This window comes from Populus nigra, chromosome 1, assembly GCF_951802175.1.
Source record: "Populus nigra chromosome 1, ddPopNigr1.1, whole genome shotgun sequence".
In the NCBI taxonomy this organism is placed as follows: Eukaryota; Viridiplantae; Streptophyta; class Magnoliopsida; order Malpighiales; family Salicaceae; genus Populus; species Populus nigra.
In genome coordinates this window covers 8880943-8953031 of record NC_084852.1, presented here as the reverse complement: position 1 = coordinate 8953031, position 72089 = coordinate 8880943, and the positions used below count along the sequence as shown (strand labels likewise).

The window sequence follows — 72089 nt, the reverse complement described above, 5'->3', positions numbered from 1 at the left end:
TATCTGTAATTAATAAATTCAAGATGGTTCAATAAATCTCTTCTTATTGATTCTTGATTAGATCTGCTTATTGAATTCTAAAGATACATAGTGTGGGTGATGGCTTGATAGATGGGTATCTGAGAAGCAATTAATTTTGTCTTGTATATTTGCTTTGCCTTAGTGCACGCTTGGGCATCCAATTATCTATTTTGTAAGATAAATAGGAGGACACCATTGTCAAAGAATCTCCATGGGTGATAGATAACCTGCCTAATCCATTCAATGGTCACTTGAACATAGAAAGTTGATAATTATTGAATAGATGTGATTTTAGGTTTCAGGTGCAAATCAATAATATCATTGTTGTTATAATTTTATTTTGTTGAAGTAGATGATAGGTCCTGCTGCTCTGGCACATTTTCTTGATATCTCAAATAGAGATGCATTTGTCCACGGATAGAAAGAGTGAGAGGAGGATGGTGAGATCAGATGCATGGGAGCAATACTTAGCGATGCCTTCTGATGGGACTTCCCCGTCCGATAACCTATGCTGTGCATCCTTTTCTGTTATTGCTCTTTTTGTTTTATCGTAATGAGATATAGTCTCGAGAGCCTGTTTTACAATTGGGGGTCCTTCAATCTCTGTGTGCATGGATCACGGGATAGTCAAGGTACCAGCCCTTTTTCCCCTTCTAAAATCTTACTTCAAAGCTTTTGAATTTGTCGTTCTTCTTTCATCCAGTCTGTAGTTTTCATGTTTTCCTCCCCTGATAATTTCTGATTTTTTATTTTTACAAAAGTGATGATCTGGGTTCCATAGTTCTGTAACATATGTAGTGGACCAACTCTGATAATGGTTTTTATGGCACAAATGGATGAGAACCCTATCTGAACAGTGGAACAGGTATAACTTTTAGTTCTGCTGATACATATACATATATAGATTTTTTTCAAGTAAGTGCTAAGTGTATACATTAGATAGGATCAGTTGTTCATATTTCCTATAAATGTTTTTCATGGTAGAAACTTTGGACTAGGAGCCTCTGTTTGATGATTTTTATACATCTATTTTAGGGTGCTCTATTGTGTCACTCCCAAGTCAAATTCCTTGCGTTTGAGAATGATGTATTTGTGTAGTAGTTATTATTCTGGCAGTTATGTTTTGAAGAATTACATTTGGGACCTCACTTCAAGTTTTGGAGACGGTCAAAACTTTGGAAATGAGAACCAGATTGTTAAGTGTATGCTGTAGTTGTCTGTCAATCATGGCTTTCATTATGCTTCGATTTCATGCTGACATTTTTCTAAAATGTGTGTGCAAGTTATTTCCGAGGATCAGATCATCAAGTATCTGCGGTTCCATTTTTTATTTTAAATGTTTCATTTACATGCATTTTGAAGTTTCTGCCCCCTTCTTTTAATTTTTTGGAGGCGAGCTGAGGAGAGCAGGGGGTGTTTGGTTGATAGTCACTTTATAAACTAATTTGTATTCAGTGAATTTTGCTCCTAGTTAATTTGACTTTCAACAGAATATGGGAAGATGTGTAGCTAGCTGTAGCTAAACATGGAAAATAACGAAAAATACATCCTCCTTGTTTTACTTAATAAGTGATGATTTTTAACTTCAAACATGATTTTTAACTTCAATTTCTTGAGATCCTATCCTAATTTTGAGTGTATATATAGACTCCAGTTCTGATGGAACTTGCTTCTCTCTTAAGGCAGAGTTTTATAATTTTTACTATCAATTTATTATGTCTTAAACTCTTGTGTTAATCCCAGATCTTTGAAAACAGAGTCAAATTAGGGGTAGTCTTCTAATAGTGCCTGTATGATGAGATATATGTTAGTTTTCTGGTAGCATCTATCAGATTATGTCCATCACTTTGATTTTGATAAAAATAACTATAGTCCATTGAAGTAATCAATCTATCCTTCAGCGACATTTGATTTATCCTTGCAAAAATAAAATTTCACTAGTAATATGGGGTTTTTTGTGAACCTCATAACTATTCTATATATTATCATTGTTATTATTAGGGGTCTTCCTAATGAATGAGAGATGGGTGACATTTAGGTTAACAATGTTTTCCTTTAATCCATTTCAACTTTTCTCTCAAAATAAAATGCAGATGTTAGGGGGGTAATTTTTTGTTTAGAAATCTTTTTGTTTGCTCTCTCATAGCATAACTAGCATGTCAAATATGATTGAATGCTGTATATTAACCCAACTTGTTTCCAAGTTGTTTGCTTTACAAAGACACAGGCACCCAGAATAAATAATTTGCACTTTTAAGTCAATGCATGTTGCTTACAATTCCCATGGAAACCTTATGATCTTTCTCAGTCTTAGCCTAACCATTTGGTTTTTGGTCACTCATCCATTTTTATTGTTTTGCTTTTCCTGTCCTGTTTATGAGATGGTGATCTCTATTTTAGTTGTCATCTGCCAAAATGGGTTTTGAAAAAGCTTTCATGAGTTCGACACCTTTATCCCTTTCGTTGCATCTTACATGCATTCTGTTCCTGCATGTGAATGTGTTCTCTGCATGCTATTTGTTGGGTTGGTTGCCATTAATGTGCAACAACTATTGAAAATTGCAGCAGCCACTATTGTTGAAGAAGAGTAGGAGTTGACAACCATCTTTGTTGAAGAAGAGTAAGAGTTGGTAGCCACCTTTGTTGAAGAAGAATAGGAGCTGGTGGCACCATTCATGCCTATAAATAGAGGCATACGAGAGCAAAATGAGAGATTAGAGTGGTGAGAATGTGAAGAGTGTAGAGAAAGTGAAGGGCTGCAGTGGCAGCAGCTGCAAGTGCAGCAAGAGAGTCGGGAGTAGAGTTTGAGTGAAGTGATCCTCCTCCTCCATGTATTGTGTTGTAATCCTTTCTCTATCTCTAAATAATATGGACGCTCTCCCGTGGATGTAGGCGGTTTTGCCGAACCATGTTAAATATTGTGTCTCAGTGTGCTTAAGCCTCATTTGAGCAACTATCAGAATACCACCGGTCCGCGCATAGGGGAGCGAAATCCCCAACAATTGGTATCAGAGCTCATGGTTTAAAGGGGTGTTTGATTTTTGCTCAAAAATAAAAGTTCTCAAAATGGTATTTTGACCATACCACTGTATAGAGGAGGCCGAGACGAAGCCACTGGTGAAAACGGCGTTGAAATCGGACGTCGGACATGCCCGCACGCGCCCCCACGTGCCGACGAGGTGGCAGTCTACAGTGAGCATGCAAAGGATGATGTCAGCATGACATAATTGTGATGTTAGCATGCACAGCAGGCATGCCAAGGATGACATCAACACGATGTAATTAGGATGTCAGTATGCACAGTTGGCATGCCATGTCAGCGACTAGTCATCTGCCACGTCATCATAGCGGGACCCATCTGCCACGTCATCACACCGAGCCAAGCCGAGCCGAGATGAGTCGAGCCGTTTAGGGAGCCGAGCCGCGAGCCGAGGGATAAGATTCTGTGCAGCAGAGTCTACATGCAACCAGATCTGAGATTGAATCTAGGCCGTTCATCAGACTATAATTGTTTTGATCAAATCTTAGCCGTCTGAAATGCGATTTGGACGATTTCAGACTTGTTTCTAGCTAATTTGATCATTCCGGATGCAATGGTATGGTCCGATCATTGAGATTTGAGACCGAAAGTGGCGGTGGTGAATTAACAAAAGAGATTGCCCGATCAGGAGGCATCCGATGGTCTTCATGGTGGACGTTGGAGATGAAGAAGAAGAAATCGCACATGTTTACCCAATTGCATGTGCTGAACTGCTAAGTGGGGAGAATTTTAATTGCCTTGAGGGAAGGCAAAATTGGGACACTCTGGACACTCGATCAAGTGGACAATTAGAGGTGTAGAATGAAAACTGATGAAGACCAATCTTGACGAATCTAAGCATTGGTAGTCTCGCCAGATGTATTACACTAGTATATTCCAGATCACTTGTAAAGGAAAGCCGCAACAAAGCTAGCAAATGGTTGTATATATGGAAAGACAATACGATGGATAGATAAGGCCTAAGAAGTTCTGTCTAGGAGGTTGGGTTTTAAGCGGGACCAATGTGACCCCTCCAATCTTTCCTGGGAACTTGCTTAGTGGAAGGATTATCCATACGGTACTATTTTCGTATATATAGCAGTTTGTATTGAAACGTTTGAAGACTAGCAAGACGACGACACAAGGGAACAATTGTGTTCCATATGTTCAAGGATCTGATGAAGTGGTGATTTCTCCAAAGAAGTTAGATTCGGTGACTGTGATTTCTTGAGGGAGAATTGATGAAGACCCTGATAATGGAAGAGAAATACAGCAAGGGATAAAGATTGGCACCTTATTTTGACTTGGATAGGTGTTGTGACAGGATGAGCTGCTGTCAAACATAAGCAAGGAATAGGGGAAAATCTGGAGAATAGAAATTGCATGAGGGCACACGAAGATTGTGCAGGAGTACTCGTAGGATCCAACGAGGTACTGTAATGAGACAACAGGTGCAAAGAGAAGAAGTGTTCCCAGATGAAGCTCAGAGCAGAGACTATGTAGAAGTTGTACAACAGGAAGTCTCTTGTGCTCTTAATGAAGACAACAAGTGAAGACCTTTCCAATGCATGCAAGGATGGAAAGATAGCTGTTGTGTAGGCACCTAATTGAGGGGGTGCAAAAGCCTGTGATAAAAGGCGACCGCCCATGATGAAAGGCGAAGACACCAAAGATAGTTGGTGTAGGTGGAGCTGTCAAGCAGAAAAGCACAAAAGCTCCAAACATAGAAATCGAGGTGGAGGATTGCGAGGAGTATACCGCAAGTTTCTCTTTCTATGTAATCAGTGGTAGTGATCTCCCATAGTCCACATGGTGGTAGAGAATTTTGGAGCCACTTTGAAGCATCTCAGCTGAAGGAGGATGTGACCACCTATGATAGGTGAAGACACCTTAGATGGGAGGTGTATGGGGGCTGTGATAGGAGCCCCAGTTCAGACTGCCCCATGACAACGGGCGAAGACACCTTAGAGAAGGTGGGAGGGCCGCGATAGGAGCCCCATTTCAGACCGCTGCATGACGACGAGCGGAGACACCTGAGGAGAAGGTGTGAGGGCCATGATATGAGCCCAGTTCAGAACGCCCCAGAGCCAATGTGATGGCTAGATATGAGTGGACAGGTGTATAGCCAATGAAATGGCTATGATGAGTATGAAGACAAATACAGGATTGACTTTCATGGATATTGCCCCCATGTTAAAGATCAATGAGCTAGAAGACATTTGCCTTGGACAATAAGTGTGTGACTTGTGGAGCATTAAGACGCGGCTGCTATGAAGGAGCAGAGGGCATGCGCAGGTTCCGGGAACAAGTTGACTCTTGTTAAGGTGGTGAGCTCGGTGAAGGCATTGTAATACTCAGTATCAAGACATATATGGATCAACCTTTAATGGGCTGCCCCCATAGGTGAAGGTGGAGAGCTACCTGGACTTTTGAGACTAAGAGCGAGAGACTCACGAAGAAGTAAGACGTGGTTCCTAGGGTGGAACAGAGGGCAGGCGCAACTCCTGGATGAGTAGACTCTTGGAAGAGTGGTGGACTCGTGATCATATTGAGATACTCAGAGAATGACTGTCGCACTTGGAAATAGAAATTTCCGTTTGAGGGGGTGTTGTAAGCCTTGATGTAAGGCTTGATGAATCATTCCGGACCGAGCATGGTTGATACGCTCGAAGGGGAATGTTGTGTCCCAGAGACAAGCGTTAACACTCTTCAGATGTGAAGTGGCAGACCATCTGGTTGTAGTGATCCTTTTGTGTGAGAAAAGGTGTGCTTTGGTAACTCTGGTGATTGAAAGGTTTGGCGAGTACCTGTAAACTCGGCCACAGATGCTCTCAGAATGGTAAGCTTGGAAGAGCTGCAAGATGTAAGCCTGTATTGAAGAAGCAAGAGGATAGTTGCCCCACATGAATGGCAAAGGTGGTGATTGTTGGGTTGGTTGCCATTAATGTGCAACAACCATTGACAATTGCAGCAGCCACCATTGTTGAAGAAGAGTAGGAGTTGGCAGCCACCTTTGTTGAAGAAGAGTAAGAGTTGGCAGCCACCTTTGTTGAAGAAGAATAGGAGCTGGTGGCACCATTCATGCCTATAAATAGAGGCATACGTGAGAGCAAAATGAGAGATTAGAGTGGTGAGAATGTGAAGAGTGTAGAGAGAAAGTGAAGGGCTGCAATGGCAGCAGCCTTGCTGCCATTGCAGCAGCTGCAAGTGCAGCAAGAGAGTTGGGAGTAGAGTTTGAGTGAAGTGATCCTCCTCCTCCATGTATTATGTTGTAATCCTTTCTCTATCTCTAAATAATATGGACTCTCTCCCGTGGATGTAGGCGGTTTTGCCGAACCACGTTAAATATTGTGTCTCAGTGTGCTTAAGCCTCCTTTGAGCAACTATCAGAACACCACCGGTCTGCGCATGGGGGTGTCAGATTCCCCAACACTATTTTCATCAGTCGGGGTTTTGGACAAATGAATTTTGGGTGCATTCATCTTTATACGAGGTATTTCCATAAATCCAACTACTTGTAAGTATTTTGGACAGTGGAGCCAGGGGATTGCAATTGGCCATGCTAAATAAAATTGATGTAGACATTGGGATACACACAAGCTTATGCTATTTAGCAGTGTGTTTTAGAGGACATTGGTCGGTGTTATTTACTTTATTTAGCTACCAGAGAAAGCTTAGGTTTAAACAACTCAGGCACCGAGGAGGATTGCATTGTGTTTTATTTATTTATTTATTTGTGTTTGTTGGGGGCGGGGCAGGTGGGATTCTGATAGTGCTATAGCTGGGGAAATCTTGATTGTTTTTTCAGAGTTTCTTGTGATGAACCTTCTCATGCAATTCATAATTCAAGTCTATGTAAAAAGGGTTTTAGTTCCCATTTTGTATGCAGGGAGTCATGTTTTTTTTTGCAGAAATTATAGTGTTTGCGACATTGGATCACATTATTGACTACGTATATGGATTAATTATGCCTAGAAGAGATATACTTTAATGCACCGGCTAATAAGTTTGACAGTCATGTTGATCAGCAGCTGTTGTATAACATTTTTAGAGGTTATGCTACTGTTTACATTTCTTAAACTTTCTCTTCAACATTTTGTGCTATTGTTTTAATTTAGCTATTGCATAAAGGAAGACATACAGGGAGTATGCGTTTCCTTGTTAGATATGAAAGGGAAGCTGAGATGTATACAATTGTTTACTATTAGTATATACAGTCCGATTATAATTTCACTAGTCGACTTTATAGGCCATTTTGGTAATTCACTCTGTTCTGCTTTTGTTTTTTTGGGTTATTGTAGAGTCTAGAAATGTTTGGGAGAAATTAGGAGCGGTATTGCATGGATTCTTGATTTGAATATTCTGGCTCAAGATTTTTCTGCCATTTCTTAGGAAAAAAAATCATGACCCAGTCTTGTATTAGAGGGGTGGTCTGTATATCGTCATGCTCTCGTGCAATTCGTTCCCTCTTCAATCATTCTCATCGGTCGTTTCTTTCATTGATTTTGCAGAATACAGATATATTCTCGACTCTGCAGCTGATGTGCCAAAAGCTCCACTTATTTAAGATTGACAGCAGGGCAGGATTATCTCTCTTAAAAGTTGGAGTCGTATTCCTCCAACCGGCCTTTTCTATTAGGCTTCCAATTCAAGCTGAACTGGTCGGGGATCAGAGTGAGTGCTTTAGGACTAACCTATCTTTAAAGGAGTGGAATCTGGGACTTTTGAGTCAATAAATGCTACTTTTTGAAAGTGTGTTCAATTTTGTTTCCTTAACATGGACAAACTGTGAACATCTCACTAATATTTCTTGTTATCTCTTTCCAGGTCAAAAGTATGGTTGACAATGGCATATTATAGGTACACTTCTGTTGCTTTGTTAGGGATGGGAATTTCTATCCCAATAATATATTAGGTAAATGAGTAATGAATATAGCATGAGAATTATCAAACTTGATTATAAACCTAATATATACATATATTCATTATCAAAAATTTGATAAATACAAATAAAATCATCGATAAAATTTTTTCATCAGTATATTACAGTGAATTTTACTAATTGAATTTACATCCATCGTTATATACCAAGGAAATTACAGTGAAAAAAATAGAAATAGAAAAAGTCAGAAAAGTATAATGACATGTAAGTTTTACCGATGACTTTACCGATATAATAAGCCCGACAATAAAGTTCATCTATAAAAATAATTTCTCGGTATCTATTGATAGAATTACAAACGATATTATAGTGGGATTCAAAAAGGCAAATCATATGTTGACGTGGTATTTTTTACCAACAGAATGCTCGATGGAATAATTTTGTCGGTAAATCTGTTGATAATATTTAATTTATGACCTCACGATCAACCCTCCTTTTCCTCTTTCCCATTTCTTCTTTTTTCTTATGCATTTTTTCTATAACGAACACCCCCTCTCAATCTTAAGATAATTCAACCTTTCATAACAAATCCGACCACCACAACACTCAGTTTGTCAGCATCTGTGTTCTAATTCAAATTTTATTGACAATTCTCTACATTAAGTAAGCAAATCTACCTGAAGGGAATAGACTGAAAGATAATTTCTATATTGCTAAGTCCATGATGAAACCTCTCGGTCTAGGATACTAGAAAATTAACATGTGTTTAAATTTCTGCATGTTGTACTACCTTGAAATGTAGAGTCAATCAAGTGCAGAACATATGAATATTCTCATTATAAACCCAGAACTGACAAGGGAAGGACTTTTATCGCACACAGAAAACTTAGATACTTCTCAATTACATCTAGTCTGTAGAGGTTATTCATGTCACTAAAAACTGTTAAGCACATAACATGACACCAATCACATGATGTAGTGGATGGAGTGATGATACACCATTCTGATGGTAAAGCCTGGAAACACTTTAATAATGTGCATCCTTATTTTTCAGTGGAATTAAGGAAAGTGCATTCTAGGTTATATATAAACGGATTCGATCCATTCGGGTCATTTGCTGCTCTTTATTCTTATTGACCGGTGATACTTACGGTTTACAACTTGCCACTAGGGATATGTATGAGACTGGAGTTCATATTTTTATCTATGATCATACTCGGTCCTAATAATTTGAGCCAAAATATAGATGTTTATCTTCGAACGTTGATTGATGAGTTGAAGCAGTTGTGGTTATCCAGTGTTTTGACTTATAGGTTGCGTGATTTTTTGGTACGAGACACAAAAGAAAAAAAAATATACGAGAGAAAAAGATCTTTCAATCTGGAATGACACGGTGGTTTGGAAGGATTTTAGACCGCCATACATCTTGGAGGCTGTATGGGTGAACTACATTCAACATGTGACATCCACACATTTCACTTGATGGTCACAATCCGGTATGGAGAATTGGCACTAGCGTGTTCACGGTTCCGTTACCATGTACACTGGTGGCTTAGTTCCGTTCATTTTGCATGTGAAGCGGATAATAAGATATTTTTATTACTTTCATTTTTTTATTTTTTATAAATATATTTAACTAATAACATTTTTATCTTGCAAGCTACGGCTCTTGAACGCAAGCCAAGTCTGATGGAACTTTTTGTTGAAACACATGTGTACAGTGATGACCGTAAAAAAAGGGTGCAACAATTCGTGTATAGTCAAACTCAACACTTTGTGGTATGTTGGTTTTCAACTATTTTTTTTATTAAGTTATAATTTCCTTGAATTTGATGAATTTATTTTTTCTTTTCAGCGTACATATAACAACCGCTTGAATGAGAGATGTGAGGACAATCCTTTGACATATTATATCTTAATTCGGATTTATGATTGGAGGCAAGATCGTCTGGTGGACCCGACAGAAATCGAGTGTATGGATTTTCTAACACTACAATCAAGAACTTGCTGACGGCCTGTAGTGTTTCAATTATTGGATGCTCGTAATCGATTTTAAGCACTTAAACTCTCGAGTTCAAGGTTCTCAATGAAAAATATGAACGAATCATTACAGATTATGAAGAATTTCACCGAGTGGTAATGGAGATAAGATCACACATGAGTGATACACATGCTCCTTTTTATTTGCCCCGTGGTCCTCCAGTGCAACCCTTGTTTTAGATTTATTCCTCCTCCTTCAGCGTCGTCTTTGTTTTACATTTATTGTATTTTTATATATTTGATTTGATTTTTTTTAATTATTTTCTACTCTTGTTCAATATATATATATATATATATATTTTAAAATATTTTAAATTATTACTGACGGGGTTACTGACAGAATACTTCTGTCGATATATTTCACAAAGTTGGAAAATAATTATTGCAAATGTCATTATTATTGTTAACTCTCCAACAGAGTTACAAATGATATTCCATCAGTGATATGTTGTATTTATCAACTGATATACCGACAGAAAATTAAAAACACCGACATAATTGCATACGATATTCCGTCGGTTATATGAGAAACTTCCCGAGAAAAATACCAACGGAATGAAACTGATAAACTTTTTTAGCGCACTTTATCCATATGTTAATCCATCAATATATTTATTAATGACAGACCATAAATTACTGATAAGGATTTTTTCGATGGATTGTTTCTGTCTATGAACCTGTTAATAAAATACTTATCAATAAAATGTAAATATAAATACTGATGAAAATTTTTGTTAGTAAAACTGATAAATCTCATAGTGATTCTTAATAAATATTTAAATTTATTACTTACTATATATTGAGTGGAATATGAATATATTAGAAAATTGATCCAGGAATACTCCATCGCCATCTCTAGTGACAGCCGCCATTCCCATCAAAAACCATTAGGCAAAAATTGGACATATACGGCCAACCTTGTGGATGCATCTTTCACAACCGCCACATGGGACAAATGAATCCGATGGCTTACGTTATCACAGTCTCCCAACTTTCAATCTTACTAGCTTTCCACATTTTCCTTGGATTACTTTTTTGACTAGCTCCTTATTTTTTAATTTTGGTTTTATGCGCAGAAAATGATGGAGATCCTAATTTTGTCAAGAGAACGTGTCTGAATCATAAACTTGAACACGTTTTATTTGTCTACTGACTACTTATTGATGCATTTTCTTTTCTTTTCCTTTCGGCAGCGGTAGCTTGAATTAATAATGGGGCCTGATGAACTAAATCCTAGAACGGCATACATTTATCACCAGATGTGGAGGTCGCTTGACTTAATTTCATGTCATCCTTCCCGCTGCATGTGGCCAGTACTGGGGAAGTTCTTTTCTTTCTTTCTTTCTTTTCTCCTTTTGAATTATATAGGACATTGTTCGTTGTTCAAAAAACGAAAAAAAAATTACATAGGACATGGAAAGTTACGACACGATAAACATGGAGTATTGATATCAGGATTCTTGAAACATTATCCTTCATTCTGCCCGCTTTTGTCTTGCAATTCTCAAAAGTGTCTGAAGTATTTGAACTTCTGAGAAGATCGAGCATTTGTCCTTCAATAATTAATAAAGGCCAAGATTGGATAGAAAACCTTTTTAATTTAGCATGAAAATATGGACACTTGCTTGTCTGGAGCTAGCGATATCGCTATCTGATGAGAGGAACACACAACACAAGCTCGTGCTTGAAGAATTTGCATTTAATATTCCATGGTTGAGACTGAAATGTGATACCTCACCGAACAAATTGAAAGATATGATGCGTGGTCTTATAATCCTTCAACTCCCTCGCTTAACAATGGTTTTTCTCCACTCCCGTTGGATTTTTAAGATAATATATCAAGGAGCATACATTTCAATAGAAGGAAACGAGGAGATTTTTATTTTTCTTCAAGTTGAGCAATTAGACTCTGAAACTATGCATAGTTGGCTTGAAATTAAAGATTGTCGATGAGAACTTTTTTTGCTGGAATTACTAGGAAAAGTAATGTCTTGTGTGTTGGTGAATGGAATATTGTTGCTTCTGCATCACGATTTATAAGAATTTACTACTGTATCAATCCACTGCCTTGATGATGGTCATCTGCATCAGGATCAACCATAAGGGGTTGATTAATCTCCCTCTACTCAGGGAGTGAAGAGTTCGTGCTTTGTTGTAATTTAAACTATCCTTTCTTTCACTAGCCAGCAGCTAGCTGGTTGAGGGTTTCTGTTAATATATTCATCGATTTCCAAAAAACAAAAACCTCAACGAGTGTTTTAATTGAATAAAGTATAATCTGGAAACTTAATTTGATGGTGTAATTGAGGCAACAGCATGGACATACAAATTGGGTCAACGTCACAGAATGTACCTGCTCTTCTTCGGCCATTTCGATTGGAATTGGGCATTAGGGTTTTACTTACTTAAGTCGCCTGCATACACATGCATGCAATGAGTACGTATACACGAGTGCCTGCATTAATGTAGACACAGCAGGTTCTTTACTGTGTCATATGTACTTGTGTCTGTAAATTAGTAAAGAATCAATGAGCGCAGAGCAGTGAAAAAGAGGAATTGTGTTGCTGGTCGGAAAAGGAAAAAGGAAAATAAAAGGAGCATTGTTTTTGGCATAATTAAGATCGAAGCTTGAGCTTTCTTTTGTGTGGTCTGATGTAATTGATTTAGGAAGTGGAACACTTGGAAGTGGCCATGATTCACGAATCTTGTAAGTTTCATATTATTTAGGAATTATGCAACTCCTTACTTTTAAATAAAAAAATAATCATGAATTTCTTGGTTATACATTAATTATAAAAAGATCAGGCACTAGCTAGGGGAAACGACAGCAAGATACACACCTGGATTGCATCAAAGAGTAAAATGTGGCTCATGAATTGAACCTAGAAGTGCTCGTTATGCTGGAATATTATGTGTCTACGTCAAACAAAAAATGCATGGATACTTTCCCTTCCATATATATATATGCCTTCCTTGTATAACAGGTTGGCTGACAGATCCATCCATGGCTGGAATTCCAATACTTCTGCCGCCCCCCCCCCCCCCCCCCCCCCCCCGATCTTATGGTTGCTTAATACTTCCCTATTCCCTAGAGGGAAGTGTGAAGATGCAGTTTTTCTTGGGTATCGAATATTTGCTCTACAGATTCAGTGTCATAGCAAGACATGATCTCTTTTTTTGGTTTTCTGTCTTATCTAATTATCACTCCTCCTCCTATGATCTATTCTTCTAACTAAAACTTACTTGATTCATTAAGAAGATGAAGAATGAATTTTTTTTTAATGATAATGCAAAATTTAGCTTAACTCGTGCCTATCTACCAAAACAGTTGTCACCCAAAATTTAATAATCTATATAATGCTTTTTCTTGTTGTTTAGGTGTTAGGAAGCCTATGATTAGGACATGAAGATTTATTATTACTACTATTTTTTCATAAGTAATGGATTAGTACATGAAGTTTAAGATGGGAGTATTATATTATATATATCTAACTTTATTAGCAAAGGTTAGAGGACTTTGTAATTTATGCTAGTGAATTCTAGCTAGGATAATGGGATGACAGATTTACCTTCAAGTTTTATGCAGTTCATGGAGGTAAATGGAGGAACATATTGAACAAAAAATAATGTTAAGGTATTGAAAATGATCATTAAAAAAAGATATAAAAACTGTTTATAACAAACATGTAAAAACACTAATTAGAGTTAAGTCAACACATGATATTCCGTCAAATTCACGATCCAGATTACGTAGATGAAATAACTTAATTAAAAAAAAAAGAATTATTAATTTTTTTATAAAAAAATATGTTAATTTTTTAAATCACTGACCCAAATCATTAAAGTTGAAGCATCTAATTTAGAAAAAAATAAAATCCAATTCAAAAAATATATTGTAAAAGATGAAATTAAAAAACAAAATCCTAATCATAAAAAAATAATTTTTTAAAAAATAACAATTCAAAAAAATAAGGATCGAAATCACTATCACCACTGTTATTAATAAGTAATATCATCACTATTATTATTATTATCATCATCATCATCATCATCATCATCATCATCATCACTACCATCATCACAACTATTGCTAACATTAGTATTATTATTATTTTAACAACTATTACAACAATCATCATCACTATTATTATTATTGTTGTTATTATTACTATTTTCATTATAACTATTATTAAAATAACTATTATTAGTATTTTTATTATAATCACTATTCTTCTTTTTCTCTCATATTATTATTATTATTATTTTTTTTGATTATCGTGGGTGTTCAGGCCAGCTTGCGCGCACCTCGACTAATCCCACGAGCCCTGAAGTTAACGACCATGTAAGCCTCCAGTGGCCATCATATGAGCAGTCATAGGGTTTGAACCTGAGACCTAAGAGGGAGCAAACCCCTTAGTCCCAAGCTCTTACCACTAGACCACCACCTAGATGGTTACTCTCATATTATTATTATTATTATTTGTAGTAGTAGCAACAACAATATTGTTACCACCATAACAACAACTACTACTACTACGTACTACTACTAATTTAATTGTTGTTTTTATCATAAATAATATTTTTATGTTCATTATAATTTTTATCATCATCATCATCATGACTAAAATTACAATTATTATTATTTTTATTAGCATCATCATATTTATTCATATTACCATGACTATTATTACAATTATTATTATTATTTAAAACATAAAAATCATGAAATTTGAATGATAGAATTAAAAACTATAAATTTTTTGACAAAAGAATCAAGAAAAAACAATAAAAAATCAAAAGAAAATGGATCAAATTGAAATCATTATTATCATTGAAAAAAAAAAAATCACAAACTTGATTTGAAGGATAAAATTAAAAGCCATAAAAACTTTGACAAATAAAAAAAAAAGAAATATAAAGTAGAAGGACCAAATCAAAATACCTTATATATACAAATTAAACACCAAGGGTTCAATTGAAAACAAACAAAACTTCAACAAAATAAAAAATTACTAAAAAGCAGTAATTCAAAACTAAAATGTCTGAATGTGAAATAATAATAACAATTAGGATCATAGTGTATTTACCAAGGTAGGAGAGAAAAATAAATGAAGAATAAAAAAAGATCACTAGTGATACACCAACCATATTTGGAGAATATGCTCTGCCTATAATAGAAAAGGAGATGATGGAAGTCTATTTTTGACTACCAAAAACCACCGTATGTATTTTTTGATGAGAAAGAAAAAATGATCATTATAATGTAGTGGTAAATAGAAAAATATGAGAGAAACTATCGTGATTCCTCCTTTTGTTTTAGTTGTTTTTTAATTTATTATTTAGATTAATGACTTAATCTGTCTTGATATAATAAAATAATTTTTTAATCTATTCACATATTTTTAATTAAATCAATTTCATTCTTAAGTATATCTTAGGTTTTTAATCTATTTTTTTTATCAAGAATTTTCAGCCAAATCATTATAACTAGCTACTTGATTTGCATATTATTATCTTTTATTTCTAAAATATCTTTACCAATCAAACAAAGAAAAAAATCATGTGTAAATCACGTAACTAATTCTAATAATTTAACATGAAAATCTAGTCAAAAAAATATATTTAAAATGTAATGTATACTAAACTCAATTAGGGATATAAAAATAATTAGAGAATTATTCTAGGATGATAAAGCCATTAATGCTTACTATTTAATAGAAACATTGATGATATGAATATTTTGTATGATTGCTAGATAGAAATACTAAGAAAAAGCCAAAAGAGTACATGAGGGCTACTTTCTCCTAAAGTTCAAAATAATCCCTTAAGTTTAACAAATTTTTTAAAAGAAGCTTTGTTATTTTATACAAAATCCATAATACATAGTTTCAAAATATGAACTTGAATATATTGAATAACCTTCTCATTTTAACATATTCATCCACCCTCTCAACATAAAATCTCTAGCCCCGCCACATCACTGGTTATCATCAATTTATGTTACATTTTGTGAAATTGCAACTAGCTAGATTATATAGTGTTATATAGTTTGTGTGATCATGGCACTTTTTATTCTTTTTCTTTTTTATAAAAGAAAGGTTCTAACTCAAGATTGACAAAAAAACAGAAGAGAGAAATATTAGTTGCATTTTGAATTATACTAGTTTACAGACCCGTACTATACTACAAATCAAATAAAAAAAAGTTTTGAACGTAACAAAATATATACAAGTTACAGAAAATTATTTGGTATTGTTATTAAACTTTACCTAACGGAAAAACCTTGTGTCAAGATTAAAACCTTTTAATCTGACTCCTTATCTAACTTGAGTTTAAATTTAATCTGTGTGAAAGTTGACTTGATGTGACTCATTCAACTTGATCGGTCTAAATATAACTCGATCGACCATTAAAAAAAATATAAGAACAAAATTGACACAAAAAACAAAACTCAAACTAACTTCTTGTTTAGCCTGAATTTAAAATTAAACCATGTGATAGTTGCTTCAATGTGTCTCAATCGACTCGACCAGTTTAGAAACAACTCGACTGACAGATAAAAAAGTCTAAGAATAATTTTGAGAAAAAAAGATAAAATTAACAAAAAAACCCTTTCGACTCGACAATTTATAAGTTATTTCAACATGTTTCAGTTGAGTTCACTAATTTAAAAATAACTCAAATGATTGTTAAAAAAAGTTGGAGTGAGAAAAAAGAAAGATGAAATTGAAAGGAAAAGAAAAAAAAAATTGAGTTCACCATGAATTTTCCAAGTTTTTTAGTTGTATTAGGTAATTTATATCTTGTACATTTGATAAAAATGTATTTTGTGTGTTCTTTTTCGTGTTGGTTAAACAGAATAATAGAAATCGTGAATAGTCTTCTGGATTGGGAGATGAATGTAATTAGTTTTCTATGCAATGATGGCCTTGACATCATGTCTGAACGCTCTTTTAAGTTTTAAAAGCCTACATTGCTGGATAATGGGATCCATCTCTGGCTTTCTTGACCCCTAACAACACAGGATTCACTTACAGATGTGTAAGGCAACAATCTCTCTCCTACAATTGAATTCTTTTCACATTGAGCATAGTTCCTTCTTAGAAGAAAATACCTTTAATCACTTGGGATTTTAACTCAACATATACTATTTCCACTGATATATATTTTCTTATATCTTTGAGTGTGTTTTTATTATGCCATCAGGGTCATATAACCTATCAATTGGCCTAGGAGTTCGAATTTTGCTTTACGGTAACCTATTCATTTGTTTATTTCGCTATAAGGTCACAAAGTTAGAGGGGGCGGTATGGGGCGCGTTGGAGATATAAAAATCTGATTTTTAAGTTTCACCTTATTACAACTATTCTTGAATTGAAGTGTTCTGTAACTCTCATCATAACAGCTTCAATCTGTTGTGTTGTTAAATTGGGAAGCAAAACAGTGGATATTTACATAAAATTGAAGCCTATGCATTGGTTTTTACATCCATGTAAAACATGAATGAGTTGAAGTCTTAGGAAAGAAACAACAAACAGTACCTACCTTTTGGTGTGTGCTGTAGTGAATAACCCGAAAAGGAAAAGGCATTGCTTTTCTAGTTGCAACATCAGTCCTAAATTAGCTGGTTCAACTATATAGACCCTCTTTTGCATCATTCAGAATCATCATACTGCTTCAGCAGCATCAAGAGATTTTCAAAATGTTTAAAATACAATGACTTATCCAGACGGGTACATCCTAATAGTTTTTCACTAAGAAATCTCAAAGCCAAATCTTGAAAGGAATAGGGTGGAGGGATTTAGAGGTTGAGAAAGAGCTAATTGAATTGAATAGCTCGAGTCAATGAATCTTTAAATGGATTAGAGAAAAGAAAAATAAAATAGAGTCTTCGCAACTTAGGGAGAGCGGATATCAAATATAGTACTCCGAATCAATGGTAATTAATGATGGGAGGTTAAAATTTTGGTTAAACAAATTAAAGTAATAAATATAATTGCAGATGGAAGTACCCAGAAGGAATCCAATGATAAATATTGAAGAACAAAAATCAAAGCACATTATTAAGATGTGGGGCATTGCATTTTATCATTGAGTGGGGGATAAATACGGGGAAGGACTGGTCATCCTGATTGTACTGCTTTTGTTTGAATGTTGAGGAACTTAAACAAACTTCTATTGATGCTATTAATGATTCACAAGGACATATATTGCTCAACGATTGAAGTATTTAGTTTTGGACCACTGCTAGTTTTTGTAGTAGAATAATCTTGTTGCTTAAAATCGATGGTGAAATAAGTTATATATTGTTATAAGCATTTAATCTCTAGCATCGATGCTTCTAGCTATAATTAAGAATATTAATTTTCTTGGTAAAAGGGCTCTAGTAGCATGCTATGATATATAAAGATGATAACAAAACTTGAGAATTGAGAAAAACCATAATATGCTTATGCTTTCAATAATACATACATCCGGATAGGAGTACATGGCAACAAACTTGACTAGGCTTCATATGATAGTGAAATACTGATCTTAAATGGACAAAGGATGAGAAAATGTAACTTACTAATTACTCCTGGTTTTATGATATTCTTGACCGATCGACTTCATGCATTCTCATTTTAACTAAATTACACTGCTTGTGCGATTGAAGGACCGATAAGTCAATCTGGGGAGGAGTTGATAGAGGTCCCAATTGCAGTCGCTTATGCAAGACTTGAAATTTAAGAGCCTGAAAAGGGTCAAGAGTTGGGAAGTTAGATGCAAGACAAGGCATAATAATGGGGTTGCCCGCAAAGCTAAGTAAAGCACTTTGATTAAAGAAATGCTTGTTGTGATTTAGAGCCTACTTGAAAAGATTAGCTGCCAAAAAGCTAAGCACTGCACTAGCAAGATTTTCGAGCTAGAAGGGTGTAGGAGAATCATATTATATGATTTGTAGCTAGCTAGAGTTACTCAACACCTAATCTAATTAATTAACCCTATCAATATTTTTATACCAACGAAGTTGATATCTCCCATCTGATCAATTATTGAGGGAATCTCCCTACCATAGTACTGTTAGCTTCAAGGCCTTGTGGGGTAATATATAATGGAATGCCAAATATCACTTGTCTAAGCTGACAAAACATGATCTGGTTCAGGTACAGAGGCCAATTAATTACATGTAGCATTACCAAAGAAAAAGACATTTAACATAATGCGGAGTTTAAAAATTCCAAGAAGGGACAAAAACAAAATATAACCAAACAAATCAAGCAGCACGAAAGCTAGCATTTTATATGGTGGCATATATAAGGTCTGTGATGTTAGTGACAACAACAACAAACAAGGGCACTGAATAAGCGTTTGGTTTTTCCTCCTCAGATCTTCAATCATCTAATTTCCTTAAGATTCTGACAAAGATGTGTGTGCGTGTGTGTAAATATATAAATATAATGCGTGTATATGGTATATGGTTTATGTATGCGTGTGTAACTATGTCTTTATATATATATAATATGCTCAAATTCTGTGCCGATTCATGGAGGGCACAAGATCGAGCAGCTAAGACTGTGATTTTGCTAGAGAGAGACGGGGAGGGAAAGAGAGACGGAAAGAGAGAGAGAGAGGGAGGGAGAGAGAGGGATCTTTACACCATCCTCTAGGCATATATATATATCTTATATATGATTGTTAATGATGTTCAGGTAAAGTATAACTAAACTACTGCAGTATATAAAGAATATATGTCATAGCTGTATCTTTTAAGTAACTATATATATATGCAGACTAGGGTTTCGGAGCCCTTGGCCGAGGGTTTAACATCAAGCAAAAGAGGGAAATGAAATGTACCAAGATTAATTAGAAAGTTTTTTTTTCCCTCCTATATATAGATGTTCTTGAGTTTTTTGACCGGTGATGGTTAGTTGAGAATTTTAATTAATTTATATACTAAATCGAATTATTACAGGACTTGGGTTCATTCATAGTAATTAGTATTGGTTAATCACTAGTTGCTGCATTTGAACTTAATTAGATCCAACTTTTTGAATTAAAGCTATATATATGTCTAACAAAGAGGGAAATTGAGTTAATTACCATTGTTTTTGTTTTCTAGAGAAAACCACAGTAAATCAAGATTACTGCATATGAAAGCTTGAGCTCTCATCGTTAGCTTTCATCGGATTCCTCTTCTTCTTCTTCTTCTTATAAGGAATTCCTCTTGCCTTGGCCTGAGAGTCCCTCACTTCACGTAGATATACTCTAATAGCACCACTTGCAAAAGGGTTTGTCTCAGGCAAGCCACCATTTTCTTCATAAGCAGCCCTAAGCCGGCCGATGAGTGCATCAAGGCTACCCCAGGCTTGCTTAAGTGGGCAAGTACAGGGCCCTGGCGGCTCAGGTTGTCCAAAAAAGACACACCCTTGTAAGTGCACCTTAGTCTTGCCAAATTGATCGAGGTATCGAAGAAATTCAAGCACAAGATTTGCGTTGCACTGTGATAATGCAACTGGGGGTCTCTGGTTCCTCAAGTACTGACCAAAGGTGTTCCAATCGCGCCTCTTCTGCGATTCGTATCGACTCAAGGGAGGTGGATTTTGCTGATCGGGAGCCATAGCAACAGCTCTTGATGAACCTTCCGCTACATCTTTCCCTTTATTGCTTGACATCACCAAAAACAGTGAGTTAATATGAAGTATCTCTTCTTCTTCTTCTTCTTCTTTTTTTCTTTTTAGGTTTTGAGAAAGGAATTAAGAATATATTTCAAGAGTAGCTAGAAGAAGAAGAGAGAAATGTTGCAGAGAGGAAAAATAAATAATGAAAATCATATCAGATGGGGCTAATGAAGAGACAAGCTATGGGTCCTATGACAGTGCTTTAGCTTCTCTTTTTCTTCCTATAACATTATTTGCTTCCTTTAGTTGTACTATAAATAAATAAGTAAATACTTTATCCCCTTATTTCTCTTGTTGTGTTTCCATCAGCCAAGCAATGATTATCCTGTACATAATTAGCTTAATTCTCACTTTGGTTAATAGCTGAGTATCCTAATTAACCCTGGTATTTACCCAATGGAGGGGCTGGCCTGTTATTACTCTATTTAGAAACCAAGAATGGATAGTGCCTGTGATCCACATAGCCTATCCTACTGCTTGATATGAAGTTGCTAGCTAGGGTAATTAATCTTGTTCACATGATTTCATCATATTCTCTCCTAACTAACTTTTTGTTGATGGAGCCATTCAGAGAATTTTGAACAAGATTCCAACTATTTTAAACAGCCGAAGCTTCAATACTTATCAATGAATCCAAAATAAAAGAGAAGACGTACGTTTTTCTTCCTATTGGAAGCTATTAATTAGTAATTTTAAGGTGGAAAATAAAATATTAACAAGATTGATTGATCCCCAACTAAGATAGATAGATATATATATATATATATATAATCAATTTAATTTATGATTGATAAATAAAATAATAATACTCTTAAAACACCATTTAATAACTTAATTTCTTGGATTGAGATGGTTTATTAACATAATATTATATATATATAGTTTATTTTGTTTTTGATAGCATCATACAAAAAATGTATTTGCAGCAAGAGGAAGCTTTAATCATGAGAATAAACAAGATATGATCTTACACTTTTCTCTCTCAAACGTAAACAACATCTGGAAATCTTGCAATCTCTCGCATATCTAAATAAAGTAACTTTTCCATTAAAAAACACAGGTTCGATCCCTACATTACTAGCTATTCGGTGTTGAGCGTTTGCCCTTGATCCATACACTAATAATAATAATAATAAAAAAAAATATTACAAAATAAACATGTTAGCAATATAGAGTACTACTTCTCACCCAAACCATGTGGTGCTTCCTTCCTTCCTTCATCAGCAATCAATTTTTCAATATTTTCCTGAGGCGAGATGTGTCCACATCGCTTAGATTTTCAAAATCTCTGTGGCTTCTTTCATCAATATATATATATATATATATATATATACTTAATAAGGTGTCTCTTTCTATTTTTTTATTGGCTTCAACTTATTACAATGTTGCCAAGCATACAAAAGAGAAGGAGTTGTTCAAATTTTAAAATTCAATGGCACGCTCCTGGATTTGGAAGGTCTGTTTTTTGACTCGTACAAAATAATTTAGAGGTCTAGTTGACCTCATCCTCGTAAACCTTCTCAACTTAGGATGTGCATATATTTGAATCCCATAAAAATAATTTATAATTAATTTCTTTATACTAAGTATTTATATATTAACATGTAAATGGTAAAGTACAAGTTATTTTTTTTAATTTAATTGAAATCACTACCTTATAATCCAAACATAATCTTTTTATGAAGTCACTGCCACTGCCAGCACCGTCACCAAACACTGCTGATAATGTTGGGTTATGGTGCTAGTGATGTTTTTGTTTCTACTCATACTGGTTTCCTTTTCGGGATTTTTATCATTGCATAAACAAGGGGCGGAGGATGTCAAGTATGCTTGCAGCTGCTGGCTTTCACACCTCTTGATGAAACTAGAAAGGTTAGGCCCAGCGGACCTTCTCCCTTGACATCTAGCATGCTCGATCTGGGCTAAGTGTCTATTATTACCCAAATATAACATTTGAAATGCCTAGCAAGCGTGGTTTTACAATGAAAATTAACTCACATCTCTACTATCCAGTTCAAGGACTGCAATATGACATTTCCAAGAATTGTACATTAGATTCGTACACGGAAACCATAAGTTCAAAACATTATAACTTTTACTTACAATATATAGTTGAAAACTAGTTATATACCCGCGAGTTATCCTAGAGTAGTTTTGAAAATCTATTTTTATCTATTCTTTTACAATTAAAATAGATATTTGTATGAAAGCTAAGATTTAAATTCTTAAGAAAACAAATTATTATTTAACAAATTATTTTTTCTTATACATACAGTTTTTTTCCAATTTGTTTTTTATTAGTGGCATGCTTTTTCAATTGACACTAAAGGCAATTAAAAAAAAAATTTAATCAAAATTCAAATAGTTTTTTTTTAAATAGAAAAAAAACTCTAATTAATTTCTTAACATCAATCAAATTAAAGATTGAAAAGCAATTTTTATATTTAGTGATGAAAGGTTTAAGAGTGAAAATGATTAAATATTCCAAGTTATCGTTAAGCGTAATGATTTTTAATTATCTTGTTCTTTTAATTTGAAAGTTAAATCAATAAAATTCATTTATTTTGCTTCATTCTTTATCCAAATCAACAATATTTACGAATTAAAAAAATCATAAAAAAAACATGTTTACCGCAGAAACCATTCAAAAAGCTTGAATGAAAACAACATCTTTTTTTTATATATATATATATATATATATATAAAATTTAGGTAAAACAAGAATTTAAATGTCCATAAATAAAGTTGAAAATATCTCTTCTTAGAATCTAAAACAATAATGGAATAAAACTTCTCTAAACCGAAAGTCAAAATTTAATTCATAACTATTAAAAATTTAAAAACATTGTAGAAAAAGTATATCAAAAAAAATATATTTATACTAACCTTAGGATCTTTTATATTTGAAACACTTTAGACAAGCCTCTAATGAGAGGTCCAACCTTAGTTGTCTTAGACTTTAAATAACGGATGCGAGAACAAATTAAAGAGGAAGCAAAAGTCACAAGTTATATGTCATAGCAGTATCAGTCGATCGGAATAAGAGCTTTATCCGTAACAATTTTGTTTTTTATATAGCAAATGTTTTGATGGATGGAATTTTTTGAATTATGTTGTCATGATGAGCATTGTGATGGATAAAACAACAATTGAATATCTTTATCATGATAAGCTCTCTAACAGATGATTTAACAATTATATATATATATATATATATATATATATATATATACAGGTAAACTCAGGAATTAATTACTTGGTTTAAAAAGGCAAGATGTAGTGAATTTGATCTTTATTCGAGTCCCACCAAAACTATTGAACTTGAGTCTTGTAAGAGGTGATTATGAGTTTTAGCTCAATTTTAGGCTTGACTCTAACAATCCCTCAAGAAAAAGTTTGTATGGCGCAATATCCTCGTCACCCATCACTTGAAAGGTCACTTCATATCCAATCTTTGTTTTTAATCTTTAGTTTTATATAAATATTTATTTTTTAGTTGTGCAGGAATAAAGAAACATAGAATTCACTTGAGAAAGCTTGATTTTTATTGTCAAAGCTCAGTCAGAAATGAAGAACTTGAACAGAATCCATGATGGATATAGTCTTCAGCAAGAAATGGATACATGAGAAATGAGGTATCATGCTTGTATGGTTTGCTTTGAAAAGCTCTTCAGTTCAATTAATTTCAAAAGAAAGCCTCGACTACTCATATCCTAGGTTCAATGATGCGAATCCATGTTTATATATATATATAAAGCATCTTCTTTACATCCTCTAATGCAGGTATAAATTCATGTTGGTTAGCTTTCTCTCATATCAATAAAAGTCTAGAAGGGAAATGTAGATAAAGGTAATGGATTAAATTAGTGTCTTGCCTCTAAGAAGGATTCGAGGGTAGTTAAAGGGAAATGTATTTATGTTTTGACTCAGGCAACCAATTCTTGGAGAATTAAATATTATATCCATATTTTCCTATCCAAACATGATTAGAATAAATTAAATTATTCTTGAAGGAAACTCTAGTCAACGATCCAAACACCATTATTGGAAAACCTTGGAGGGTAAGTCAAGTCACTCAAAAAGGAAAATCCCACATAAAAAAAAAGAGAGAGGAAAAACTACGGAAAAAAATTCAGAAAAGTATCTATCTCCCTCTCTCATCTCCCCTATTCTCTTTTCTCTTGTTCTCTCTTTCTCTTGTTAGCGTATATGTTTTATATTTAATTAATTGATTACATATGATAGTAATTTTATTCATATAAGAAAAATGTTTATTATTAATAAAAACATTATTTGTCTTTGATAGCTGTCGCGGGGTGCGCGACGTCGCGGCGATCGTCCACCCTCATGGTGTGTATAGGGGGATGGATATATCTATCTGGTAAATATGGAGAGACAAGGAGTTCTTTGTCTCTTAATAAAAAAATGGTGTGGGAGTCGCCACCTAGTATTTTGGTCACTAGGAACCCTAACTGGTCTCAGAGATCGGGCACGGGGACTGGTTGCGTAAAGGGAAGGTTTTAGCACCCCAAATACGCCCTACCTAAGGTAAGCTGCTTTGTTTGTTTGTCTGATAAAATCAAGGTCCCGTTGTGTTTCCTAGTTGTTGGTCCATCTATGGTTCAAGAAAAGTCCTCCTCAATAAGGAGGTCCTTATCTTATCGGGTAAAACCTAACCATGCTAATGTCTATGATAAAAAAACATATTTAATATCAGGAAAAAGTTTTGTGTATAAATTCATAATCCCATATCTAAAAAATAAAACAAAAAGATTTTTTTAGAATTTTTGAAATATTGGCCTAGTTCTCATGGCTTGAATAAACTGGTTATTAAAGCCAAAATGCATGCTAATACATATATCATTTTAAAATTTTCTTTGTTGTATGAAAAATATGATGTTGTAATATTTATATATATATATATTGGAGAGACTAGGCCGTATTTTAAAACAAAACATTTTTTAATTATGTATATTTTTTTGTTTTGACGCAAATCGGGTACTTTAATACCGGGTTTGTATTCTTACAGTACAAAAATATAACCAAATATTAATCCATTTTGGTGAAAATATGTAGAAAAATCACAAATATTTTTAAAGATATTTAGGAAATTTTTTAGAAAGCAAAAGACATTTTTTTTTTTTGAAAATCTTTGACGCTTTGACGAAAACCGGGTATTTTAATACCGGATTTGTATCTTTACAGTATAAAAATACAAGCCAACATTGGTCAAAATACAATAATAAAATTACAGAAAAAAGAAACATATTTTTTAATAATTTTTGCAGAATTTTCTCAAATCCTTTTTTTTATTTATATATATATATAATATAAAATATAATATATAATATAATATATATTATATTAAACCGGGCTGGGCCGGCCCAACCAACTGGGCTGGGCCGGATTCAGCCCTAATGGTGTTTGGGCCGATTTCGGCCCAAAAAATGGATTGGGCCGACATCGGCCCAAAAATACTAATGCTGCCTTCTGGGCCAGGCCCGGCCCAGAAGGCAGGGCTGGGCCAGGATCCGCCTGGCCCAGCAACCCAAAACGGGCGGGGGGAATTATTTTCCCCCCACCTCTGCATGCAGAACGCTAGTCGTTCTGCATGCAGTGAAAGAAAGAAAAAAAGAATGCAGGAAATGAAAGAGAAGAAGGGTTACCTGGAGGAGGAGGCGGCCGCGTTGCTGATGCTGCGGTGGAGGCCGGTGGCGGTGTCCAGCGGCGCTGCGGCTGCTCCGAACGTCCGGCGGTGCTCCTTTTTTTTCAATTTTTTACCCGTTTCCAACTTTCCCCTTCTTTTTCCTATGGTTCGGTCTTCTTCTTTTTTTTCTTTTCTTCCCTTCCCTCTCTTCTCTCGGTCTGTTTCTTTCCTCTGGTTTTTTCCTCAGTATTTTTTTTATATTTTTCTCTCCTCTCGGTTTCCCTCTCCTTTCGGTTCTTCCCCCTTTTCTATCTCTGTTTTTTTTCGTTTTCTCCCCCTTTCTTCCTCCCTTTTCTTCTCTTTTCGGGTCCTCTTTATAGAGCCAAAGCCATGGCCTTTTTTACAGCTCACATGGGGGGGGGGCAGCCGGCTGGTCGGCCATGGGCGCGGCTGCCGAGGTTCGGCGGGTGGTGCGCGGTGGGTGGTCGGCCATTGTGCCCGGTCGGTGGGCTCCAGGCGAGAGAGTGGCCGGCAAAATTCAAACAAAAGGCATCCCTTTTTCCTTTTCTTCCCCGCTGCATGTTCGGGGGGGAAAGAAGGAAGATGAACAGTGTCGTTCAAAACGACACCGTTCTGCCCCTTTCCTTTTTTTTTTTTTTTTTTTTTTTTTGAATGGATGAAACGGCGTCGTTTTGGATAAAACGCGCCGTTTCATTTAAAACCTGCAAAACGCCAAAACGCGCCAAAGTCCAAATCAGCCCTCAATCATCTTTTGTCCCTTCAATTGCATCCCTGCCGAATTTCGGTCTTCACCCCCATAGTTGGCCGCGTTTTTCACTTTGGTCCTTGGTCTCTGAATTATGCAATTGAGCCCTCAATTGATCAAATAACTTCCAATTTCTTCGATTAGGCCCCTGAATCAATTAATTCCAGCCCCTATACTTACGCGCCTTCTTCAATTTGGTCCCTGGTTTCGGATTTCTTCAATTAAGTCCCTAATTGGCCCTTAAACTTCAATATTTATGCAATTAAGCCCCTGATTTGACTTAATAAATTCCTAAAAAATATATTTTGGCCCCATAACTTAAATTTCTTCCAATTAAAGCCCAAATTGACTTAAAAATCAATTTTTCTTGCAATCAAATCCCCTATAAATTCATTTAAAAATCCAATTAAATCCAAAAACATCCAAATTTGGGCTTTTCTCCTCCAATCCAAATTTTCCTTCTCCACAGGGCTCTCCTCCTTCAATAATATACTGTCAAAAATTCAATCTTCATATTTTTAACCTCATTGAACAATTTTCCGATAATTTTCTGAGCGCTTCTGCCTCCTGTTATTTTTTCTTAACCTCCTTTGGCTATATATATATATTTATATATATATATTTTATGGGGGACCCAAAAATGGGTTACAACAGATGCCCCCTCTTTATAATGCTTACGGAGCAGGGATTTTGCGCAGTAAGTTTTATAAAGATAAACCCCAAAACAGAACTCCCGAAACTGATCTGGTTGAAGCTTGATTGATCTGATGCTTGTCTTTTATAGCAATCTCAACTTGGAATCCCATCTGGCGATTCCTTTATTTATCTTCTCTTTTTTTTTTTTTTTTTTTTTTTTTACCAACATGAAAATACGAGGTCCCATCTGGCGACCCCCAAATAGTGAAACACGAGATCCCTTCTGGCGATCTTCTTTAACCAACTTGGAATCCCATCTGGCGATTCCTTGTAACCAACATGAAATATGAGGTCCCATCTGGCGACCTCCTGTGACGAATATTGAAATACGAGATCCCTTCTGGCGATCTCTTTTAATCAACTTGGAATCCCATCTGGCGATTCCCTTTTTTTTTTTTTTTCTTTTTTTCTTTTTACGAGGTCCCATCTGGCGACCTCTAAATAAATGAAACACGAGATCCCTTCTGGCGATCTCCTTCAACTTGGAATCCCATCTGGCGATTCCTTTTTATTCAAACGAAAAATGGGGTCCCATCTGGCGACCTCCAAATAGTGAAATGCGAGATCCCTTCTGGCGATCTCCTTTATTCAACTTGGAATCCCATCTGGCGATTCCTTTTAACCAACATGTAATACGAGGTCCCATCTGGCGACCTCAATTAGCGAAACACGAGATCCCTTCTGGCGATCTCCTTTAACTTGGAATCCCATCTGGCGATTCCTTTTATTCAAAAATGAGGTCCCATCTGGCGACCTTCAAAATAGTGAAACACGAGATCCCTTCTGGCGATCTCTTTTAACTTGGAATCCCATCTGGCGATTCCTTTTATTCAAATGAAATACGAGGTCCCATCTGGCGACCTCCAAATAGCAAAACACAAGATCCCTTCTGGCGATCTCCTTCAATCTTGGAATCCCATCTGGCGATTCCTTTTATCTTTCCCTTTCTTTTTTTCTTTTTTCTTTTTTTCAAGGTCCCATCTGGCGACCTCCAAATAGCGAAACACAAGATCGCTTCTGGCGATCTCCTGCAATCTTGGAATCCCATCTGGCGATTCCTTTTATTCAAAGCTAACATACGAGGTCCCTTCTGGCGACCTCCTTTGACAAATATCGAAATACGAGATCCCTTCTGGCGATCTCAAACAACTTGGAATCCCGTCTGGCGATTCCTTATTACCAAAGCTGATGTCGATGTCGTTCTTCCTGATGGCAGGGTTCAAAACTTTTCATTTTCTCTCTTTGTCTTGTTCTTCTTGTTGTCCCAGAATCCACTATAGTTCGAAATCGTGATTCTTTGCTATCGCCCACTATGATTCTTTCTTCGTCTCCAATCTTGCTGGAATGTATTAAGAACTCCTCCTGTAATGATCCAGAAAGCATATATGCAATGATTTATGATTAGATGTCATGCATGCATTCGTACCTGGTTTTGAAACATAGGCCCCATCCTCTTCTTCTTGTTCTCCTTGGCCGCTTGCTTTTGACGTCGTATGCTGGATTCATCTCTAGTGTTGTCTCTGACTTTCTTCAAGTAGTCCTTTTCTTAAAAAGTATGACTTGTCATTGCCTCTTTGTCATGCTTTTGTCAAATGCTTTAGCTTGGTTTTCAAATCTATAGGCTTCCGTACATTTTAAACACGGAAAAATTTCATGAAAACCTCTCTTATTGCCCCCAGTGTAGGGGTGTGATTATAGCCTAGGCTTTTGTATGGAGAAGAAATTCGTTCAGCCGATGCTAAACTTTTTAGGTGTGATAACAACAAGACCTGCACTATTGGGATTAATGCAAAAATGATTGTTGTGAGATCAATGCAAAAGAGAAAGAAGTCAATGGCCAAACTTTGCTTTATTGATTTAGGAGCCTACATCAAGCATAATATCTTTTTACAGAGTCAGAATTCACAGGTCGAGCTAGGTCTTCTCCATCCATTCTAGCCAACTTCAGCGCTCCTCCTGAGAATGCCTTCTTTACTACGTAAGGACCCTCATAATTTGGTGCCCATTTGCTTTGATCGTCTCCAGGTAACGACAATATTTTCTTCAGTACTAGATCCCCTTCTTGAAACAACCGCGGTCTAACCTTTTTATCATATGCCTTGGCCATTCGTTTCTGGTAAAGTTGGTGATGACATATTGCAGCTATCCTCTTTTCGCTGATCAAGTTTAGTTGCTCATATCTTACTTTGGCCCACTCGGCCTCCTCTAATTCTGAATCTATCAACACTCTTAACGACGGGATCTCCACTTCCAAAGGCATCACTGCCTCCATACCGTACACCAGAGAATATGGGGTAGTCCCCGTCGAGGTCCTGACTGTAGTGCGGTATGCATGAAGAGCAAATGACAGCATCTCATGCCAATCTCTATACGTGACTACCATTTTCTGAATAATCTTCTTGATGTTCTTGTTGGCGGCTTCTACTGCTCCATTCATCTTTGGTCGGTATGGTGAAGAATTCGAATGCTTGATTTTCCATTTGGCACACAACTCTGCTATCATTTTGCCATTGAAATTCTGTGCATTGTCTGTCACTATCTTTTCCGGAGGACCGTATCGACAAATCAAGTCCTTCTCTATAAACCTTTTCACTACGTTCTGTGTTACGTGGGCATATGAACTGGCTTCCACCCACTTTGTGAAGTAGTCAATAGCTACGAGGATGAATCTATGACCATTGCTAGCTTTTGGGTTAACAGGACCGATCACGTCGATTCCCCACATTGCAAATGGCCAAGGGGATATTAGATTAAATAGAGGAGCTGGCGGCATACTGACCTTGTCACTGTAAACTTGACATTTATGACATTTCCTGACATAGTCGATACAGTCTTTCTCTAGTGTCATCCAGAAATAACCAGCCCTTTGGATTTTCCTTGCTATCATATGTCCGCTAGCATGGGTTGAGCAAATCCCCTCATGGACCTCCCGTAATGCCTTTCTAGCATCTTCCTCATTCAAACACCTTAACAGGGTTCCATCAAATGATCTTTTGTACAAAATCTCTCCATCTAAATAGAAGTCTATAGCCAACCTTCTCAAGGTTTTCTTATCCGTTTTGGAAGCTCCCACCGGATATTCATGATTTTGCACAAGGTTCTTGATATCATAATACCAAGGTTGTCCGTCCATCTCCCCTTCAACTAAGCAACAATGAGCTGGGTCGTTTCTAATGTCAATGTGTACCGGTTGTACCTTGCATTTGAGATCAATGGTAGTCATAGCAGCTAACGTGGCCAAAGCATCCGCAAAATGGTTCCCTTCCCTTCCCAAATGGGTGAATCTAATTTCTTCAAATTCCTTTGCTAACATGGATAGGTATTCCTGGTACGGCCTCAACTTTTCCTCCTTGGTTTGCCATTCCCCTTTAACCTGACAAATAATCAACATTGAATCTCCATATACATCTATCTTCTTTATCTTCAACTCTAATGCTGCTTCTAAACCGAGGATACAAGCTTCATACTCAGCTGTATTGTTGGTGCACTCGAAATGCAGTTTAACCGAAACTGGATACTGTTTCTTATCGGGAGAGATTATTACTGCACCGGCCCCATTACCATATACATTCACTGCACCGTCAAAAAACATCATCCACCAATCTGTCTTCTCTTCTTCTTTCTCTATTGACAATATATCTTCATCAGGGAAGTCAAAATCCAAAGGTTCGTAGTCTTCAACAGCATTATCGGCCAATAAAACTTGCCACCTTGCAATTCGACTTGAGAGAAAGGGCTTGTTGCAAATATACCTCAGAGGATCCACTTTTGAAATTAACCAAGTGGTATAGTATAACATATAATGTCGCAACCTCTTTGCTGCCCACACCAATGCACAACAAAGCCTTTCTATCTCCGTGTATCTAGACTCACATTCAGTGAATTTCTTGCTTAAGTAATAAATGGCTCTTTCCTTCCTTCCAGTTTCATCATGCTGTCCTAATACACATCCCATGGCTGCTTCAGTTACTGTGAGATATAATTCTAAAGGCTTTCCTGATACCGGAGGAACTAGTAAAGGTGGATTTTGTAAATAATGCTTGATTTTATTGAATGCCTCCTCACACTCCTCATTCCAGGTTCCAGGATTCTTTTTCCTTAGTAGTCGGAATATAGGTTCACACGTTGTTGTTAGCTGAGCTATAAACCGAGCAATGTAGTTTAACCTTCCCAAGAATCCTCTTACTTCTTTCTCCGTCTTGGGTGATGACATGGCTTGGATGGCCCTTACTTTATCTGGATCCACCTCTATTCCTCTGTCACTTACCACAAATCCTAACAGCTTGCCCGACTTAACTCCGAATGAACATTTTGCAGGATTAAGCCTTAGTTCATATTTCCTCAACCTCTCAAACAACTTCCTCAAAATTTCAACATGATCCTCTCCCCTTTTAGACTTGGCAATCATGTCGTCTACATACACCTCAATTTCCTTGTGCATCATGTCGTGGAATAAAGTCACCATTGCTCTTTGATAGGTTGCTCCTGCATTCTTCAATCCAAATGGCATGACCTTGTAGCAGAATGTACCCCAAGGTGTGACAAAAGTTGTTTTCGCCTTATCCTCTGGAGCCATTTTTATCTGGTTGTATCCTGAAAAACCATCCATAAAGGAATATGTCGAACTCCGGGCAGCGTTGTCCACTAAAACATCTATGTGTGGTAGAGGAAAATCATCCTTGGGGCTAGCTTTATTCAAATTCCGAAAATCCACGCACACTCTAATCTTCCCCTCTTTCTTAGGCACCACAACAATGTTAGATACCCATTGTGGATACCTAACTACTTCTAGAAAGCCAGCATCCCATTGCTTCTCGAGTTCTGTCTTGACCTTCATCCAGACATCCGGGTGGGCCCTCCTCAGCTTCTGTTTGACTGGCTTACAACCTTCCTCCAACGGTATCTTGTGTACTACAATATTTGTATCCAAACCAGGCATATCTTCATAGGACCAAGCAAAGACATCTGAATATTCTTGTAATAGGGCGATCATTTTTATCCTTTGTTCAGAAGTAATTAGGGTACCTATTTTTAACTCCTTCTTGAACTGATCACTGCCTACATTGATGGTTTCAAGTTCCTCTGCAGCAGGTTTCCAAGTCTGTTCCTGTTGTTCTACTAGCCTGGTGAATTCACTGATATTGCTTTCATCCAACTCTTCCTCTTCCATAGCTATCACATGTTCGTTCAAGTTTGGCCATTTATTCTTGATGCTAAATGTATGTGATGTTGTAGGAGATCCGCTTTCAGGATTCCTGAAAGCGGGAAGTGTTTGGTGTAAATGCATAAGAAAAGAAGGCAATTTGTGAAAAGTGCATGATCTCATAATTTATTTGAAGAAAAGGTAGGCTCCATGACAAACACGAAATCTAGCTGACAATCGAGCCTTGATTGTCGACTAGAGAAAAAAACCAAACAAAGCAATGACAAAAGCATGTTAAGACAACCAAAGTGGGTTTACATTTTAAAAACTACTGGAGCTTCTTGGATCACCCAGTTTTGAAACTTCTCGTCCGGAGCCAACTTGCGCACAAAGGTCTTGGCGGAGACGTCTTCTATGGTGTAGACCGTTAGTTGTGGGAGTGCTTCATCTCCCTTTCTTGCTACTGCCTTCTTGTTATCTCCTTCCACCTTGTTTTCTCCCAAGGTATTTATGCTCATGTTTGACAGCTCTTGATCAAGGCTTTCAGCTTCTCTATCATGTTGCATTATGTATGCAGCTTTTGGGAATGACACGCTAAGAGGAGGGATTTCTAGCTTTTCTTCCTCAGGCTCTCTTCCTTTAATTCTAGCCATCCTTCTTGCCCTTCTTCGACCAGCAGCCCACCGATAATCCTCTTGGCTGGGTTGATACCCTAACCCAAATCTTTGAGCAGTATTTTTCATCATTGTCGGACTAACCCCTTCTGGTATCCCGATAATGAGGTTATACTGAAATGGGATCCCGCGGTCCAAAAAGCATAGACTTGCCATCCTTGCTGCTTCTGAGATCCTTGGCCTTCTTAGCACTGTGTTCTCCGGCACCCAGTCAGTGTTCACAATCTCAAAGGCATGGATATTGTTATCCTTGCAATCATCTGCTTCGATAAAAGGCACAACCACATTCTTTATCATGGATACTGTCTCCTCGGCCTTGACAGTTACCAACATCCCGTTCATGATATACTTCAGACATTGGTGCAATGACGAAGCTACTGCCCCTGCTGCGTGAATCCAAGGTCTTCCTAACAACATACTATAGGAAGGGTGGATATCCATAACCTGAAGTGTTACTAGGAACAATTGTGGTCCCACATATAGCTCCACTTCTAAAGTCCCAATTATTGGCCTAGGCGAGCCATCATACGCTTTAGCCATCATAGTACTTGGCTTTATATGGGATTCATCGATCGGCATTTTTTCCAGAATGTGCTTTGGCAACACGTTAAGGGCCGAGCCATTATCAATTAGTACTTTTCCTATGAGGCAGTCCTTGCACCTAACCGTAATGTATAAGGGCTTGTTATGTCCGGTACCTTCAGCATCAAGTTCATCAGCCGTGAAGTAGAGGTAGTTAGTTGCATGGATCCTCCCTACTAGATGTTCCATGGTTTTATGCTCAATGTCTTGGGGTACATATGCCTCATTCAATACCTTTTGCAAGGCATTTCGATGCGGCTCAGAGCTGAGTATCAAGGACATCAGGGAGATCCTAGCTGGAGTCTTCTTTAGTTGATCTACGATGCAATATTCGCTGTGCTTGATCAACTTCAGGAATTCATTCGACTCCTCTTCCGTTATCGGCTTATTAACTTCTAGTGTCTTGTCCAGATCTACCACTTCTTTGCCCTTTGCCTTCCTCAAATCCTCGGGCGTAAAGCAACGACCACTCCTGGTCAAACCACTTATCTCAGTTTGGAACAAAGGAAGAGGGGCTCGAATGTTGGAGGTATAACCATAATTATAGGGCATGGCATTGTGATTCCCTTTTGTGTAGGATGGTTTAACCAAGATTAGCCTTGGGGGCCCATTAGCCGTTTGTTGGATCCTGCATACTCCTGTCATCTCATCCTGACCTTCCATCATGCTCACCTCACCCCTGCTCTCCATGGGTTCAACTCTCAATTGCCCCATTTTTAACATTTTTGCAATCTTTTCACGAAACTCGATGCAATCTTCAATATGGTGTCCATCTCTTCCATGGAACTCACAATAATCATCTCCCGCCGGATGGCTTCCCACATTCGCCTCTAGAAATCCTGATCGTATTAACATGTCGTACATCTTTTCCATAGACACCTTCAACATCTTGCATTGATTTCCCACCTCTATCATGCCTATTCCACTACTGCTTGAGCCATGTTTAGGCAACGGGTTTGAATTAATATTGGGCTTGTCTTCAAAGGATACCCATCCTATCTTAATAAGCTCCAACAATCTTTTCTTGAAAGCGTAACAGGTTTCAATCCCATGCCCGGGATTACCCGCATGATACTCACAAGTCAACTCGGGCTTGTACCAAATTGGGAATGGTGGTTGTAATGGTAGTGTAGGGATAGGAGCGATGTGCCCAATGCTCAATAGTTTGGCGTACATGTCCTTCAAAGGCATGGGTAGTGGCGGTAGTTGTTCTGAAGGGTATCTTATATAGGGTCTTTGGTAGTGATTTTGGTTGTTTGACTGGTTATTTGTTCGATTGGGGGAAAAAGGTTGGTTAAAGTTCATGTGTGAGAATTGAGAGGTAGGTACTTGTGGATTGTGGGAATCTACTTTCTTGCCCCTATACCCGCCTTCCAAGTGGTTAATATCACCTTCCCTCTTTCTTCCAATAAAACCCTTCTTTTCTACTGGCATTGCTATTCGCCCAGCTTTAATCCCTTGTTCTATCCTCTCAGCTATACGTACCGCATCATAAAAATGTTGAGAGGAGCTACCCATTAGGTGCTCATAATAAGGTGCCTTGAAGGTATTGGCAAACAAGCTCACCATTTCTGTTTCTATCAAAGGGGGTTGGACATGCATGGCCTCATCCCTCCATCTTTGCGCATAAGCCCTTACCGACTCCTGGCTCCTTTTCTCCATTGCCATTAGACTTGTTCGATCAGGAGCGATTTCCATGTTGAACTTGTACTGTTTGAGGAAAGCCTCCACCAAGTCTCTCCAGCTTTTGATCTTGACACTATCCAACCTCATGTACCAACTCAATGCGGACCCTGAGAGACTATCCTGAAAGAAATAGATTAGCAGCTTATCATCGCGGATCACTTCTGCCATTTTATTGCAGTAGGAACGAAGGTGGGTGTTTGGACATTCCAAACCAGTGTACTTAATGAACTCTGGTATCCTGAAATCTTTTGGTACCACGATGTTTGGTACCAGACACACTTCAGCTGCTCGCATAGGGTCAAACCAATCATTACCCTCAACTGCCCTTAATCTTTCTTCCAAAGCAAATAACTTGTTCTGGTCCATCAGACTGGGAGACCTATTATCTGGGGTTCCTTCCGCTGTTAAGTCAACAGTGACTGGAGCATGAGTTGGTAGAATAGGAGTAATAGGTACAAACTGCTGCCCATTGGCCGAGTTTGCCCCCTGATTTTGAGATGTTTGAGGAATGTGAACTGCTGGTACTCCTTCAAGCTGTTGTGCTGATGTTCCCTCCCCATTCTTAGCTCTTAGAAGTTGCTCCAGTAAGTCGGTTAGCCGAGAAACTTCATTCTTTACGGACTCCAACTCGGTCTGATAATGTGACTCTAAGTGAGCTCTCTCTTCGTTCTCCATTCTTGCTCGAGACCGGGTGTTGTGGATTTTGGATGTGGGACCTATGTTTCACGGTCTGGGATGTATGGAGAAATGTAAATGAATGTATGATAAAGAAACAATGTATGAATGCATATGAGTTTTTTTTTTTTTTTTTTTTCAAAAAAACGATCGATGGCCAACATTCCTCTTGTATAATGGGCATGGACTCTTTTTGTCGCATTCCTTATCAGGAGTAATTTCTGCTCAAGCTGCTGCTTTGGTAGGCTTATATTTTTTTATAAAAGATGGGTCAAAGCCCCTTTTCATTAATATTGGCTAATACATCTCTTAAAAAGATGGTACAAAATAAAAAATAAAAATACATCAATCTTCCTCTTCATTCATATCTCTAGCCACTGGTAGAAAAGCGAGACCTCGATTCTCAATTTTCTCTAAGAAGGTGTCCGTCTCAGCCAAGCTTCGTCGATAACGAAAAATGTCCCTTCCTACCCTTCGAGCATTGGCTCTAATAATCCGTGCGTGAATGGCAGCTTCATCCATTTGCTCATCTACTTTGGCCATCTTCTCTATAAGCAACATGTTGTTACGATTCAAGGTATGGTTGTTGGTGTCGATCTGTTCTTTATGTTTTTCTGAAACTTCCAACTTTTTGGTCAACTGTTTCACCTTTTCTCGTTCTTTGTCAAACTTAATCTTCAGCGTTCTAATTTCAATTTTCTTAGCTGCCAAATCTGCCTTCAAAACCTCCTCTTCATTCCCCTTTCTTCCGAACTCTTGTAATTCAGCTAGGTGACTCTCTCTCATCACGTATTTCTTGTTTAACTCATCATACTTCTCAATTCGGTCCAACAACTCCGCTTGAACATGCAAGAATTTGTCCTCAACATTCTCTTGATATCCGTTGAAGTCGGCTTTCAATGCTTCCAATTCAGAGCTACTTTGCATCCAATCTAAAATCAGTTTTCCTTTTTCTTTCTCAGATTCTTCTATTACAGCCTTTCTTTTGCTCAATTGCAACTCCAACACCCCTATTTTCGCATCTCTGGATTCGAGCTGTTCGTTTAGAAACACTCTGCTTTTATCTCCTTCCATCATCATCCTTTCTAATGCTGCTTTATCTCCCTTGCTCTTTCCCAATTCTATTTGGAGCCTTTCTAATTGCTCCATAAGGTCTTCCTCATTACTGACCTTTTTTCTTTTCAATGTCCCTTCTTCCATTCGTGAAGACCCATCTTCTGGACATGGCTTTTTCGGAGCGGCAATCGGGGTCAAATTCCTCCACCTTTCATATCCTTCACTTGAGCTCGGGTCTCTCAAACTTTCTGACTCCTTTTGAATCATAGTCAAATGGCACCAATCTTGTTTGATGGTTTCAAGAACTTCTCTCGCGGATTGATCCTTGAAAAACCCAAAAAATTCAGCAAGTCCCACAGTTCTTGGGATGTGTTGTATGCCACCTAACTGTCTTATCACTAGAGCCGGAGCGTAGCTGACATAACCTGTGATCCCAATTAAAGGTACCCAACATTTTTGTCCACAACTTACTATGACATCAACTGATTTAACCCAAGGGGCCTTCCAACTAAAGCTGCTACTAGGTAACTCTTGCAGTTTTTCCATCCAACCTTGATCACCCAGGATTCCCCATTCTTCTTCCTCCACTATCTTCAAGGGTTTTTGGTTAAACCACCAAAAATTATTAAAGATCGGCTTCTTGGTTTCAACATGGCTCACCATCCAGATGTATAATAACTGAGTACAACATCTTACTGCGCCTTTCCCTGTCTTTCTAAAATGGTTGAGGGTCAGCAAAGTCTCAGCTAATATGGCAGTTGTAGGGTTGACATGAGTATTTTCATATTCCACGAATGCAGCAGCAGCTTCTAGACTTATAACCCCTTTTAAGCTTGGAAACAACACAAGACCATAGATCCCCAGAGCGATTAACCTGTCTCTTTCCAGCACTGAGTCGTATTGTTCTTTTTTCCTTTCTAATTCAACTTCCAAAAATTTCCACTTTAAACCGCTGCCATTCTTCTCTAAAAATCTGCTCAGATGTGGAATCTTCAATAATTTCGACAATTCAGGAATCACCTTGTCATTTCTCAAAGGAAAGTAAACCCGGTGTAGGTGTTTGGGAAACTCCATCAACATTCCATACTCCTCTATAGTGGGACATAAATCCACATTTCCAAAGGAAAAACATCTGTAATCGGGATCCCAAAAATTAATCAAGGCTTTGATTGCTGGGTTCAATACTTCTATCCTTGCAATTTCTAACAATCGCCCATACTTCCCAAAAAATGCTGCCTCATCAATGTTCTGACTATGGCCTAATATTTTCTTCATCTCATATGTTATGCAATTCAGATCTTTGACTACTGGAAGCTTCCTTGCATCATATCTAGAGCAGTTTCCTTCTGATAGTTGTGACAATTCAGAATTCTGCCCATATTCCACAGTAGAAAATTTGGTAATGATGGCCATCTTTTCGTTTCAAAAGACCTGAAAACCAAATGCTTTATGGTTTAGATGGTTTTATGCAAAATGTATTTTGTGGAGCATACACCCTATAGTCAGTTCTAAATTTTTTTTTTTGCTTTGACGAGGGTAGGTTGGCTATTCAGTCTCTAAAAAGGGTCTTTTGCTGTCCCAGTGATTGCCCTCGTGGAGGCAATATGGGGGCTTGTAGGCAATGAGATGGCACATGTACCAACCATTACCAGTCTAAGCACTCAGCGAAGAGTTGGGGTTTACACAAACTTAAACCTTGACTAAAAGTCGTAAGGTAAGCTGCTAGTCCCCCACTTAACTTAAAGTTTGTGTGTGCTCTCAATAATCAAAATATGTGATGCATGTGACAGTTCTATACAAATGCATGAAACAGTTCTATACAAATGTATGAACAATATTGCGTAAAAATATTTAAAGCATATAAGCAAATAACCAAAGGAAAGGTAAATTAACAATAACGCATGAAGACACAAATAAATCAGACAAAAAAAACAAAGCTTAGTCCACTTTGTCCCCAGTGGAGTCGCCATTCTATCGCGGGGTGCGCGACGTCGCGGCGATCGTCCACCCTCATGGTGTGTATAGGGGGATGGATATATCTATCTGGTAAATATGGAGAGACAAGGAGTTCTTTGTCTCTTAATAAAAAAATGGTGTGGGAGTCGCCACCTAGTATTTTGGTCACTAGGAACCCTAACTGGTCTCAGAGATCGGGCACGGGGACTGGTTGCGTAAAGGGAAGGTTTTAGCACCCCAAATACGCCCTACCTAAGGTAAGCTGCTTTGTTTGTTTGTCTGATAAAATCAAGGTCCCGTTGTGTTTCCTAGTTGTTGGTCCATCTATGGTTCAAGAAAAGTCCTCCTCAATAAGGAGGTCCTTATCTTATCGGGTAAAACCTAACCATGCTAATGTCTATGATAAAAAAACATATTTAATATCAGGAAAAAGTTTTGTGTATAAATTCATAATCCCATATCTAAAAAATAAAACAAAAAGATTTTTTTAGAATTTTTGAAATATTGGCCTAGTTCTCATGGCTTGAATAAACTTGTTATTAAAGCCAAAATGCATGCTAATACATATATCATTTTAAAATTTTCTTTGTTGTATGAAAAATATGATGTTGTAATATTTATATATATATATATTGGAGAGACTAGGCCGTATTTTAAAACAAAACATTTTTTAATTATGTATATTTTTTTGTTTTGACGCAAATCGGGTACTTTAATACCGGGTTTGTATTCTTACAGTACAAAAATATAACCAAATATTAATCCATTTTGGTGAAAATATGTAGAAAAATCACAAATATTTTTAAAGATATTTAGGAAATTTTTTAGAAAGCAAAAGACATTTTTTTTTTTTGAAAATCTTTGACGCTTTGACGAAAACCGGGTATTTTAATACCGGATTTGTATCTTTACAGTATAAAAATACAAGCCAACATTGGTCAAAATACAATAATAAAATTACAGAAAAAAGAAACATATTTTTTAATAATTTTTGCAGAATTTTCTCAAATCCTTTTTTTTATTTATATATATATATAATATAAAATATAATATATAATATAATATATATTATATTAAACCGGGCTGGGCCGGCCCAACCAACTGGGCTGGGCCGGATTCAGCCCTAATGGTGTTTGGGCCGATTTCGGCCCAAAAAAATGGATTGGGCCGACATCGGCCCAAAAATACTAATGCTGCCTTCTGGGCCAGGCCCGGCCCAGAAGGCAGGGCTGGGCCAGGATCCGCCTGGCCCAGCAACCCAAAACGGGCGGGGGGAATTATTTTCCCCCCACCTCTGCATGCAGAACGCTAGTCGTTCTGCATGCAGTGAAAGAAAGAAAAAAAGAATGCAGGAAATGAAAGAGAAGAAGGGTTACCTGGAGGAGGAGGCGGCCGCGTTGCTGATGCTGCGGTGGAGGCCGGTGGCGGTGTCCAGCGGCGCTGCGGCTGCTCCGAACGTCCGGCGGTGCTCCTTTTTTTTCAATTTTTTACCCGTTTCCAACTTTCCCCTTCTTTTTCCTATGGTTCGGTCTTCTTCTTTTTTTTCTTTTCTTCCCTTCCCTCTCTTCTCTCGGTCTGTTTCTTTCCTCTGGTTTTTTCCTCAGTATTTTTTTTATATTTTTCTCTCCTCTCGGTTTCCCTCTCCTTTCGGTTCTTCCCCCTTTTCTATCTCTGTTTTTTTTCGTTTTCTCCCCCTTTCTTCCTCCCTTTTCTTCTCTTTTCGGGTCCTCTTTATAGAGCCAAAGCCATGGCCTTTTTTACAGCTCACATGGGGGGGGGGCAGCCGGCTGGTCGGCCATGGGCGCGGCTGCCGAGGTTCGGCGGGTGGTGCGCGGTGGGTGGTCGGCCATTGTGCCCGGTCGGTGGGCTCCAGGCGAGAGAGTGGCCGGCAAAATTCAAACAAAAGGCATCCCTTTTTCCTTTTCTTCCCCGCTGCATGTTCGGGGGGGAAAGAAGGAAGATGAACAGTGTCGTTCAAAACGACACCGTTCTGCCCCTTTCCTTTTTTTTTTTTTTTTTTTTTTTTTGAATGGATGAAACGGCGTCGTTTTGGATAAAACGCGCCGTTTCATTTAAAACCTGCAAAACGCCAAAACGCGCCAAAGTCCAAATCAGCCCTCAATCATCTTTTGTCCCTTCAATTGCATCCCTGCCGAATTTCGGTCTTCACCCCCATAGTTGGCCGCGTTTTTCACTTTGGTCCTTGGTCTCTGAATTATGCAATTGAGCCCTCAATTGATCAAATAACTTCCAATTTCTTCGATTAGGCCCCTGAATCAATTAATTCCAGCCCCTATACTTACGCGCCTTCTTCAATTTGGTCCCTGGTTTCGGATTTCTTCAATTAAGTCCCTAATTGGCCCTTAAACTTCAATATTTATGCAATTAAGCCCCTGATTTGACTTAATAAATTCCTAAAAAATATATTTTGGCCCCATAACTTAAATTTCTTCCAATTAAAGCCCAAATTGACTTAAAAATCAATTTTTCTTGCAATCAAATCCCCTATAAATTCATTTAAAAATCCAATTAAATCCAAAAACATCCAAATTTGGGCTTTTCTCCTCCAATCCAAATTTTCCTTCTCCACAGGGCTCTCCTCCTTCAATAATATACTGTCAAAAATTCAATCTTCATATTTTTAACCTCATTGAACAATTTTCCGATAATTTTCTGAGCGCTTCTGCCTCCTGTTATTTTTTCTTAACCTCCTTTGGCTATATATATATATTTATATATATATATTTTATGGGGGACCCAAAAATGGGTTACAACAGATGCCCCCTCTTTATAATGCTTACGGAGCAGGGATTTTGCGCAGTAAGTTTTATAAAGATAAACCCCAAAACAGAACTCCCGAAACTGATCTGGTTGAAGCTTGATTGATCTGATGCTTGTCTTTTATAGCAATCTCAACTTGGAATCCCATCTGGCGATTCCTTTATTTATCTTCTCTTTTTTTTTTTTTTTTTTTTTTTTTTACCAACATGAAAATACGAGGTCCCATCTGGCGACCCCCAAATAGTGAAACACGAGATCCCTTCTGGCGATCTTCTTTAACCAACTTGGAATCCCATCTGGCGATTCCTTGTAACCAACATGAAATATGAGGTCCCATCTGGCGACCTCCTGTGACGAATATTGAAATACGAGATCCCTTCTGGCGATCTCTTTTAATCAACTTGGAATCCCATCTGGCGATTCCCTTTTTTTTTTTTTTTTCTTTTTTTCTTTTTACGAGGTCCCATCTGGCGACCTCTAAATAAATGAAACACGAGATCCCTTCTGGCGATCTCCTTCAACTTGGAATCCCATCTGGCGATTCCTTTTTATTCAAACGAAAAATGGGGTCCCATCTGGCGACCTCCAAATAGTGAAATGCGAGATCCCTTCTGGCGATCTCCTTTATTCAACTTGGAATCCCATCTGGCGATTCCTTTTAACCAACATGTAATACGAGGTCCCATCTGGCGACCTCAATTAGCGAAACACGAGATCCCTTCTGGCGATCTCCTTTAACTTGGAATCCCATCTGGCGATTCCTTTTATTCAAAAATGAGGTCCCATCTGGCGACCTTCAAAATAGTGAAACACGAGATCCCTTCTGGCGATCTCTTTTAACTTGGAATCCCATCTGGCGATTCCTTTTATTCAAATGAAATACGAGGTCCCATCTGGCGACCTCCAAATAGCAAAACACAAGATCCCTTCTGGCGATCTCCTTCAATCTTGGAATCCCATCTGGCGATTCCTTTTATCTTTCCCTTTCTTTTTTTCTTTTTTCTTTTTTTCAAGGTCCCATCTGGCGACCTCCAAATAGCGAAACACAAGATCGCTTCTGGCGATCTCCTGCAATCTTGGAATCCCATCTGGCGATTCCTTTTATTCAAAGCTAACATACGAGGTCCCTTCTGGCGACCTCCTTTGACAAATATCGAAATACGAGATCCCTTCTGGCGATCTCAAACAACTTGGAATCCCGTCTGGCGATTCCTTATTACCAAAGCTGATGTCGATGTCGTTCTTCCTGATGGCAGGGTTCAAAACTTTTCATTTTCTCTCTTTGTCTTGTTCTTCTTGTTGTCCCAGAATCCACTATAGTTCGAAATCGTGATTCTTTGCTATCGCCCACTATGATTCTTTCTTCGTCTCCAATCTTGCTGGAATGTATTAAGAACTCCTCCTGTAATGATCCAGAAAGCATATATGCAATGATTTATGATTAGATGTCATGCATGCATTCGTACCTGGTTTTGAAACATAGGCCCCATCCTCTTCTTCTTGTTCTCCTTGGCCGCTTGCTTTTGACGTCGTATGCTGGATTCATCTCTAGTGTTGTCTCTGACTTTCTTCAAGTAGTCCTTTTCTTAAAAAGTATGACTTGTCATTGCCTCTTTGTCATGCTTTTGTCAAATGCTTTAGCTTGGTTTTCAAATCTATAGGCTTCCGTACATTTTAAACACGGAAAAATTTCATGAAAACCTCTCTTATTGCCCCCAGTGTAGGGGTGTGATTATAGCCTAGGCTTTTGTATGGAGAAGAAATTCGTTCAGCCGATGCTAAACTTTTTAGGTGTGATAACAACAAGACCTGCACTATTGGGATTAATGCAAAAATGATTGTTGTGAGATCAATGCAAAAGAGAAAGAAGTCAATGGCCAAACTTTGCTTTATTGATTTAGGAGCCTACATCAAGCATAATATCTTTTTACAGAGTCAGAATTCACAGGTCGAGCTAGGTCTTCTCCATCCATTCTAGCCAACTTCAGCGCTCCTCCTGAGAATGCCTTCTTTACTACGTAAGGACCCTCATAATTTGGTGCCCATTTGCTTTGATCGTCTCCAGGTAACGACAATATTTTCTTCAGTACTAGATCCCCTTCTTGAAACAACCGCGGTCTAACCTTTTTATCATATGCCTTGGCCATTCGTTTCTGGTAAAGTTGGTGATGACATATTGCAGCTATCCTCTTTTCGCTGATCAAGTTTAGTTGCTCATATCTTACTTTGGCCCACTCGGCCTCCTCTAATTCTGAATCTATCAACACTCTTAACGACGGGATCTCCACTTCCAAAGGCATCACTGCCTCCATACCGTACACCAGAGAATATGGGGTAGTCCCCGTCGAGGTCCTGACTGTAGTGCGGTATGCATGAAGAGCAAATGACAGCATCTCATGCCAATCTCTATACGTGACTACCATTTTCTGAATAATCTTCTTGATGTTCTTGTTGGCGGCTTCTACTGCTCCATTCATCTTTGGTCGGTATGGTGAAGAATTCGAATGCTTGATTTTCCATTTGGCACACAACTCTGCTATCATTTTGCCATTGAAATTCTGTGCATTGTCTGTCACTATCTTTTCCGGAGGACCGTATCGACAAATCAAGTCCTTCTCTATAAACCTTTTCACTACGTTCTGTGTTACGTGGGCATATGAACTGGCTTCCACCCACTTTGTGAAGTAGTCAATAGCTACGAGGATGAATCTATGACCATTGCTAGCTTTTGGGTTAACAGGACCGATCACGTCGATTCCCCACATTGCAAATGGCCAAGGGGATATTAGATTAAATAGAGGAGCTGGCGGCATACTGACCTTGTCACTGTAAACTTGACATTTATGACATTTCCTGACATAGTCGATACAGTCTTTCTCTAGTGTCATCCAGAAATAACCAGCCCTTTGGATTTTCCTTGCTATCATATGTCCGCTAGCATGGGTTGAGCAAATCCCCTCATGGACCTCCCGTAATGCCTTTCTAGCATCTTCCTCATTCAAACACCTTAACAGGGTTCCATCAAATGATCTTTTGTACAAAATCTCTCCATCTAAATAGAAGTCTATAGCCAACCTTCTCAAGGTTTTCTTATCCGTTTTGGAAGCTCCCACCGGATATTCATGATTTTGCACAAGGTTCTTGATATCATAATACCAAGGTTGTCCGTCCATCTCCCCTTCAACTAAGCAACAATGAGCTGGGTCGTTTCTAATGTCAATGTGTACCGGTTGTACCTTGCATTTGAGATCAATGGTAGTCATAGCAGCTAACGTGGCCAAAGCATCCGCAAAATGGTTCCCTTCCCTTCCCAAATGGGTGAATCTAATTTCTTCAAATTCCTTTGCTAACATGGATAGGTATTCCTGGTACGGCCTCAACTTTTCCTCCTTGGTTTGCCATTCCCCTTTAACCTGACAAATAATCAACATTGAATCTCCATATACATCTATCTTCTTTATCTTCAACTCTAATGCTGCTTCTAAACCGAGGATACAAGCTTCATACTCAGCTGTATTGTTGGTGCACTCGAAATGCAGTTTAACCGAAACTGGATACTGTTTCTTATCGGGAGAGATTATTACTGCACCGGCCCCATTACCATATACATTCACTGCACCGTCAAAAAACATCATCCACCAATCTGTCTTCTCTTCTTCTTTCTCTATTGACAATATATCTTCATCAGGGAAGTCAAAATCCAAAGGTTCGTAGTCTTCAACAGCATTATCGGCCAATAAAACTTGCCACCTTGCAATTCGACTTGAGAGAAAGGGCTTGTTGCAAATATACCTCAGAGGATCCACTTTTGAAATTAACCAAGTGGTATAGTATAACATATAATGTCGCAACCTCTTTGCTGCCCACACCAATGCACAACAAAGCCTTTCTATCTCCGTGTATCTAGACTCACATTCAGTGAATTTCTTGCTTAAGTAATAAATGGCTCTTTCCTTCCTTCCAGTTTCATCATGCTGTCCTAATACACATCCCATGGCTGCTTCAGTTACTGTGAGATATAATTCTAAAGGCTTTCCTGATACCGGAGGAACTAGTAAAGGTGGATTTTGTAAATAATGCTTGATTTTATTGAATGCCTCCTCACACTCCTCATTCCAGGTTCCAGGATTCTTTTTCCTTAGTAGTCGGAATATAGGTTCACACGTTGTTGTTAGCTGAGCTATAAACCGAGCAATGTAGTTTAACCTTCCCAAGAATCCTCTTACTTCTTTCTCCGTCTTGGGTGATGACATGGCTTGGATGGCCCTTACTTTATCTGGATCCACCTCTATTCCTCTGTCACTTACCACAAATCCTAACAGCTTGCCCGACTTAACTCCGAATGAACATTTTGCAGGATTAAGCCTTAGTTCATATTTCCTCAACCTCTCAAACAACTTCCTCAAAATTTCAACATGATCCTCTCCCCTTTTAGACTTGGCAATCATGTCGTCTACATACACCTCAATTTCCTTGTGCATCATGTCGTGGAATAAAGTCACCATTGCTCTTTGATAGGTTGCTCCTGCATTCTTCAATCCAAATGGCATGACCTTGTAGCAGAATGTACCCCAAGGTGTGACAAAAGTTGTTTTCGCCTTATCCTCTGGAGCCATTTTTATCTGGTTGTATCCTGAAAAACCATCCATAAAGGAATATGTCGAACTCCGGGCAGCGTTGTCCACTAAAACATCTATGTGTGGTAGAGGAAAATCATCCTTGGGGCTAGCTTTATTCAAATTCCGAAAATCCACGCACACTCTAATCTTCCCCTCTTTCTTAGGCACCACAACAATGTTAGATACCCATTGTGGATACCTAACTACTTCTAGAAAGCCAGCATCCCATTGCTTCTCGAGTTCTGTCTTGACCTTCATCCAGACATCCGGGTGGGCCCTCCTCAGCTTCTGTTTGACTGGCTTACAACCTTCCTCCAACGGTATCTTGTGTACTACAATATTTGTATCCAAACCAGGCATATCTTCATAGGACCAAGCAAAGACATCTGAATATTCTTGTAATAGGGCGATCATTTTTATCCTTTGTTCAGAAGTAATTAGGGTACCTATTTTTAACTCCTTCTTGAACTGATCACTGCCTACATTGATGGTTTCAAGTTCCTCTGCAGCAGGTTTCCAAGTCTGTTCCTGTTGTTCTACTAGCCTGGTGAATTCACTGATATTGCTTTCATCCAACTCTTCCTCTTCCATAGCTATCACATGTTCGTTCAAGTTTGGCCATTTATTCTTGATGCTAAATGTATGTGATGTTGTAGGAGATCCGCTTTCAGGATTCCTGAAAGCGGGAAGTGTTTGGTGTAAATGCATAAGAAAAGAAGGCAATTTGTGAAAAGTGCATGATCTCATAATTTATTTGAAGAAAAGGTAGGCTCCATGACAAACACGAAATCTAGCTGACAATCGAGCCTTGATTGTCGACTAGAGAAAAAAACCAAACAAAGCAATGACAAAAGCATGTTAAGACAACCAAAGTGGGTTTACATTTTAAAAACTACTGGAGCTTCTTGGATCACCCAGTTTTGAAACTTCTCGTCCGGAGCCAACTTGCGCACAAAGGTCTTGGCGGAGACGTCTTCTATGGTGTAGACCGTTAGTTGTGGGAGTGCTTCATCTCCCTTTCTTGCTACTGCCTTCTTGTTATCTCCTTCCACCTTGTTTTCTCCCAAGGTATTTATGCTCATGTTTGACAGCTCTTGATCAAGGCTTTCAGCTTCTCTATCATGTTGCATTATGTATGCAGCTTTTGGGAATGACACGCTAAGAGGAGGGATTTCTAGCTTTTCTTCCTCAGGCTCTCTTCCTTTAATTCTAGCCATCCTTCTTGCCCTTCTTCGACCAGCAGCCCACCGATAATCCTCTTGGCTGGGTTGATACCCTAACCCAAATCTTTGAGCAGTATTTTTCATCATTGTCGGACTAACCCCTTCTGGTATCCCGATAATGAGGTTATACTGAAATGGGATCCCGCGGTCCAAAAAGCATAGACTTGCCATCCTTGCTGCTTCTGAGATCCTTGGCCTTCTTAGCACTGTGTTCTCCGGCACCCAGTCAGTGTTCACAATCTCAAAGGCATGGATATTGTTATCCTTGCAATCATCTGCTTCGATAAAAGGCACAACCACATTCTTTATCATGGATACTGTCTCCTCGGCCTTGACAGTTACCAACATCCCGTTCATGATATACTTCAGACATTGGTGCAATGACGAAGCTACTGCCCCTGCTGCGTGAATCCAAGGTCTTCCTAACAACATACTATAGGAAGGGTGGATATCCATAACCTGAAGTGTTACTAGGAACAATTGTGGTCCCACATATAGCTCCACTTCTAAAGTCCCAATTATTGGCCTAGGCGAGCCATCATACGCTTTAGCCATCATAGTACTTGGCTTTATATGGGATTCATCGATCGGCATTTTTTCCAGAATGTGCTTTGGCAACACGTTAAGGGCCGAGCCATTATCAATTAGTACTTTTCCTATGAGGCAGTCCTTGCACCTAACCGTAATGTATAAGGGCTTGTTATGTCCGGTACCTTCAGCATCAAGTTCATCAGCCGTGAAGTAGAGGTAGTTAGTTGCATGGATCCTCCCTACTAGATGTTCCATGGTTTTATGCTCAATGTCTTGGGGTACATATGCCTCATTCAATACCTTTTGCAAGGCATTTCGATGCGGCTCAGAGCTGAGTATCAAGGACATCAGGGAGATCCTAGCTGGAGTCTTCTTTAGTTGATCTACGATGCAATATTCGCTGTGCTTGATCAACTTCAGGAATTCATTCGACTCCTCTTCCGTTATCGGCTTATTAACTTCTAGTGTCTTGTCCAGATCTACCACTTCTTTGCCCTTTGCCTTCCTCAAATCCTCGGGCGTAAAGCAACGACCACTCCTGGTCAAACCACTTATCTCAGTTTGGAACAAAGGAAGAGGGGCTCGAATGTTGGAGGTATAACCATAATTATAGGGCATGGCATTGTGATTCCCTTTTGTGTAGGATGGTTTAACCAAGATTAGCCTTGGGGGCCCATTAGCCGTTTGTTGGATCCTGCATACTCCTGTCATCTCATCCTGACCTTCCATCATGCTCACCTCACCCCTGCTCTCCATGGGTTCAACTCTCAATTGCCCCATTTTTAACATTTTTGCAATCTTTTCACGAAACTCGATGCAATCTTCAATATGGTGTCCATCTCTTCCATGGAACTCACAATAATCATCTCCCGCCGGATGGCTTCCCACATTCGCCTCTAGAAATCCTGATCGTATTAACATGTCGTACATCTTTTCCATAGACACCTTCAACATCTTGCATTGATTTCCCACCTCTATCATGCCTATTCCACTACTGCTTGAGCCATGTTTAGGCAACGGGTTTGAATTAATATTGGGCTTGTCTTCAAAGGATACCCATCCTATCTTAATAAGCTCCAACAATCTTTTCTTGAAAGCGTAACAGGTTTCAATCCCATGCCCGGGATTACCCGCATGATACTCACAAGTCAACTCGGGCTTGTACCAAATTGGGAATGGTGGTTGTAATGGTAGTGTAGGGATAGGAGCGATGTGCCCAATGCTCAATAGTTTGGCGTACATGTCCTTCAAAGGCATGGGTAGTGGCGGTAGTTGTTCTGAAGGGTATCTTATATAGGGTCTTTGGTAGTGATTTTGGTTGTTTGACTGGTTATTTGTTCGATTGGGGGAAAAAGGTTGGTTAAAGTTCATGTGTGAGAATTGAGAGGTAGGTACTTGTGGATTGTGGGAATCTACTTTCTTGCCCCTATACCCGCCTTCCAAGTGGTTAATATCACCTTCCCTCTTTCTTCCAATAAAACCCTTCTTTTCTACTGGCATTGCTATTCGCCCAGCTTTAATCCCTTGTTCTATCCTCTCAGCTATACGTACCGCATCATAAAAATGTTGAGAGGAGCTACCCATTAGGTGCTCATAATAAGGTGCCTTGAAGGTATTGGCAAACAAGCTCACCATTTCTGTTTCTATCAAAGGGGGTTGGACATGCATGGCCTCATCCCTCCATCTTTGCGCATAAGCCCTTACCGACTCCTGGCTCCTTTTCTCCATTGCCATTAGACTTGTTCGATCAGGAGCGATTTCCATGTTGAACTTGTACTGTTTGAGGAAAGCCTCCACCAAGTCTCTCCAGCTTTTGATCTTGACACTATCCAACCTCATGTACCAACTCAATGCGGACCCTGAGAGACTATCCTGAAAGAAATAGATTAGCAGCTTATCATCGCGGATCACTTCTGCCATTTTATTGCAGTAGGAACGAAGGTGGGTGTTTGGACATTCCAAACCAGTGTACTTAATGAACTCTGGTATCCTGAAATCTTTTGGTACCACGATGTTTGGTACCAGACACACTTCAGCTGCTCGCATAGGGTCAAACCAATCATTACCCTCAACTGCCCTTAATCTTTCTTCCAAAGCAAATAACTTGTTCTGGTCCATCAGACTGGGAGACCTATTATCTGGGGTTCCTTCCGCTGTTAAGTCAACAGTGACTGGAGCATGAGTTGGTAGAATAGGAGTAATAGGTACAAACTGCTGCCCATTGGCCGAGTTTGCCCCCTGATTTTGAGATGTTTGAGGAATGTGAACTGCTGGTACTCCTTCAAGCTGTTGTGCTGATGTTCCCTCCCCATTCTTAGCTCTTAGAAGTTGCTCCAGTAAGTCGGTTAGCCGAGAAACTTCATTCTTTACGGACTCCAACTCGGTCTGATAATGTGACTCTAAGTGAGCTCTCTCTTCGTTCTCCATTCTTGCTCGAGACCGGGTGTTGTGGATTTTGGATGTGGGACCTATGTTTCACGGTCTGGGATGTATGGAGAAATGTAAATGAATGTATGATAAAGAAACAATGTATGAATGCATATGAGTTTTTTTTTTTTTTTTTTTTCAAAAAAACGATCGATGGCCAACATTCCTCTTGTATAATGGGCATGGACTCTTTTTGTCGCATTCCTTATCAGGAGTAATTTCTGCTCAAGCTGCTGCTTTGGTAGGCTTATATTTTTTTATAAAAGATGGGTCAAAGCCCCTTTTCATTAATATTGGCTAATACATCTCTTAAAAAGATGGTACAAAATAAAAAATAAAAATACATCAATCTTCCTCTTCATTCATATCTCTAGCCACTGGTAGAAAAGCGAGACCTCGATTCTCAATTTTCTCTAAGAAGGTGTCCGTCTCAGCCAAGCTTCGTCGATAACGAAAAATGTCCCTTCCTACCCTTCGAGCATTGGCTCTAATAATCCGTGCGTGAATGGCAGCTTCATCCATTTGCTCATCTACTTTGGCCATCTTCTCTATAAGCAACATGTTGTTACGATTCAAGGTATGGTTGTTGGTGTCGATCTGTTCTTTATGTTTTTCTGAAACTTCCAACTTTTTGGTCAACTGTTTCACCTTTTCTCGTTCTTTGTCAAACTTAATCTTCAGCGTTCTAATTTCAATTTTCTTAGCTGCCAAATCTGCCTTCAAAACCTCCTCTTCATTCCCCTTTCTTCCGAACTCTTGTAATTCAGCTAGGTGACTCTCTCTCATCACGTATTTCTTGTTTAACTCATCATACTTCTCAATTCGGTCCAACAACTCCGCTTGAACATGCAAGAATTTGTCCTCAACATTCTCTTGATATCCGTTGAAGTCGGCTTTCAATGCTTCCAATTCAGAGCTACTTTGCATCCAATCTAAAATCAGTTTTCCTTTTTCTTTCTCAGATTCTTCTATTACAGCCTTTCTTTTGCTCAATTGCAACTCCAACACCCCTATTTTCGCATCTCTGGATTCGAGCTGTTCGTTTAGAAACACTCTGCTTTTATCTCCTTCCATCATCATCCTTTCTAATGCTGCTTTATCTCCCTTGCTCTTTCCCAATTCTATTTGGAGCCTTTCTAATTGCTCCATAAGGTCTTCCTCATTACTGACCTTTTTTCTTTTCAATGTCCCTTCTTCCATTCGTGAAGACCCATCTTCTGGACATGGCTTTTTCGGAGCGGCAATCGGGGTCAAATTCCTCCACCTTTCATATCCTTCACTTGAGCTCGGGTCTCTCAAACTTTCTGACTCCTTTTGAATCATAGTCAAATGGCACCAATCTTGTTTGATGGTTTCAAGAACTTCTCTCGCGGATTGATCCTTGAAAAACCCAAAAAATTCAGCAAGTCCCACAGTTCTTGGGATGTGTTGTATGCCACCTAACTGTCTTATCACTAGAGCCGGAGCGTAGCTGACATAACCTGTGATCCCAATTAAAGGTACCCAACATTTTTGTCCACAACTTACTATGACATCAACTGATTTAACCCAAGGGGCCTTCCAACTAAAGCTGCTACTAGGTAACTCTTGCAGTTTTTCCATCCAACCTTGATCACCCAGGATTCCCCATTCTTCTTCCTCCACTATCTTCAAGGGTTTTTGGTTAAACCACCAAAAATTATTAAAGATCGGCTTCTTGGTTTCAACATGGCTCACCATCCAGATGTATAATAACTGAGTACAACATCTTACTGCGCCTTTCCCTGTCTTTCTAAAATGGTTGAGGGTCAGCAAAGTCTCAGCTAATATGGCAGTTGTAGGGTTGACATGAGTATTTTCATATTCCACGAATGCAGCAGCAGCTTCTAGACTTATAACCCCTTTTAAGCTTGGAAACAACACAAGACCATAGATCCCCAGAGCGATTAACCTGTCTCTTTCCAGCACTGAGTCGTATTGTTCTTTTTTCCTTTCTAATTCAACTTCCAAAAATTTCCACTTTAAACCGCTGCCATTCTTCTCTAAAAATCTGCTCAGATGTGGAATCTTCAATAATTTCGACAATTCAGGAATCACCTTGTCATTTCTCAAAGGAAAGTAAACCCGGTGTAGGTGTTTGGGAAACTCCATCAACATTCCATACTCCTCTATAGTGGGACATAAATCCACATTTCCAAAGGAAAAACATCTGTAATCGGGATCCCAAAAATTAATCAAGGCTTTGATTGCTGGGTTCAATACTTCTATCCTTGCAATTTCTAACAATCGCCCATACTTCCCAAAAAATGCTGCCTCATCAATGTTCTGACTATGGCCTAATATTTTCTTCATCTCATATGTTATGCAATTCAGATCTTTGACTACTGGAAGCTTCCTTGCATCATATCTAGAGCAGTTTCCTTCTGATAGTTGTGACAATTCAGAATTCTGCCCATATTCCACAGTAGAAAATTTGGTAATGATGGCCATCTTTTCGTTTCAAAAGACCTGAAAACCAAATGCTTTATGGTTTAGATGGTTTTATGCAAAATGTATTTTGTGGAGCATACACCCTATAGTCAGTTCTAAATTTTTTTTTTTGCTTTGACGAGGGTAGGTTGGCTATTCAGTCTCTAAAAAGGGTCTTTTGCTGTCCCAGTGATTGCCCTCGTGGAGGCAATATGGGGGCTTGTAGGCAATGAGATGGCACATGTACCAACCATTACCAGTCTAAGCACTCAGCGAAGAGTTGGGGTTTACACAAACTTAAACCTTGACTAAAAGTCGTAAGGTAAGCTGCTAGTCCCCCACTTAACTTAAAGTTTGTGTGTGCTCTCAATAATCAAAATATGTGATGCATGTGACAGTTCTATACAAATGCATGAAACAGTTCTATACAAATGTATGAACAATATTGCGTAAAAATATTTAAAGCATATAAGCAAATAACCAAAGGAAAGGTAAATTAACAATAACGCATGAAGACACAAATAAATCAGACAAAAAAAACAAAGCTTAGTCCACTTTGTCCCCAGTGGAGTCGCCATTCTGTCGCGGGGTGCGCGACGTCGCGGCGATCGTCCACCCTCATGGTGTGTATAGGGGGATGGATATATCTATCTGGTAAATATGGAGAGACAAGGAGTTCTTTGTCTCTTAATAAAAAAATGGTGTGGGAGTCGCCACCTAGTATTTTGGTCACTAGGAACCCTAACTGGTCTCAGAGATCGGGCACGGGGACTGGTTGCGTAAAGGGAAGGTTTTAGCACCCCAAATACGCCCTACCTAAGGTAAGCTGCTTTGTTTGTTTGTCTGATAAAATCAAGGTCCCGTTGTGTTTCCTAGTTGTTGGTCCATCTATGGTTCAAGAAAAGTCCTCCTCAATAAGGAGGTCCTTATCTTATCGGGTAAAACCTAACCATGCTAATGTCTATGATAAAAAAACATATTTAATATCAGGAAAAAGTTTTGTGTATAAATTCATAATCCCATATCTAAAAAATAAAACAAAAAGATTTTTTTAGAATTTTTGAAATATTGGCCTAGTTCTCATGGCTTGAATAAACTTGTTATTAAAGCCAAAATGCATGCTAATACATATATCATTTTAAAATTTTCTTTGTTGTATGAAAAATATGATGTTGTAATATTTATATATATATATATTGGAGAGACTAGGCCGTATTTTAAAACAAAACATTTTTTAATTATGTATATTTTTTTGTTTTGACGCAAATCGGGTACTTTAATACCGGGTTTGTATTCTTACAGTACAAAAATATAACCAAATATTAATCCATTTTGGTGAAAATATGTAGAAAAATCACAAATATTTTTAAAGATATTTAGGAAATTTTTTAGAAAGCAAAAGACATTTTTTTTTTTTGAAAATCTTTGACGCTTTGACGAAAACCGGGTATTTTAATACCGGATTTGTATCTTTACAGTATAAAAATACAAGCCAACATTGGTCAAAATACAATAATAAAATTACAGAAAAAAGAAACATATTTTTTAATAATTTTTGCAGAATTTTCTCAAATCCTTTTTTTTATTTATATATATATATAATATAAAATATAATATATAATATAATATATATTATATTAAACCGGGCTGGGCCGGCCCAACCAACTGGGCTGGGCCGGATTCAGCCCTAATGGTGTTTGGGCCGATTTCGGCCCAAAAAAATGGATTGGGCCGACATCGGCCCAAAAATACTAATGCTGCCTTCTGGGCCAGGCCCGGCCCAGAAGGCAGGGCTGGGCCAGGATCCGCCTGGCCCAGCAACCCAAAACGGGCGGGGGGAATTATTTTCCCCCCACCTCTGCATGCAGAACGCTAGTCGTTCTGCATGCAGTGAAAGAAAGAAAAAAAGAATGCAGGAAATGAAAGAGAAGAAGGGTTACCTGGAGGAGGAGGCGGCCGCGTTGCTGATGCTGCGGTGGAGGCCGGTGGCGGTGTCCAGCGGCGCTGCGGCTGCTCCGAACGTCCGGCGGTGCTCCTTTTTTTTCAATTTTTTACCCGTTTCCAACTTTCCCCTTCTTTTTCCTATGGTTCGGTCTTCTTCTTTTTTTTCTTTTCTTCCCTTCCCTCTCTTCTCTCGGTCTGTTTCTTTCCTCTGGTTTTTTCCTCAGTATTTTTTTTATATTTTTCTCTCCTCTCGGTTTCCCTCTCCTTTCGGTTCTTCCCCCTTTTCTATCTCTGTTTTTTTTCGTTTTCTCCCCCTTTCTTCCTCCCTTTTCTTCTCTTTTCGGGTCCTCTTTATAGAGCCAAAGCCATGGCCTTTTTTACAGCTCACATGGGGGGGGGGCAGCCGGCTGGTCGGCCATGGGCGCGGCTGCCGAGGTTCGGCGGGTGGTGCGCGGTGGGTGGTCGGCCATTGTGCCCGGTCGGTGGGCTCCAGGCGAGAGAGTGGCCGGCAAAATTCAAACAAAAGGCATCCCTTTTTCCTTTTCTTCCCCGCTGCATGTTCGGGGGGGAAAGAAGGAAGATGAACAGTGTCGTTCAAAACGACACCGTTCTGCCCCTTTCCTTTTTTTTTTTTTTTTTTTTTTTTTTGAATGGATGAAACGGCGTCGTTTTGGATAAAACGCGCCGTTTCATTTAAAACCTGCAAAACGCCAAAACGCGCCAAAGTCCAAATCAGCCCTCAATCATCTTTTGTCCCTTCAATTGCATCCCTGCCGAATTTCGGTCTTCACCCCCATAGTTGGCCGCGTTTTTCACTTTGGTCCTTGGTCTCTGAATTATGCAATTGAGCCCTCAATTGATCAAATAACTTCCAATTTCTTCAATTAGGCCCCTGAATCAATTAATTCCAGCCCCTATACTTACGCGCCTTCTTCAATTTGGTCCCTGGTTTCGGATTTCTTCAATTAAGTCCCTAATTGGCCCTTAAACTTCAATATTTATGCAATTAAGCCCCTGATTTGACTTAATAAATTCCTAAAAAATATATTTTGGCCCCATAACTTAAATTTCTTCCAATTAAAGCCCAAATTGACTTAAAAATCAATTTTTCTTGCAATCAAATCCCCTATAAATTCATTTAAAAATCCAATTAAATCCAAAAACATCCAAATTTGGGCTTTTCTCCTCCAATCCAAATTTTCCTTCTCCACAGGGCTCTCCTCCTTCAATAATATACTGTCAAAAATTCAATCTTCATATTTTTAACCTCATTGAACAATTTTCCGATAATTTTCTGAGCGCTTCTGCCTCCTGTTATTTTTTCTTAACCTCCTTTGGCTATATATATATATTTATATATATATATTTTATGGGGGACCCAAAAATGGGTTACAACAATAGCTATTTATGATTGATTAATGAGTCTAGAGTACAAATAAATTCTTTGAGATAAAAAAATTTACAAAGAAATTTACAAAGTAGTTATAATTATGAGGATTTTGAAAGACTAAAATAGTCTAATAGGGGTTGAATTAGGACTTTATCTAAAATTATGGCACTTTAAAAAATCAATCTTTAATTACTTCAAGAATGCTAAAATCACAAAAAAAATATTCAAGAAAAACTTGTCATTTCAGCTTTAGCAATAACAATAATACACAATTAATTTATTCTCAAGTAAATTGAGATAAGGAGAGAGAGACAGAAAGATAAATATCAATTTTTATAGTGGTTTGGACAATCATCTACTTTACTCCATTAACTTTCGTTCAAATATTCAATATCATTTACGATTTTCTTAGCAGGTGAGACTAAACCTTTACATAATCTTTTTCATATGTCAAATATTGAAAACCTTTTCAAATTCAGTACCCTTTTATGCACTCAAGATCAAGCTCAATACTTTTATGGCCAAGGATAAAACCTTACACAATCTTTTTTCGAGCTCAAGATTCAACCCGATCTTTTATGGGCTCAAGTTCAAACCTAACCCTTTTACAAGCTTATGCTCAAATATATCTCAATCTTTTTACGGGATCAAGATTGAACTCAATCCTTTTATGAGCTAAGAATCAAACATATCATCACTCAATGACTCTTGACCAAAGATTACTCAAGTGGTTTCAAGTGTCACTTACACTTTTATAATATTATAAATCTCATAAAAGTTATCTCACTTCATAAGAAAAGATTAAAATATTGAGTTCAAGTCCTTGTGGAAATGTAATCTAACTCATAACAGAGAAAAAGGGATTTTGATGCAATTAAGATTCAAAGTTTTTTCAAGAGAATAATCAAAGCATCAAGATGTAGGATTATAATATTAAAGAGTTCAGAGTGATCTTTCATGAAAAACAATTGGGTATTTATAGGAAAAACATAAAACCAGTCATTAAAGGACTTTTATACATTATCCCATACACAACATTAATATCGATAGAAATATGGTGGGCCATTAACGATTTTTATACACCTAAGAGTGTAGGGGGAGTCAGATCCAAAATGTAGTTAAGCCCATGGGGTTTGGGCTCTTCCCCTAAACTAAACCCATGACATTAGGCTCTCCCTAAAGATGAGCCCATGAGAGTTGGGCTTTTTCCCTAGGCTGAGCCCATGAGAGCTGGGCTCTTCCCACGAGGGTTAAACTCTTCTTTTAGACTGTACCCATGACATTGGGCTCTTTCCTAAGGCTGAGCCTATGAAGGCTAGGCTCTTTTCTTAGGCTGAGCCCATGAGAGATGGGAAGGGGCATCTTGCCTAAGATCGTGGGTTTTTAGGCCTTCGAGGGATATTTTAGTCCTGTTAAATTTGAGTTTATCATAATTCATAATTAAAGTAAAGTATTGAAAGAACGAAAGTGAATAAAAATAAAATCATAGATCCAAAATAAGCATGGATCCTATTGACATTCTTAGGCTATAAATAAATAAAAAAAGCCTAAAAAATATAAATCGCTTGATTTATAACATTTAAGGAAGAAATAGAAAGATAAAAGTTATTAATGAATGTAAAACCATAGATATCACTCCCTCCCTCCCATTAAAAGAATATATATATATTTTCTTTATTTAGATATTTCAAAACATATGCCTCATATCAAAAAGTCACAGAATTATGTATCAAATTTTACTACTTTACCCCACTTTAAAATTAAATTTACATTTTTAATTACATTTAATTTTAAAAATATAATACAGTAATACAAGAAAAATATATATATATTATTCAACATAATATTTAAAGATTGATATTCAAAATAGAATTTGAGGTTGTATTTAGAAAAATTAAAAGAAAATGGCCAAATTTAACACACCAAAATAAAATAGACCCCATTTTTATTTTAGTGCTAAAAACTTCAATTTGTTCTCTAAAGTTTTAGTTTATGTATTCATTGGTTCCCAAATGTTTTATCATTTTATATTTTGATCCCTAACTATATTTTTGTTTTGTTTCGAGTTATGAATATTGAGAGAGAGAAAAAAATATGCTGAGGAGAGAGAAAGTGTTCAAATAGCCACATTTGGCCACTAAAAAATACTAATCTTGATGTCAATGGGTTCTTCAATCTACAGTTAAATACCAATTATGCCCTTCGCAAACAAAACCATAAAACTAGTTATTAGGGGTAATTCTGTAATTTCACAAGGGTACATGGTAATTACTAGATTCAGAAGGGGAAATTAAATATTTTTACTTATATATTGCATGATAAAAGGACTATTATACCCTTTAATTCATAATTTTCTAAAGTTGATGTGCAGGAGAATTTTTGTATTTTCTATTTTTTAAATATAGCAAACAAACTTAAAAACCCTTAAAGTATAATTTTCTTTAACTTACATTTAGGGGCATTTTTGTATTTTCATTAGGGTTTATTATTATTATTATTATTATTATTATTATTATTATTATTATATCATTATCGAATTGCTAGAGGGAAACTTTGTAATTTTAGAAATATATATTAAAAAAAAGGGGTAACGATGCACACTTCAGTCATTGGGTAGTTGTCGTGTTATTCGAGCGATGCGTGTGTTGTTGCCCGGTGATCACTCACTAGCTTCAAGGTGGCGTTTGAATTGTCTCGATTGCCCCTTTTTGTAGTGAATTTCTTTAAATTGATATTTATTTTGGGTTCCATCCTTCAACATTAAATTAACTGGGAATTTATCTACTTGATTGAGCTCGAATCTAAGATTTTACAGGTTGCGAGTTTGAGAAATTAACTCAATTTTAAAATATTCGTCTGGATTTGCTAGATTTGTTTTTGTCTTTTTAAGCTCATTTTTTTTTCATTTTCATATGACAACATTTATTTAATTAGAGATTGGACATCATTAATTGTATATTTACTTTCTATAAAAGTTTTCACTTATTTAAAAAATGAATCTTTTTAATTGATACCCTTTTTAAGATGTATTTTTAAAATATGTTTTTAATTTATATTTAAATTAATATCCATTCTCTTTGTTTTTTATTTTGTATATTAAGTTTTTTTTTAAATAATAGTTTTTTTTATTTCATATGTATTTTATTTAATTTTTTAAGAGATTATTGCAATTCATATATAATTTTTTTAATGTTATATATATATATATATGTGTGTGTGTGTGTGTGGGCGCGCGCGTGCACGTGTTTTTGTGTGAAATTTATTTTTAAAAATAAAAAAAATTTATTTTTGGATAATATTTCTAATATATGTAATCTTGTATAACATTTGTTTCCCATTGATTTAATTCAATCAATTTCATGTGTTTATCTTTTTCTATTATCATTTGATTAAATAAAAGATAATAAACAAAGTTATTAAACACAACTAGATAAATGACCCATATTGCAAGGTCAAATATCTTGTTCTATATTAGTCTTTTATTTTGTCTAGTTTTGTCGTTAATGTTAATGACTCTTTTTTTTTCATTCATTAACACAATTGGTTCTTACATGAATGTATAAACTTTTTGATTTACACTCAGAATTTTATATTTAAAAAAGGCATTTGAGAAGCCTTTTTATTCAATTTTTTGTTAAAAAAAATATCCAACTAATAGCGAGGCACGGGTCAAATAGCTAGTTAAATATTAAAATGAGAAGTCAATCTTCCTAGTAAAAATAAAACATGGATTCACATGCAAATATCTTACTAGGCTATCTTTTTATTTTATATATTTTTATTTATTTCAATTTAGAGATTAATTATGGTTACTAAGAATAAAAGGTTTGTGTTTTCATAAATGCATCATGCAAACACAACTTATTTATTAAAAATATAAGATAAAAAAATTAAAGAAATATTACAATAATATTTTTGAAATATTATGAAATTAAAAGAATTAATTATTATTTTAAAAATAGTTAAACTAAAAAAATTGAAAAGAGGGTATTAATCAAATTTGAATAAATAAAATAATAAAAGTTAAGAAAACAAAGATGCAAGGCCCATAACCAAGCATGAAAAGGTCCAACTGCACTTGGGTTTGGAGGTCAAGACCTATGTGACTAGTTAATATTTTTTTTTATGATTAATACATTGTCTTGTTATCCGCTGGATATTTTTTCAAGCGCATCCAATAACCAGAAATATATGGTTCAAGGTTTGAGACTCTAAAAACACATTTTCAACTTGTTTTCACCTATTAATACCTAAAAATACTATATAAACCTCAATAAATCTATTTTCAACTCCAAAACACCCTTTAATATGTAAAACCCTTGATAAATCACATAAAATCCCAACCAAAAAAGAATAAATTAAAAGACAAATATTTTGAATTGTGGTGAAAATTCCTAGAAAATTAGTGTAAAACTTTGAATGAATGAAAATAGATATATATGTACATGAAAAATATTAATGATTAAAGATTTAATCGGAATAACCTATGAGATATTAAATGAGTGGTAATATTGTTAATAAAAGGAAAATTCTTCCTCCCTATTTTATAGCTATGGTAGACAACTTTTGAGAGAAGAGATAAGTGCTTGGAAATTTCTCAAATACTTTTCTTTTCTTCTTTTCTTCATAAAACTTTATTTCTATGGAGGTTAATTTATTGAAATTAGCACAAAAACTTAAACCCTAATTAGTAAGTTTAGTGAGAGATTTGAAGTAGAGAAGCTAGAGAGAGAAAGCTTGCACATTTGTAAAGAGAATGAAAAACTTAGAAAGGATTGCAAAAAGGCCTGGAAAATTGGGTCAATTGTTATTGGTAAAGTGTCCTTTTATGACTAATTGCACTTTCTCTCTTATTTTTTTTTTATAGGGAATGGAAAATTCATAAAATAAAAAAAATAGGGTTTATAATAATTTTAAGGATAAATGCTAAATGGTGTAAACTGATTATTAATTGTGATGTTATGACATGATTAAGGATATAATTAGAAGATATTTAAAATTAATTATGAAAAATTGGTAGTTAAAGGCTGACTAATGATGAGAATTTTAGGGTGGGGGGGGGCGGATTTAATTGAGTGAATTGTTACAATTGATGTGAGAAATTGTGTAATTGGATGCATTTTGAAGGAAATTGAAAACAATGATTGTGATAAAGATGTTCAAGTGGTTGACCATGATAGAAATTTTAAAAGAATTAGGAATTTTGATTGAAATATGTAGATTTAGATGTTCTTAATGTTGTTAGGGATACTTGAGTTAGCTATTTTCATATGTGATGTGATCTCTAATAGGTAGAGTAATTATTGTTAAAATTTGGAATGATGAAATTATGGATAATTGATTTTATTTTGTTGATTTTGATATTTAATGATGTTGCGAATGTGTTGAACACCTTACAAATAATGTTAAATTAAAATTTGCTTTGAGTTGATTATTATTTTTATGTTTTGATAAAATGAAAGTGTGAAAACACATACAAAATAGGTTCTTATGGTAACCTGAATTTGAAAAAACTAAGGCTGTTACAATAACCTAAATAAAAGAAATTTAAGTGCTACTACGATAACCCTAACACTTAGGAATTAAAGATGCTATGACAGTTTTAATATGAACAAATATGGGCTGTTATGATAGCTAAAAGTACATGAATGTGGATTTTTATGACAATCATAAATGCAAGTAATTATGGATTGATTATGTATATGGTTAAAATGTTTGGAATGGAATAGGTTTGTATGAATGCATATGGTAGTTTTGTATTTAATTACTTAAGTTAAATTGATTCTAAATAAATGAATATGTGTTTTTAGTCAAATGAAATGGTTGGCTTGTTATTGTTGCAAATGTAGGAGGGATGTCTGATGTGGGACTTGAGTTGTTAGAAGCATATATGACAAGAGCTTCAAGTAAGGGTCACCCCTTGCCATTTTAATTATATGAATTTTCATGCAATGATAGAATGAAACAAAAGAAATTTAGATGTATTGTGTATAATTATTGTCTTAGGGAATTGAATTTATTATGAATATACCTTCGGGGCAGGAATTCAATTCACTATAAATATGCCTTTGGGATGGAAAATGATATTGTAAGAAATTATTCTCTTAAGGTAGAGAAAAGTAATATCATAAAAATTAAATCTTTAGAAAAATGATGATATTTATAAAATATATGCATGTGGAGATGGAAAATAATATTAAAAGCGGTAGCCTTACTGTTAAGTATTGTAGATAATAACCTAAGTCAACCATATGGTTGGGAATTAGTTGTGTGGTAAGATAAATTATTAGTAATAACAATATCTAAAAGGAAAAGGGAGAAGAAAATATAGAATGAAATAGAAAATAATGGAGTTGTATTATATTTGTAGAAGAGTAAAGCATGTATATGTATAATATGATCCTATGCTTATCTATTATCTATAGTATGATGTGAATTCCCTTGTAATGTTATAATGCAACAAAAGAAGTTTAAATGTATTATGTATACTTGTCATCTCGAGGAATTGAATTCATTGTGAATATGCTTTCAAGGCAGGAGTGGAAATCATTGCTTTCGATACATAAAGTGTTATTGTAAGAAATTATGCCTTTCAGGTGGAGAAAAGCAATATCATAAAAAAAATATATCCTTGGCAAAATAATTATATTTAGGAAATATATGGATGTGAGGTCTCATTGTCAAAGATTAAAGATGTAACCTCGAGCCAACCATATGGTTGGAAATTAGTTGTGTGATAATAAATTGTTAGTAATAACAATATCTAAAAGACAAAAAGGGTGAAGATAATATAGAATAAAATGGAAAATAATGGAGATGTATTATAACCGGAGAATAGTAAAACATGCATGTGTAAAATATGATTATATGCTTGTGTATTGTCTATATTATAATGTTTTCAAGTCTACCTCGTCCACCACCATAACAATGATTTTCCTTGTAAGGATTGTAAAGTTTTGTTAGGTAAAACTATTGTTAATAATTTTATAGCTTCGAATTAAACTCTGTGTATGTAAAAATAATTAAATCTAAATCCTTTAGATGTATTATTAATTATCTTGTTTCTAGTTTATATTTTGCTCATATGTATTTTCTATATACTACACGCATGTCTACATATAAAATGTGATTTATAGATTATTGGTAGAAAGTGTGGAGTGGTATGATTGAGGCCATTTAATTTAGATTATGATAATTGTGGATGGAATTAATGACGGTAAGCCTAGGCATCTTTTATAAAGAAATGAGTCATCATTGTGTTTTCAGGTATTTTTTTTAACACGAGATAAAATTTTAGATAATGTTCCGTACAAAGAAAACTTTATTAAAATTTTGTTCAACAAGATAAATTCCTTAACTTAAACATAAAGTCCTTTGCATGTTGATATAAATGTATAATTTACTATTAGTGATACGAGCAGAAAAAAGGAAAAACAAATATTGTCCTAATTTTTACTTGGAAATGTAAATCATGTTAGAAGTTATAATAAAATACTCACGCCTTTTAGAATTTTGTTAATTAGTGTTAGCAATTTTTTTATTTGCTAATTTATAAATCAGGATAGAAATTATAATGAAATACTCATGCCTTTAAGAATTTTGTTAATTAGTGTTAACAATTTTTTTATTTGCCTATTTATATATTTTAAATTTATTTTATTAAACATAAACATTATTTTTTACATTTATCAATTGAAAAAATTATAACACTTGAAAACATGTTTATAACACGATGTTTATATATATATATATATATATATATATATATTTATTGGACCTGCATCATAAGATCAATGATTAACTAAAGAAGATATTAAGGTTATTAACGTGTATGTGCATCAATATGGTAGATGTCAATCAAAATACATGGGCTACTCCAACTCCAAAAAATTAATACAAACTCTTTAAGTGTATTAAGTTGACTAGATATAAACATGTCTGGCTAGATTAGTTTAATACTATACATATGGCCTGCGCTACGTTATTGGTCTGAATTTTTTCTATAAAAAACAATTTTTAGGCGTTGTAATCATGTTTTAATTAAAGAAGAAAAATCAATGACTTAGGCTATAAACCTTACCAGGTATAATAAATTGGATTTATTTTAATTAGATGATAAAAAAATAAAACAATAGTAAAAATATTTTTTTTAAAAAAAAGCAATTATGACAATTTGAAAAAAAAAACACTTTGGAAGGATGAAATTGGAAAAAGGAAAAAAAGAAAAGAAAAGGTACCCAACTTGATTTAACTTGAGGTAGTATGATAAACATATAACTTGGGTAATAAAGAGTGAGTCAACCTGGGTTAATTTATTAAACTCATGATTTAGATCATAAAATCAAGATAACTCGATAGAGAAGAAATTGAAGGAAACCGCAAAACCAATTTTCTTTTTTTTAAAAAAACAACATCAAGCGATGAAAATGGAAAAGAAAATAAATAAAAAACAATATCAATATGCGTTAAATTTTCAAACTTGTGACTTGGGTTATCAAACCGGAAGCACAAGACTTGAAAAAATCACAAAACTCAATCTCTAACAAATCAAACATTGAAAGATGAAATTGAAAAAAAATCAATAGTACAAAAGGATTAAAAAAAGAGCAATTAAAAGAATCGGGATACAAGTCAAAATAAAAAATAAATTAGAGGGTATCAATACATTTTTTATTAAATGGTGAAATTGAAAAGGAAAAAAATTAATGAAAGGAAAAAAACATCAAAAGAATAAGAACCAAATTGAAAAAAAAAATATAACATAAATTTGGATTAGGGACGAAATTGAAAATCAATAAAACGTTCACAAAAGGGTTAAGAAACCAAATCATAAATCAATAGAATGAGGATCAAAGTGAAAAAACAAAACACATGAAAAAATTTAGATTAAAAGATGAAATTGAAAAGAAAAATCAAAACTCTATAAAGGGACAAGCACAAAAAATAGGATTAAAAAAAACAAGGATTAAATTCAAAGAAAACAAGTGAGTGACTGCCTTGAAAATTTAGGGGGTCATGTGCAAAAACCTAGGAAGAAAGAGATAGAAAAAAAAAAAAGATTGTCAATACCAAATTGAATGTTGTTTGACGACATACACCGGTTAAAGACCAAAAAGATGCCGAGACAAATTGAAAGACTTCTTGGAATTTATTGTTTAGCAACTAGGTAACAACACTCGAGTCACCCAAAAACAATGGCAAACATTCTTTTTATATAAATTTTATAATAATATAAAAGAACTTGCTTGGTATCACACTTAATATTAATATAAACAACCTGGTGAAAAGATGAAATTAACCTTGGATTAAAAAAAATAGTTTCTTTGACTTTAAGGATAGGTCAATTATTTGATTGTACTTGAAAAAGTGAAAACTCAAAATTGTCCCTACATTATATTTTAGTCTTTTCATTGTTCAATGAAAAAGAAAAAGTCTCTCTTACCGCCACCATCCAACCTAATTGTTTTTTGTTTCAGAAGCAAAATCATAAATGTACTATTATAATCCACCCGAATTGTTTTTTAGTTTATTTTGTTATGTGGCGGCCATCTTACATTTTATTTTTTGAAGTTCCCAGCTGGCATGCCATAAACTTTTTTTTTTTATTTTTCAATAATGCCTCTAAGGTTAGCATCATACTAGATCATTTACATGTGTTGGAGGTAGGATCAATTTTTAAAAAATATTTAGGCATTCCTAAAGTGTTTGCAAGAATTTTTTTTTCTTAACCTTGTAGGGATTGACTAGTTGACTTGGTAAGTCCAAAGACAACCTGAACAATAAGAAAAGAAAAAACATAGTTTTATTAAAAATAGATTTCAAGAGAACATTATTTTTAAAAAATATATTGAGACCACAACACCCAACTCAACTTAGGTTAACATATAAAACCTATGACCCGAGTTATGAGATTGTGATAATTTCATAGAAAGCAAATCAAAAAGGTTTTTGAAGCCCAATAATTAACTCAATATTAAAAGATAAAATTAAAAAATCAATCAATTAAAAAAAGCAACCATAGTCAACTAGTGTAAACTTGTCAAACTTGGATCATTAGACCGTGATAGCCCAATGGAAACCAAATAAAAACAAATTATGAAGCACAATTCTCAATCAATCCAATGCTAAATGATGAAATTAAAAAACATCAATTAAAAAAGCACACAAAAACCTAAGTCAACCCAAGTTAACCTATCAAACTCGTCACTCGAGTCATGAGACTGGAATAACCTTATAGAATGTAGTTAAAAAAAATTATAAAACATAATCCTTAATCAATTTAAATTTAAAGGATAAACGAAGCCAGAAGATTTCCTAAGCATAAAAGGGGAACAATGACTTCCCCTCCTCAATTAGTTTTTTTTAATTAATGCATAAACTGATAAAAGAACAAAGATACTTAATTAGAGACATAAGGCTTTAATATCCTCCAAGTGTAAATTATGACAATAAACATATATAGTCCAAGGTGGTTCAAGTTGTTTTTAATAGGTGTTTATTTGTATTTTTATTAATTATTTAATATTTGATTTAATATTGCATATTCATTTATTTATATTTTAGTATATTACTAGCCAATAATACCTACATTTTGCTGCGATGTTGAATTTTTTTTACTGTAAAAAATTATGTTCATATGCCAAAATGGGATAAAAAATACATGAAAAAAAATAAGTCTTAGTCAAGTTGAGTTAGCATGCAAACTTGTAACCACTATAATCAGGTCCAAGCCAATCTAGGATATTTTGCCAAACTAGGATATTTCATCAAACTCGCAGGCTAGATCATGAGATTATAATAACATGATAAAAGAATAAAGAGGATTGTAAAACGTTTTTTTATATAAAACAAATTATGTTAACTTTTCAAACATGTGTCACAGGTCATTAGACTAAAAGACCCGATCTGAAAAAATTTTAAAATTCAATTCTCAATCAATCAAGTATTAAAGAATGAAATTGAAAAAACAATTTCAATTATACAAAAGAATTATAAAAATAGCAATTAAAAAAAATGAGAATCAAAATTGAATAACAAAATAAATTTTATGATTGATTGAAATGTAAAATTGAAAAGAAAAATCAATTTAGTAAAAAAAAATCAAAAAAATAATGATCGAAATTCACATAAAAAATAAAAATAATATTTTGATTAAAAAGTGAAATTGAAAAGAATACTAACTTTTACAAAAATATCAAGAAAAAAATTTAAAATCAAAACAACAAGGATAAAATTATCATCAATTTAAATTGAAAAATTAAAAAAATTAAAAAAAAACTAAAATTAAAAAATCAAAATCAAAATAAAAAAATTAAAATTAAAATACTAACAATCAAGAATACAAAATTGACATCACGGTACGCTTTTGTAGAAGACAAGGATGCCATTTTAGTTATTGAAGGCCACTACATTTTATTTGAAACGATCAGTGCATCCCAAGGTGTATTCACGATAAGTTTTTTTTTTTTTTAAATATATATATATATATATACGAGCTCATCAGTGGGGTTTGGGAAGCCAACCGACGCAACCCAGTTGCCACTCACCTTTGGTGCGGATGGAAATCTTGTTTTGGCGGATGCCGATGGGATAATCGCTTGGCAAACCAGTACAGCCAATAAAGGTGTAGTTGGCTTCCAACTACTACCCAATGGTGACATGGTGCTTCATGACTCAAAGGGCAACTTTATTTGGCCAGTCTCTACGGTTTGGAGTAGCAACTAGAATTTTAATAATCTGTTTGTTATTGTCTTTAAAAAGCATTTTAAAAAACATTCGAGATTTTTTTATTTTAAATTATTTTTTAATATTTTTATATTATTTCGATGTACCATATAAAAAAATAAAATTTTAAAAATAAAAAATATTATTAAAAAATACTTTTTAAAAAAATACTTTAAAAATAATTATCACTATACCATTAAATGAATTAAATTTGACTCTAAAAAAAACAAATCAAATAAGCCTTATAACCTAGTGTTGGAGCCCAAAAGGCTAGCCATGTACTATAAAAGCCCAAATTCTCCTAAACCATATCTCTACACGTTTAGTGTAAGAAATGGTCGTCTATCATATGTCACATAAAAAGTAATTCCGAGACAGATGAAGGCTTTGCCTATGATTTGTATTAGGAGTTCTCTTCTGCAGGGAATTACTTACTCGCCAGGCCCAAATACAATAATGGCACACTATCATTTCTTCGACTAGGAGTAGATATAGGTGCATGGGACGATCTTCACTCTCTTCGACAGGGATTCAAATTGGGAGAGTGAATGCTAGTTGCCAGAGACATGTGGTAAGTTCGGCCTTTGTGAGGATAACCAGTGTGTTGCATGCCCATCGCCTAACAAGCTTGCGGGCTGGAGCAAGGACTGTGAAGCTGTGAAGCCATCCTCATGCGGGTCTACAAATGCTTACTATTATAAACTAGAAGGGGTTGATCATACTACGAGTAAGCATGAAAGTGGAAGCGGATCGATGAGTGAGGTTGACTGTGGAGAGAAGTGTTCAAGTGATTGCAAGTGCTTGGGCTACTTTTACAACAAGCAAACATCTAAGTGCTGGATTGCCTATATATGATCTCGAAACCCTAACTAAAGTTGCAAATTCTACGCATCTGGGTTACATAATGGGACCTAAACGCTAATTAGGTATCTTTTCCTGCTTATTCCCTTCCATTGAGATTATATGTTTTCCTTCTTTTCTGCGTTGATCAGCTAATAAAGGAAGTGTATATGTGTTTTTGTTTCAACGGGGTGAAAAGGCATTTTAATGGTCCTTTTTTGTTGTCCTTTTGCCTTTTAAATCTAATATGGCTAATTCCCATTAGCAATCTGACAACAATTTCTGTTGGAAATTCCTTTACTCATTTTACATATGCTTTTTTAATGTATCTTAAGGTTATTTGAATTTATTAAAAGTTATATTTATGAGTTGGCATGTCTAAGAGACTTTGTAAATTAATTGTTAATGATAAAAAATTTTACATTTTATATTTTGGACCTAGCTTCTTATAATAGGTGTTTCGCCAAGTTAGAGTTTTCGAATGAGAACGTGGGATAAATCTAAGTTCAAGTACACATGTAAAGCTTTCCAGAAAGGTATTATGAGAAAAAATCAGATCTCATTTGGATCTTTTATCAGATCTGCAAACTCGGGTCAAAATCCTACTCGCAGCAAGATTCTCTACTTTCACGTTAGATATTCAAACAAGAATATCTTGAGTTTCAGATATCAAAATCAGGTGATTCAAGAGCCTAAATTCATTTACACATCCAGGACTACAACTTTGATAAGGACTCAAAGTCAGATAAAATAATTTTTGAAGGCAAAACTCCGAACACAATCTGAAGGATGAGATGGGTCTCCTGATCTGATCACAAAACTAACGGTGCCGAGCATCCTACTACAACTGAGAGTCAGACATACAAACAGTGGACCTTAGGACCTAAGAAAGATGTAGATCAAGCATCTAGCATGCCATGAATGAATGAATGGAGCTGGGATGATCGGGTATTGCAAGAAACCAAGTCAGAAACAAAGTCTATGTTGTAGCAGAGTTGGAATTACAACAGAGTTATGACAGCAGCATAATTAGTTTTCAACGCAAATTCTGAGAGATTTCTCCAACCTTAAGGATCATATAAAGAAGGAAAGAATTAAGTATCATGAAGACTTCTTATTAGAGAATAATCCTAAAGAAATTCGGCAGCTAAGGGGAAGGATAAATATAGCAAAACACAGCTGAAACAGGATCTAAAAAATATTCTTTTCTTCTCTGTTTTTGTTAATTTTCCAGCAACTATGAACTAAACTTCTAAATTTGGTTCAAGAGGGATACACACCATCTTCATTAGCAAGTTGTGAGAAGTAATGTTACCATTGTAATTCTTTCATATTCAAGTATTTATTTTTTCTTATTCAGAATTATGCTATTGATTGTTATTCAAGCTTATTGAATTGTTTTGAGATGACATGTATGCTTTCAAGTTTCTTTCAATCTATAATTGTTGTTAGGAACTAGAGTAAGAAGCAAAAGAATTAATTTGATTGCTGTAACTCTCATCTTGATTTATTAGGGAAGAATAAACTAAGTTAAATTGTCAAGCTTTTGAACGTTTGTTTAGAATAAATGCACAGATTTTATTCCTAAGACTACTGCTATTTATTGAATGAAAATTGCTTTCAATATTATATTCGCTTGGTGGAAAGAAATTGATTAGAGAGCTTTTTTTAATTAATGTACTCGTAATCTCATTGATTTCCCTCAGCTTGAAGGGATATCAAATTTATTTGCTTGACATGAAAGAATATTTATTTTACTTCAATGATCAAAAAATTTATAGGAATGAATGTGCAGATCCTCGAACTGATTTAACGACAAATAAATTCATTATTTTTGGAATTATTGTTTCTTTAATTTTTCATTCAAATTCCCCGTTCTTTCTCATGGGATCGACCTGCTTTTCACAATCATATTATAAATTTATTTTGTTTGTGATAGTTAAGTCAGAATTATATTTTAGTGGTTCCTACAACCGACTAAATTTTGGCATCGTTGCTGGGGAAGTTTTTATCTAATTTTCTTTCAATAGTAAACTAATTTATGTCAAGATCTTCTCGTACATGTGAACTCTCGTTTTTTATCTAAAAATTAAGAGAATCGCAAGAGAAAATAGGAAGGCAAAGAGGCGAGAGGAGAACTTGCCAACCTCAACGCTTTCAACCAGCAATTCTAAAAGCAAAAGAGAAGCAGAAATTTTTGAAAACATGGCAGAACATAGAACATTAAGGGAATTAGCATCTCCCAATGTGAACCAACAGCCATTATGCATTGAATTTCCAAATATTGATGTAGGTTTTGAGTTAAAATTTGGTTTAATTCATTTACTACCAACTTTTCAAGGCATTGTAGGTGAAGACCCCCACAAGCACTCGAAGGAATTCCATATGGTTTGTTCAACCATGAAGCCACAAGGAGTGACAGAGGAACAAATTAAATTCAGGGCTTTCCCATTCTATTTGACAGACAAGGCGAAGGACTAGCTTTATTACCTTTCTTCAGGATCAATACAAGCATGGAATGGTTTGAAGAAAAAATTCTTAGAAAAATTCTTTCTAGCCTCACAAGCCGTAACAATTCGTAAAGAAATTAGTGGAATTTGCCAAAACATTGAGAAATGTTATATGAATACTGGGAATGTTTTGATCAGTTGTGCACAA

At 36.2% G+C, this 72089-nt stretch overlaps 2 protein-coding genes and 3 non-coding genes across 6 annotated transcripts in view; 1 reads left to right on the top strand and 4 right to left on the bottom strand.

The window, feature by feature from the left end:
* The window catches only part of LOC133690568 (uroporphyrinogen decarboxylase 1, chloroplastic), a 3087-nt gene extending 3027 nt beyond the window's left edge, over positions 1-60 (top strand). For both annotated transcript variants that reach the window (XM_062110794.1, XM_062110801.1), the window contains exon 6: positions 1-60. This exon is cut by the window's left edge and continues 336 nt beyond it. The gene's annotated coding sequence lies outside the window, so the exon portion shown is untranslated.
* Positions 61-18391: 18331 nt separating this feature from the next.
* On the bottom strand, positions 18392-20797 carry LOC133702531 (protein LIGHT-DEPENDENT SHORT HYPOCOTYLS 7-like). The gene is made up of 2 exons (XM_062126831.1): positions 20046-20797; positions 18392-18696 (listed from the first exon to the last, which is right to left on the bottom strand). The coding sequence occupies exon 1, from the start codon at positions 20615-20617 to the stop codon at positions 20087-20089; it is 531 nt and encodes a 176-aa protein (XP_061982815.1). The 5' UTR covers positions 20618-20797; the 3' UTR covers positions 18392-18696; positions 20046-20086.
* Positions 20798-26041: 5244 nt separating this feature from the next.
* LOC133681265 (small nucleolar RNA SNORA5) lies at positions 26042-26169 on the bottom strand. The gene has a single exon (XR_009836498.1). It is a non-coding gene; the product is annotated as a small nucleolar RNA SNORA5 (small nucleolar RNA).
* Positions 26170-40631: 14462 nt separating this feature from the next.
* LOC133681264 (small nucleolar RNA SNORA5) lies at positions 40632-40760 on the bottom strand. Its single transcript, XR_009836497.1, has one exon. It is a non-coding gene; the product is annotated as a small nucleolar RNA SNORA5 (small nucleolar RNA).
* Positions 40761-55224: 14464 nt separating this feature from the next.
* LOC133681263 (small nucleolar RNA SNORA5) lies at positions 55225-55353 on the bottom strand. The gene has a single exon (XR_009836496.1). It is a non-coding gene; the product is annotated as a small nucleolar RNA SNORA5 (small nucleolar RNA).
* Between the last annotated feature and the right edge of the window lie 16736 nt (positions 55354-72089).

What these genes read in the sequence shown, in the direction of transcription:
- LOC133702531 (XM_062126831.1), bottom strand. Translation starts at nt 20,617, where the DNA reads ATGTCAAGCAATAAAGGGAAAGATGTAGCGGAAGGTTCATCAAGAGCT.